Source organism: Galendromus occidentalis, unplaced genomic scaffold (genome assembly GCF_000255335.2).
Source record: "Galendromus occidentalis unplaced genomic scaffold, Mocc_1.1 scf7180000077524, whole genome shotgun sequence".
Taxonomy (NCBI): domain Eukaryota; kingdom Metazoa; phylum Arthropoda; class Arachnida; order Mesostigmata; family Phytoseiidae; genus Galendromus; species Galendromus occidentalis.
The window spans coordinates 2489606-2559451 of record NW_003805512.1 but is presented as its reverse complement, the minus strand read 5'-3'; the positions used below and the strand labels follow the sequence as shown (position 1 = coordinate 2559451).

General features: G+C 52.1%; 5 protein-coding genes across 5 annotated transcripts in view; 4 read left to right on the top strand and 1 right to left on the bottom strand.

Moving 5' to 3' along the window:
- The window catches only part of LOC100898910 (homeotic protein proboscipedia-like), a 26106-nt gene extending 16501 nt beyond the window's left edge, over positions 1–9605 (top strand). The window contains exons 2-3 of the mRNA XM_029112705.1: positions 8080–8646; positions 8797–9605. Coding sequence (XP_028968538.1) covers positions 8103–8646; positions 8797–9605 — 1353 coding nt within the window. The 5' untranslated portion in view covers positions 8080–8102. The remainder of the gene's footprint in view (positions 1–8079; positions 8647–8796) is intronic.
- A 25735-nt stretch (positions 9606–35340) lies between these two features.
- On the top strand, positions 35341–38871 carry LOC100906818 (ubiquitin recognition factor in ER-associated degradation protein 1). Its single transcript, XM_003747601.3, has 10 exons — positions 35341–35482; positions 35577–35691; positions 35794–35861; positions 36020–36148; positions 36242–36402; positions 36486–36594; positions 36724–36911; positions 37044–37132; positions 38010–38066; positions 38543–38871. The coding sequence occupies exons 1-10, from the start codon at positions 35480–35482 to the stop codon at positions 38704–38706; spliced, it is 1083 nt and encodes a 360-aa protein (XP_003747649.2). The 5' UTR covers positions 35341–35479; the 3' UTR covers positions 38707–38871.
- A 7387-nt stretch (positions 38872–46258) lies between these two features.
- LOC100906962 (sulfotransferase family cytosolic 1B member 1) lies at positions 46259–48567 on the top strand. Its single transcript, XM_003747602.2, has 6 exons — positions 46259–46306; positions 47127–47399; positions 47513–47670; positions 47763–47878; positions 48005–48223; positions 48303–48567. The coding sequence occupies exons 2-6, from the start codon at positions 47159–47161 to the stop codon at positions 48502–48504; spliced, it is 936 nt and encodes a 311-aa protein (XP_003747650.1). The 5' UTR covers positions 46259–46306; positions 47127–47158; the 3' UTR covers positions 48505–48567.
- A 2675-nt stretch (positions 48568–51242) lies between these two features.
- LOC100907110 (uncharacterized protein T19C3.4) lies at positions 51243–55028 on the top strand. The gene is made up of 4 exons (XM_003747603.2): positions 51243–51886; positions 52255–52519; positions 52693–52794; positions 54535–55028. The coding sequence occupies exons 1-4, from the start codon at positions 51458–51460 to the stop codon at positions 54705–54707; spliced, it is 969 nt and encodes a 322-aa protein (XP_003747651.1). The 5' UTR covers positions 51243–51457; the 3' UTR covers positions 54708–55028.
- Positions 55029–57518: 2490 nt separating this feature from the next.
- Positions 57519–59926, bottom strand: nito (RNA-binding protein spenito). Its single transcript, XM_003747791.2, has one exon. It carries the CDS (start codon positions 59798–59800, stop codon positions 57938–57940), a length of 1863 nt encoding a protein of 620 aa, XP_003747839.1. The 5' UTR covers positions 59801–59926; the 3' UTR covers positions 57519–57937.
- Positions 59927–69846: the final 9920 nt, after the last annotated feature.

Here is a 69846-nt window from a genome sequence, read left to right as displayed (position 1 = left end):
GATGGGTGAAGTTCGTACCAATTTCTGACAGTCCGTCGATTCCCGAAAACCAGCCTGAGGACTTCGGGAGGGAAGAGATTCTGAAAGCTTTCGATGCTTTTGCTGGGATGCGTCCAATGAATGTCCGGCTGACAACATACCTACCGCCAACTATCACTTACTCACGATCGCAAGGAGGTCGAAGCGAGCAAAAGCCCCACTTCTGCAAACCCATGGGCCGCCAATGAGGATAGCCCATGAGGCTCATTCTTCCAATCGAAGATGCGAATCTTGCGAACTGCCTTGACGACCTTGGCAATCGATGTGTCTCTATCGATTCTGGAGCGACTCCCTGAGAGGAGTCGATGTGTCTCATATTGTCCGAAGATCGCCGCGAGCCGACCGGGAGAACATAGGAGCGACAAGACAAAACGAAACAATGCAACGAGCTGATGAGCTAAGTTGAAGAATCCGTAGTGAGTCTGTTACTTTTTCTGTAGTGGAGAAGATGCAAGAGAAGAGACAAGGAAGAAAGCGGCATCAACTTTCTGCCGAGAGCCATAAAAAGGCAGGCCTCGCTCGCTTTTTGAACGAGTGCTTCAGTCTGTCGGAGGCCAAAAAAGCAAAAACCAAAAAAATACCAAGTCCACAGTGTAAGCAAGCAAGCGAGCTGTTGATTCATTCCTGATGATGCCGCTGCTCCGCAAATGCCGCCGTCGCTGACGTCGCGTAGCCGCGTATTCGGTGAAGCTCCTGTGTAAGAACATTGTTCAATAGGAGTCCAGTCAGGATTACGGGCGGTAATGAGCGGTAAATAAGAATTTAATCGTCCGATGGCTGTGCTTACCTTTCGAGCTTCGCCTAGATGCTCCTGGGCTCTGTCTGAGGCATTATCCGTCGTCGTCGTCCCCACCCGTAAAACACCTATACGGACTCACTCAGAAATAGAACTCTTACCGCGGTCTGCGTTTGTTCTCGACGCGGGGTCGCTGACAAGTCAATCCGAGACCGGACTGAGGCAGCGACCCGGAATCTTGCCCAAGTTGAGGTTTGCTCGCCTTCGCTGGTCGAGGGGCAGTGCTGTTTTCGCTTCTCGCTTTTCTTGACCAAGCGAGGCACCAGGCCCGAGTCTTTCCGTCCGCCCATCCAACTAGGGGTTCGTCCAGCCGAAGGACCCACGGAGCGAGCCGAGGACGAACTTTGCTGCTCGTTGTGTTTCTCTTACTTCCTTCCTTTCTAAATCTTCTCTTTTCACTCATGTCCCGGCTGCCGTGGAAGTCTCGTCTCCTACCGCGGTCGTTTTTTCCTTCGTGTCCCTTATAGAACTCACAGTCTCCGGGTTTGTGTTTCGCTTGAGCTCGACTTCCCTCGTTCCACCTCCCCCGCCCCGTCCCCCCCAAGTTTTCTTTCCCCGTTCACCTCCGAAAATCCTACGAGAGCTAGCTACCACGTCATGGATATGGATCCAGGGAGCGTCGGGCGGGGAGACATGCGAGCGGCATGTGAATAATCGATATGTGATTTCAACGTTATTCCACGCGAAGGGTTCCGTCTTCTCTCGTCATTTTCGTGGCTTCCAACCATCTTGTTCTCCTCCGCGAGTAGCTCGGGAGCCGATGTTCGGTCGCTGAGCCCGGGCAGATAACGCTCGGCGCCGTTTCGAAATTACATTATCGACCGGAGTTTTCTCGAATGCGAGAATGAAATTTCGTCGGGGAAAAACTAATGACGGAATCCGAATGCCTTGCGCGTTGATACAGGCACAGTGCAAATGTTCCCTGAGGGAGCAGAAGGAAGTCGTTCACATGCGCGGGTGTCCGAAAGCGAGGAGCCTCTCTCGATGGTCAACTACAGGTGGTGCTGTTCGCTCCGTATTGCGCGAACATACACTGCCAACCGTGAAACGACCTTCTCCCCTGTATCTCAAGCTCCTGAGAATCTTCGTTATTGACGATGACGGTACTCCTTACAGCCAGCCTCCCCAATAGACAAGGAGAAGCCCAATCTATTAAACCCTTTCTTGAATTCATCCGATGGCTCGATGGTTTGCTCGAGGCGTCTGTCCGTCGCTCGCCCTTCCGCTGCTGCGGCTGCTGACTCGAGGGGTGGATTGGTGGGGGGAGTTGGAGGCTGAGCCCGACCTCGCCCAGCTCGCGAGCTTGCCTGTCTCACTCGTTCCCACTCCCGCTTGCTTGATTTCTTGCTGATGGCTTGTCGGGAATGTGCTTGTCTGCTTGGCTCCTGGCCGGTCGGACGAGCAGGCGGCGAGCGGGCGGGCGGTCGGTCGACCGGCTTTCCTGCCTTCACGATCGAGAGCGAGTGAGTAAGTGAGTGTGGTGGCACCGATAGCCGTTTCCTTCCGGTGAGTTTTCCCGTCTTCCTATGGTTGTCGTCGTCGTCGCTGCTGCCGTAGTCGTCGTTGCAGCGGGCGTCGTCTTCTCATCTTGTCGTTCTTTGACTGGTTCGTGCATGGCGGTTGCTGCTTATGCAAACCTTAGAGTTCTTCCCGTCGACTCTGCTCGTCTTCCCCGCTTGCCAGTCACTCCGCTGGCAGCCCAAGTTGACTGCGGCTCCCTCATGGAGAACGAGAGACCTCAGGGGACGAGCAGACGAAAGTGGGGGAACGAGCGAGCAAATGAAGGAAATCGGGCACGAACGCGTGAAGGGGCGCATCGACCTATGCATTGACATACGCATATGGTGAAGGAACTCGGAAGAGACGCTCTTCCGCCTGGACTCGGAAGCCACGGAGAATGAATCGTACGATACAGATCGCTCGGTCGTCAGGTCGATGGCAGAGAATCTTTCATTGAAACACCTATCTTCGTTCCTCCCCCCAAATCTTCCTTTGGACCCTCGCGATTATCCATGAGCTTATTTACTGGCAGAGTATGGGAAAAGGGTCGCATACCAGGTCGAGATAATCTCGGAGGGATCTACGCCATTCCGATTCGCCATTCCTGGCGATTTCGCGAAGGAATCGAAGCTCGAAGGAGGTATCCTGGAGACTTTTCTGCATTAGCCAAAGCATGCGGGAAACCGTCGGCGAGCGACAACGCGGATGGGATCGGCATACCTGATCTAGAGACGGGAACGACCGAAACCCGATCAAGAGTGGCTGATCGCGCAGAACCCGAAAGAGCGAGAGCGGACAAGCCTCCCTCATCTACGAGTGCTCGGGAAAAAAAGGGGTTGTGAGAAATTCCGGGGGAGAGCGTAGGGACTCAAGGGCCTATGGGAAAAAGCGAGAAACGGCAAGCCGGCTAGCTGGCAGAGAACTGTTCGTCCGTCCGTGGATCCGTCTGTCTCGTCACGGGTCGATCGACGAGTTTTTCTCTTCAGCGGCAGCGAGCACGGGTTTTGTTTCGACAGCCGGAGGGGCGGTGCTGCTGGCGGAGCTGAGGGACTTCCACACTTTTGTGTTCGTCGTTCGGATGACTCGGGGTTTCTTTCCGGGGAGCAGTCCGCTAGCCAGCCAGCCATCGGTCGGCTGGGGGAAAAACGAAGACGAAGAAAAAGACTGCAAAGAAAACGAGAGAGGAGGGAGGGGGGAAGGCAGAAGAGGAGGAGGAGGAGGGGCTTCCCAGGCAGGAATAGGGCAAGCACGGATGACACGGAGGGGGCGGCGAGCTGAAGAATCCGACAGCTCCGTCCTTTTGAGAGGAGAGCCGACAGCTCGCGCGAGCCCCAGCCCCACTGGCTCTCCTTCTTGCACTATCCCGCATTGGCCTCTCTCGATGGAACGGACGCACGGTCCCACTGGCTCGGTGTGCGGCGTGCGAGTATGTCTGCCTGGCCGGCTGCGTTGTGTGCTTCCGTCCGTCCTTCCTCTATCACTCTCCTCTCCCTTGCGTCCTTTAGGAGGAAAAGGACGAAAAGGAAAACGTCGACAACAACGAAGAGCCGAGAGAATAAAGGCGGATTCAACGAACGAGAGGGAGACAATTCGGGCGGAGAGTGAGCATGCTTGCTACTCGGTCGCCGCTCATTCAGTAATTCTCTTCCAAGCAACACAAAGCTCGAACTGACAGAGGAACGGAGCGCCCGAGACACTGCTGCTCAACACACCACGCACTCGCAGCAGCGAGCTAGCGGGAAGGAGAGACTTGGGGAGAATGAAGGTCTCCACTCAGTGAAAGAAGAGTAGAAGACGAAACTTTTAAAAAAGAGCCGAAGAGTGACTCAGGAAGGAAAACCGGGTGAACGGGCGGCGGACGAACGAACGCAAAAAAAAACGACACAGAGAGATAGAGAGGATCGCGGAAAAAGTGAACCACCACCGGCGCAAACCACCCTGCTTTAGAAAAAGAACGACAGACCGACGACACCCGGAGACTGACGAACGGTCGAACGCTGGTGCATCGCCGACAACGCTGCGTCTGACCCTCGTCGTCTGCCCGACAGTGTTGTGCGTAACTTCGTGGAGTGACGAGCCGCCGAGCTGAGCACCTCAGGTGAATCGGTCGGCTGGTCGGACCGAGTACACGAACTACTCAAAGGGTTTCCTCACCACATATCCATGACCAACGTCACGACGTCTTTACCAAGATGTCGAAAAATCCTTCTACTAGTCCCCTGGATTCCCAGGATGGGAGCTATACTTTCTCCTCCCTCCCCCTTCGCATTCGCTATGCAGGGAGTCCTACCGCTGAAGCACTCGGGCCGCCTAATTCTTTCAGTCTTGGTCTTTTCCTTGTCCGCCTGAGTTGCTTAATCGAAAAACAAATTAAAATTCGCTCGAGTGGCGTCGGTTTCGTTCGTTCGTTCATTCGCTCGCTCGCTCGTCGTTTGCTTCTTCCCTTGAAACTCCTCCACTGGTTCTCTCTGCCCGACGATGGCTTCGATCCGCTTTCTCTGTCGTTCTCCGTCGTTTTCTCTCTGTAATTTCCTCTCCTCCATTTTCTTCCGCCGACGGCAGCCCCCTCTCCCCTGGCAGCTCGCTCACTCTTGTTCTTTCTTCTCTATTTGTTCGGCAATCTCTTCGGAGGAGTTCTTTTTCCCAGATCCGTAGTTTTCCTCCGTCGTCGTCCGAGCGCTTTCGTCATTTCTTGCATGCCTCCATTCATTGACGATCAATGCGACAGTGGCTATGTCTCTCTCTCTCTCTGCAAAGATCTCTGTTCGAGCTCCTGATGGACGAATCCACTGCTCCAGATTCCGGTAGCGACCGAGCAGTTTCCCTCATCGAGAAGCTTAATTGGCGCTCTTCCATCCATTCTCAATTTTGGCTCCTGACGGGCTCGCGCTGTGTTTCTCCTCGAGTTCAATAAGCAATTCGCCGGAGAGATTGACAAACAGCCGCCAAACGTCGATTCGAAAAGCCCTGCCCTCAGAACTTACGCTCGGATTCTCCGGTTGAGCTTCTGTTCAGAGTCAGCTTTTTGAGGGTCTCCTTTTTTTCGTTCCTCTCTTGATTCGACAGCGTCGTCGGAGTCTGCTTGTATCTCATTTGAGAACGACCGCCTTTTCGTGATCCGATCCGTTCTTTGATTCCCCGGGCTAATCTGACTCCTGTCTGATTGCGACGGTCTCTGGCTTCCCGGCGCTTCTTGTCGTCGTTATTCTCTTGTGCTTGCATTCTTCTTTTTTCTACTCGTGTCTTCCCCCACCCCCTGATCTTGCTTCCTATCGCGGCTCGTTCCCTCCCCGCCGCTCTCGTCCTCCTCGCATTTTAACTCGAACTCGTAATCAGGTGGAAGTAACGGCCAATTACCCTGACTCCTCGATGCTCGAGAGTCGTGTGAAGACTTCTTCTCTCCACGATTATCTTAGAAGCTTCTCCCCCCGCTCATTGCCAGTAAAAGGAGAATGGTTTACTGTCCCATAGCTCGACCGACTGAGTTGATTATGCGATCGAATCACTGAGTCTATTTGTCGTCACCAGGAGCGTAGATATATCCTCTCCCTCTGGAAAGCGTTTCGTGACTGAGTGCGGACACTGCTAGAATCCCTGTCGGGCGATTTTCACAAAGCGGCATTCAAACTAAGAGATCATAGATGGAGTGATATATTGGTGGGGACGAGAGTGAATTATCGGAAGAGAAACAGAGTGTTCGGCAATCTCTATAAATGGTCCGCTCTCTCAGCCGGCGGCATGGTGGGCTTGTCGGTCAGCTAGACGCTCGACCGTCATTAGAGTACAACGGACAAACTTCTTCCGAAGCGACTCGGACCTTCCTCCGATGCTCGCTAGCCGGCCGACCAACCGACCATCCGACTGCTCGGCAAGCGGGCGAGGAAGCAATACTCACTTCCTTGTCGTTCTCTCCGGGTCTCTGGCTGGAGTTTGTGCCAGCGGACCGACTCGTTGGTTCGCTCTGCAAATCTATATTTAAATACTCTGCCCAGCTCAGATAGTCGGCGAGAGTTAAGAGAGAGGACTAACATAAGGGTACTGTGGGGAATATCCACATCGTACGGACGAACAGACGGACCGAGGGAGAGTCAAGCGATGGGACAGGCCGAATGAAGCCTTGACGTAAATTATGCCTGGATGTCACGTCCAATTTCGAGTGGATGCGTGCTCTCGCGCAACGCGTAAGTGGGTGACTGAGTGAGTGGGTTGAGTAGGGGGCAACTCCTCCTTGTTGTCTGTCTAAACACAAGAAGTTGAGCGAGACGCAGCGGCCAAGCCAAACCGAGCTCGAGCCGACGGAGAACGCCTGAAAACGATTCGGCCCAGTCCATTCGGTTTTCGAAGTAGAAACCACCCCAGACACGCATTCACCGAGCTGGCTGACCCGGCAGACCGTTTTGTCCCATGCTCTCGCACTCGGCTAATTGTCTTATGCGATCTGAAAACAAATCACAGATCATCAGAAGGGGAAGCAATGGACGTGACGGTAAACGTTTGGAGATCTCCGAAAGACGGGGCGAGCTTATCCGATTATTGCCGGTTCTGTTCCTTAATCGGCGGTGAATTATTATCATTATCGGCTCGCTCGTAAGGTTTGCATTGTCTGACTCCGATCCGCTCCCGTCGCAGATCTCCTCCGGGGAGGATTGAGGAGCGACCGACAGATCGAGAGAGACAGAGAGATCAAATGAAACATGTTACCCTAAAAAAGCTTCTGCCGCTTGGTCTGTGCGCGTGTGTCCGCGCGTTTCATCTGTTGAACGCCAAAGTATGCAAATGCCAAGACCTGCAGCGAACGGAATTCTTGACTTCTTTTTGTCTAATTGAATAATATTTACATCTCATTTTCGCTGGCAGCAGCTCCCGTGCCGGCGAGGTTTTCCGTGTGGCGGCCAGCCATCGACTGAAACCCCTTTAGCCATTTGTCTCAAATTGGCCCTTTCTGTTTTTGAAGTGTGTGTCTGGGGCTTTTTCTTCCTCTCGCTCGTCCGACCGCCTCCTGCCGGCCTGCCAGCTCGCCCGAACGCCCTCCCGCCCGTTCGAGGGAAGAAGGGGAAGCTTCTCCTCGCGGGAGGCGAATCATGAGCAACCGGGAGAGCTGAGAAGCGCAAAACCAAGGAGCAAAAATCGCTCGTTAAAAAATCAAAATTTGAATTTTTGAATCTCTGCACGTTTGCCACGGCCGGCCAAGTCAGCGGCATGTGCCCCGATTCTACTGCGATAGAGAGATCGGCGAGAGTAGCGAGAAAGAAGTCTACGAGTCGCCAAGGAGATCATAGGACAAAACACGGCATCGAGGAGACCATGGTCGTTCTCTTCGTTTGCGGCTGCAGCTTCTGCATTTCAAATTCGAATTCAAGCAAGAAACGAGGGAAGCGGGATAGGGGACGCGAAATCTCTGTTTCTGATGACAGTACTCGGCTGCTATGATGAGCGCTCCGACGAAACTTCGATTATTCCGTCTCGGTGCGGGAGTGTGCTCTGAAGTTTCACAGCATCGCGTAAGGAGGGCGCCGCTGTTTCCCCTATAGAAACAGTTATGAGTCGCAAATCCCTGGTTCCATGGTTCCCGGGAAGCGCTTTCCTTCCGATTCGCTCCCAACATGAGCACTCGGCTTCTGAGCGAAATGGATGGGACGTGATCATTAATTCGATGCTGTATAGGGCTACACCTAGGTATATTTATGCGTTCGGAGCGCGAACTCTTAGGCTCTGAACTGAATATTCTCTTTTTGTTTTTGCAGAACCATTGACGGGAGAGAACGGGATGCCGCGACGTCTCCGCACCGCCTACACCAACACGCAACTACTTGAGCTAGAGAAAGAATTTCACTTTAACAAGTATCTGTGCCGGCCTCGGCGGATTGAGATCGCCGCTGCTCTCGACCTAACCGAGCGACAAGTAAAAGTCTGGTTCCAAAATCGTCGGATGCGCCATAAACGGCAGACGATGGTTTCTAAAAGTGAAGGCAACACCGACAAGGAGTCAAACACATCCGAAAACGATGACGACAACAGCGCGGGAGGGGTGTTGAAATCAAAAAGTGGTCTATGTTCCATGGGCGGGGACTGCAGTCCGCAGCAGAAAGACTGCTGTACGCCATCGATTCAAGTGATGCAGGTTCAGCAGCAGCAACAACAGCAGCAGCAAGTGATTCCACAGCCGAACTCTGTTCCGCCTCAACTTTCGAGGAACACGTGCTCTCCGAGTGGTAGTGAGCACGGTTCGATGTCGTCCGATGATCCCAAAGCCCATCTTCACTCAGCGTTGACAGCAACTTCCGCAACTCCTTCGCCCGGTTCCGCTCGAGGTGAGCACGAGTTCGATTCTGCTAATTCCGTATGCGAAGCGGAATCTCCCCGTTTCGGTCCTCAACAGACTTCCGGTTAATGAGGTATCTTTTCGTTTTCATCCTCGTCTCTCGACAATCCACAGCTAATATACCTAATCTGTTTCACAGGCGACAAAACACCCACACCGACCGGTTCTCTGGAGAGATCCATCAAACCTGATCCTGCTTTGAATTACTCCGCGGGTCCCCAAACGCCCTCAGTGGCAGGAGGTCAACGATCAACGTATCCCGCGATGGGATCGCCGATGCAGGCGTCCTCACCATTGTACCAAAAACAGGCACATTACTATCGGCCGTCAGGAGGGGCGGCGTGTTATCCTAGTGTAACCTACAAATCGAACCACATGTACTACCATCACGCCGCACCTCAGTCGAACTCTCCGAACTGTGGTTCCCAATATCCCGGAGCAGGTGGCCAGGCGAGTCCGAACATGACCGGTGCGAGGATGCCCCAGTATTTCGATGCGTACGGGGAACAGCGCTTCGACTACGGCACCGCTTATCACAACCAAGCGGGTCAGGGATATCCGCAGGGCTACACCGGATACCCCCAGGACGACATGCCGGCCACCGATCAGTACTACGACCGAGTCCAACAGCAACAACAACAGCATCAGCAGGAGTACACATCCGCGAAACAACAGCAATATCAGTGCTTCGAGGCACAATACGCAGCTGGGGATAACGCCTCGTTCAACGGTTTCACCGAAAGCCAGCAAACAGCGGTCAGCCAGCATCAGAACGGCGACATGAATTTCAATCTGTATTACAACAACGGTAGCTTAGGCTCGATGAGCACGTGCAGTACTCCAGGGACCCCGCAAAGTCAATGCTTTTCCGCTCAAGAGGGCGTTGCCGAGTGGAGTGCACTTTCTCAGAACCATTTTCCAAACACGGAGTACTACCAGCTCGGTTGAAGTAGGTAATGAACAGGCCGCAAGCTAACTGGTCGTTCTGAAACGAAATGCTCGGAAATCGATGCCGGTCGACTTTCAACTTCGGGAGACCAGGAGCGACGGAGGTCGTGAATAATATAATTAGATGCCAAGATATTTTATTTGTGGAAATTAAGCAAGAGGAGAAAGATCCCCGCGGAAAGCCTCATCCAGATCTTCCGCATAGCTGCCGCGACCAAACCGGGATCGATGCTGACGATAAGATTCGGGCTTCTGCGATTTTGATCCCAGGAGAAATTCGCACTTCTACAAACGCCATGGACCGAGTCGATTTTCTTAACCTCATCAACTGCTTCTCATCAATCAGCAAGAGCGCTCAGAGCTTGATAACGGAGCCACATCGTCGATTGATTATATCGACAGGAGGATATAGTCTATCCACCAAGCACACTGAAACAAATTCTACCGAACTCCATCGACGTCCGCAGGGGCTGCATTCCCAGATGAAAGCTCCTCAGCCGCGTAGCTCGCCGCTGCGAATAAGGTGGATCAAACGCGGATTACGAGACAGACTCTTAAAACTGATGACGGAGCGGAAGCTTACGTGATACAGCGTCCCGCTCGTGTTGATGCTGGGACGAATCAACAGTTGTTAAAACTTTTGTGAATATTCCTCCGTATCGTGTCAGATAGGATGGAGCAATTAAGTGTATAAGGTTGCTTTCTCGAGGCTACCCCGAGAAATCCCCAAAGCCTGTGTTCGACGGCTCTCGCTGTACAAAGACCCCACACTCTACATATTATCCCGACATTCTAGATGATGATTCTCATTATCATAATTATTATTCTTCACAAAGGAGTTACCGTCATTGACAGCGTCACGCTTAAGAATAACAATTCAAAAAATCAGGGGTCATCGGGAAGTTGTATTCTTCCGAACGAGACCCTAACTTCCCGTATGCGTCTACTTCAGTGCCCCATGTAGATTGAATCGTTTCCTCCCCTGCAATTTTCTTACGGGGGAACCGAATCGCGCGGCCGCGGGTTACGGTTCCACAGCCATCGTCATTCGCATTCGGATAATCTGACGGAGCAGGTAGACGGCTGACTGAAAAATGGTGCAATGTATCCAAGTCGTGACTGAATCAAACTATCCGGAGGATCAACTGACCATGGACTTGAAATCAGAGTTGATCATCGATGGAAAATCTTTGATAGTAATTGGCGAACGAAGTGGGCGGTTGATCTCTCTCGAACCTTTCGTCGGATGTGGGCAAACATTCCGTACACTGCTGTAATTTAACATGATCGACGATTCATTACAAACTGAGAATCATAGCTCTTCGAACCTTGATAGCGAAAAGGATTTTGTGCTTCGAATGCCGCACTCTATATCCGGAACGGAAAAAAATCGCGACCAATGTACTGGGTCGCTATCGTTGAAAATCGATGCGAAAGAATGGCCGAAACCTTTAGAAATATACTATCGTGTACCACCACTGTATATACGTATCTTCTAGAGAAATAAGACTCCGAGACGAGAGCGGCAGAAACAACAAGATGACGATGATAAGAAAAAAGAAACTGAGTCCGTCACTATCAGCTGGAGAAACGACAAACTCAAAAATGTATTGTCTCGCTCCCTGTAAGACGATCATCAAGAGAACTTCCGAGGAAATTTCTACCGCTTCCTCAGGCGGAGCTACGGAGTAAAAAATAGTCTGAGTTCCAACCAGACACCGAGCATGACTTGAAAAGTCTCGACTAAGGGACGAGACGATTCGGAGAAATAAAACGCCAAGTGATATTAAGAACCGAGGGTCTTTTCCCTTTCCTCAGCTATCACGGATTTTTCCGACGATCATCCGTTCTTCGATGACACGGTATCATCCCCAAAAATCAGCGAAGAGAATCTCAGTCCGGGAGGATCTCTGATTTCGGCGACCGCAAGCATTTCGCTCGAGACCCGGGACCCCACGCCACGGATGCCTGTAGTCCGCAAGCATTGTTCTGAAAGGACATCTAGATGAAAATCCCTGACAAGGTTTCCCGCAAATCCGAGCTGCGGGTCAATGAAATCATGGATCTCGATACTAGCTCGGGAAGTCAGCGAGTTTCTGGCGGAAGAAGTGCGTGAGTTCGTATTTCCACGCGCATGAGGCCTGTTCGCTGGACTGCCGTGCGGCCATTCGTCCAAGTTTCGCGCCGTGTGTCCATCAAGCGAGGGGGGGGGCGAAGAGAAATGGGGCTCGGCGCGACGAGGGCTCGCAGGCTGCTGGTCTGACCGAGCAGCGACGGCCTGCGCTACGGGAGGGACAAGGCAAATGGGCGACTGAGGAGTCCGGCCGGGCACACAGGCGGGCGGACAGGGCACGAAAGCAGTCTATGCAAGCGGCGCAAGACATGAGGTCAGCAAAAGGTTTTTGGACTTTGGCACTTTCGACTCCCGCTGCTGCTGCCGCCGTCGCAGGCTCTCTCCTAGTCGTCGCACCATTGCCCAGATGGAGTGTCTGAGCTGCTGCTGCCGCTGCTGTCGTCGTCGAAGAAATAAGAGCAGCCCTGGGTGAGACAATTCAACGGACGAACAAACGACAGTGAAGTCTCGGAGCAAAGAGCTTGCAATCGGCCGTCCGTGCGTCTGTCCGTTGGAGCGACCGATCGGCCGCTTGCTTGTCAGCAGCTGCAGCAGTTAACAAGACAACGACGCACTTCTTCTTAAGGTGTGGGACCCTCTCAGATGGACGCTCGGACGTACGGACCGGAAGGGCGAAGTGAACGGGCGAACAGACAAACAGGGAGGGAGACGAGCAGACAAACGAACATCTCGTCGACGATTTTTACAGATGGTCGCGAATTTAAGAAGCAAAGCTGTTCTTCTGGCCGTTCTTTTTGAAATGTTCTCCGCTTCCATCTCGTTCATTGTCCCCGTATCTACTTTGGCTCTCCGTTTCCTCCGCTCCATATCCAGTCAGTCACCGACTTTTTGAGGATTGTTCTTCTTCACGGCCAGTATAAAAAGTGTCATCTACTGCAAATGTGGGGCTGTTGCGGAGCGAAATACCTTGTCGCCAGGTCCTCAAGAGAGCCCTATGAGAGCATAATTTAGGCCGAGACGAAGTTGAAGCGAAACGCTCAAAACAAAATCGGACCCCCGGTTCATCGTTCCGGGCTGCGTCTCCTCCGACTATCTTTCTCAGTTTTGCCGCATTCTAGCCGCGACACTTTCTCGAACATTTCTCCCGGGAGCGAGACACGCTCCCGACTCAATTTATGATCGGCAGAGCAAATTTGCGGATACGTGCGTCCTCCATGATAGACCGATGTGATACAGACCAGCTCAATGGACACTGCGAATCCCGCCGCTCATTGCATCAGAACGTCAGATATTCTCCGCCGCCGTGCTTTCACTTAAGTCAGCTAATTCGTGCCCTCAAACGGGGGTCCCGAGACCAGATGGTGGTTTCCACGAGGCCTCGCTCGCTAAGTCGTCCGTTCGCGTTCCCGCTCCATCGGTGATGGCACGACAACGCGAAGAAAAGCAACGGAAGCCCGACGGCATCCTCATTCCGAATCACGGTTTAGGCGCAACATCCTTCATTTGCCTCCTTCGAGTCGGCTCCCCTCAACAGAGGTCGCTGCATCGGCCTTCGTCTCGGAGCACCATCGCTCAAGAACCGCATTCACTCCGCGCACCGTAGACCTAGCATTCCTTGGGATTAATCAATCTTATTCCTTCCCGCTCCGCTATGTCGTCCTCCATAGACTCACTTCGGGGTGTTGTGTCTCCGTCCTTGGCCTTCGGACAATAAGATCGGAGCTGAGTTCTCAGGACCGAGCACGGTCGATCGAATCTGAAGACAATACTCCTGGAATTCGCCGGAAAACCGTGCCAAGGAGCTGAAGAATGTTCCGTGAGTCGAGAACGATGTCGGGAGACAAGGCGGTTGGTGCACACAATTCGCGAATGAGTGAGAGACAACCCTTGTTCAGCTCCGTGTGACGATGTAACTTCGGTGAATGGCTCATGGAATCGGAGCTGCGGGAGGAACTGGGTGATTGTCGATGAAAAATCGCGAGCACCGTACATCCGGATTTTTTGATCTGCACACACGCGACGGGAAAGGAACCGCAAATCGAGAAAGACGATAGTTGGAACTTGCAGAACGAACACCAGAAACAAAGGCCGCCCCTCCTTCCTGTCGGTCGGTCGGTCGCTCTGTACGTCCGGCCAGGATCTCGTTCGTCTGTGCCGAGAGACTCGCTCTGGGGCTCTGCCGATGCTGCTTGCGCCGCGCGCCGCCCATGTTTGAATCTGGCTGCTCGCTCTCTCACTCGCATGCGCGTGCGAGGCTCTGCATGCGTGTGGATGTGAGGAAAGGATTTTGTCGACGAGCGGTTCTACATCCCCGCTTCGGAAGCGGATGTGCTCCCTTGCTTTTTTCGCTTATCGGGAGCTTTTCGGCCCTCAGAGCCGTGCTCACAACCGACTGGCTGGCTGGCCTCTCTTCCTTCGCGCCGTTCCTAGTCGTGGTGTCTGTCCCCCATCGCCGTCGTGCTCGTCGTCGTCCTCCTACTACTACTACTCCTTCTCTTCTTCCTCCTCCTGCTCCTGGTTCCTAACCGTTCCCCGAGGCGACACAGCGGCAGCCCTCGACCACCACATCAGTGGCTCATCTCATCCGTGCCACCTCCCGAATAATGTATTCAGTCCTGGCTGTCGCCTAGCCTTCCCAGCTGCTTGGTCCACCAACTGACGGATCGGCTGACCGAGCAACTGACTGACTGACCGACCGACCGCGCAGCTGCCCCTCCGCTTGTCTTTTTGTCGTAGGTGGCGGAAGCATCGGCGATGTCCTAATCGAATCGACGCAATATTGCAAACGCACAGACGACACTCGAGGCGACTCGCGGTTTTCGGCCACCGCTGTCACGGTGCGGATAACCTTCGAGGGTCAGGATCCAGGGTCGCCACAACCGCAGGCGAATCGATCGATGAAAACGAAACTCGCATCTCTCGTTGCGAGTCCGAATAATTGAGCGGAGGGTTCGCACCTCGATTCACGACGCCACGCAACACAATGTCCGCCGACGACGAGTTAGCGAGCTTCCAAGTTTCACCCCCACATCGAAGCGGAACCATTCCGATGGAAACAAGCAACCGACGGAAACGTTGCGGATTTCCGCTGTTTGCATTGTGTTCCCTAGCTGTGAGGGTGTTGTCGGTGTGATGGCGGGAGTTGAGCTGCCGCTGAGGGTTTTGATGCCGGGGTTCGATACCGGGGGTTTTGTTGCTGCTGCCGCCGCCGCCGTCGTCGTCGGCGCCTGGGTCGGTATGCCGGGGCCTGAGCGGCGTTCGGCGCTCGTTCGTCGTCGCTGTTCCTGCTGAAGAGTACCGTCGACAACAACGAGGCGCTCAGGGTCATAACCACGCTCGGGAAAGTCGAGTGAGGGGGCGGGAATTAACTGGCAAAGAGCAAAGAGCGCGGGAAGCGTCTAAAACCAACAAAAACTCGGACGCTCAGAGACAGCTGTGGAGGAAGGAAGCGAGCGAGCGAGCGAGGAAAAGGACCAGTTTCTTCCGTGATGGAAAAGGGGCTAGCCGTTGGGTCGGTCGGTCGGTCGAACGACCGGCATGCAGACAGCCGGCTCCAGGGCAGACCACGAGGAAGGATGGGACGGGGGCGGGCGGCGAGAAGTCAAACAAGGAGAAGAGGACGGGGGAGATGGGGGTCGCTGCCGTCGTTCTGAAACAATGCGCGTTTCCTGTCGACGTTGCGGCGGCGCGGCTCGCTTGCTCGCTGACGCGCGCTTCGGAAGGAAGAGAAGGAACGCAGAGCACTTCCGCTGGTGGTTCCGGAGAACCTTTCTCTCGGTTCGCTCGATCTCCACAGCCCCTGTATCCTTATGCGTGCACCATCACCAAATACATATACGCACTCTCGCGTTGGTGGCCATCGTTGTTGCTGTTGCCGCCGTTGTCGACGGAGTCGTTGTTGTTGATGCAGCGTTCTTGTCGTTGTCGACGCCGCCGCCACTCTGACCGCGTCGTATCCTACTACTGGATGACATTGTGGTTTTTGCTCGGCTGCCTGGCCGATATCGTCGCTTGACGGTCGTTATTCCTGTTCGTTCCTGCGTTGGTCCGTCATCGCCGTTCCGTTGTTGCTGAACGAGCGACAGTGTTATCCCGAAGGCCGTGTTGTACTCGCTCGCTTTAGTTTGCCGCGGCTGCCAATCCGCGGATGTATATACAGCGGGGCGAGTGCTCCTCAGAACGAGGAGACAGGACGAGCATGCAAACGACTTTGCCTGGTCGCGTCTCCTTCTCGTTTTTTCCCTCCGTGCCCTGACGTCCTGCCTGCCAGCCTGCGGCTCGCCCAGCTCGGACGTTCGGCCGGTCGCTGCTCTTCCCCGTGATTTCTCCCCCCTCCGCCAGCTCCTTCCCAACGACGACCCGTCAACAAGGTTCCACGCCTCTTGTGGCGCACGATAAGTATACTGCTTTTCAGTCGTTCTCGTCCATCTCCTGTTGGATGCTGGCCTGCTTGTTCGTCGCCATGTAGGCCTCTGGATGTCGAAGCTGCAGCCTCGCTGCCACCGCTCGTACTTGAGCCGGGGAACGTCGTTTGAAGCGGTACGGCTCGAAGCTGTCTTCCTTGGGGCGGGCGACGGCGGCGGACAGGCAAGTAGACCGAAAAAGGACAACACACGCACGGCGCGGCTTCCGATTCTCGTCAGGGCTGCTGGGTCTTCTCACACTTTATCTTTCTCAGTCTAGGCCCGAGTCTGCGTCGTCCCGTGTCGGGCCGAGCCTGATCTCCGTTTTTTCCCACTTTCCGAACACGAGGCTGGAGATTGGTGTTCGGGTAGAGCCTCATCGGATCCCGTAGCTTTCGCTCGAGAGAAGCCTCAAGAATTTTATGAGCCCATCAGCGTGTTTTTTTGAGACAAGAGCCCTGAGAATGCGTCACGGAAAAAAATCAATCGTCGTCATTTTTGGGGGCTCGAAGAGCAAGAGCGGAAAAATTGAGATTCCGTGAATGCGTGCGCGCGATGCCCCCAATGCGGAAAGGAATCCGTACGGCAGTCATCTGACCGTCGCATTAATAGTCTCGTCCTGACGTCGAGATGACGATGGATTTCCCGGGGATTGTTTCGCTTTCCGTTCGCCGTGGACGACAGAACATGCGCATAATAAGTCCCTCTCGGTGTTTTGCAGAAGGCGGTCGGTAGCACTTTCTCCCCGCCTTCTACGGTTGTAAAACTGTCGTCATAAAATTCCTTATGTCGCTCTTCTTCCGACCGTCAACATCGTACCTACCTACTCGGAGCGACAATCCACCCTCGTATACAGCCTACGAGTGATGCCGAGGATCTCGACTCCGGCCAATCTTGACAGAACGCACGTTGTCCCGTCAACCGTCAGAAAGGAACCTAGGAAATTGACGCCTTGCAGACCGAAATTATATCCACGTTATCATTTTGAGCGAGCTGGACCACGAACCATAGATTTTCATTAGGTACACGAAAAAATCCGTACCTCGTCCTGCGCGGTGGACGAAGTGGCAAGAAGCCTGAAGCCCCCCACCCCCCTGGAAGGAACGGATATCGCTTGACTCTCAGATACCACAGGATTAATGCGCGGAATCCTGTATGAGTCTGCTGACCAGACCCATGATCGCGCGAGTGAGTCCGATTTGTTGCTCGCTAGAGGAGAGAGGACGTCGCGGCACGGACGGTATAAAGAACCCTACCGCTGAAGATGCCGCCAGGAAACGAATCCTGAGACTGGCGGGAGCGAGCGCCTTCAAGGGGCGGTGAGCTACAATGACTCTGGCGGAGGCGAATCGCGAAGGTTGCGGAAAAAAACTTCTAATACGCAAGCTCGCCAAGGATGCAAATCGACAGCAGCTATTTTCTGGCGCCGTTCATAGCTGTTACCTCCATTCGGGCGCTGAGAAGGCTGGGTAAGGTTAGGTTACCGCCCCTCTTGTGTTAACAGCGTTCTCAGCGGCAGCTGCCTAACCAGCAACAAGACCCCGGCTGTGGTTACCCACTGATATGTTAGGAACACATCCTGACTGAGCTCCTCAGATGTGTCCTCTCAACCTCCGTTGCTCCCTTCACTCAGTCAGCTGCGGATCTCACCCAACCGGGGCTGACCACCGCAACCACCACGACCGCCACCTTCACCGAGCTGTTAATCAAGACGCGCCGCTCGTTCCTAAACGGCTTTATCAGCGTTGCTCGCTCGCCAAACCCACTGCCAGCGAGCCAGCCACTTCGCTAGCCTCCCCCGCTCTGCCAGGACGTACATAAAGACTGCTCGGCCATGAATTAAGGAGTGCAGTTGGGCGCAAGCCACAATCGAGCGAAAAATATTCTAGAAGTTAGCAACGGAATTCAGTTTGACTGACCGCCTCGCTGCGTCCGGATATCCGCGATTCCGGCCACATAATCGAATTCTTCTGCGTGGTGGAATCGATATTGAAAGAACATATATCGTTCGCATCCATTCTCGAAATCAAGCCGGCGGCCGGACTGAGGAGAACGGTTGTTCAATGCAGGAACAAATGTCATAGATTCGAAAGCGATTTGAATCGGATCGCTCGGTTGACTCCACCGCTTGCACTCGGAGTATATATTTTGTTCGTCGAACAAACTTGGAAAAAATTGAGTTTCGTTCGTCCTGTCGTCAGACGAGAGAAAAAAACACCCACTGCGATCACAACCACCGAGACTACAACGTTACCACCCTCCCCGTCTTCTCACTCGAGGCTTACGAGAACAACACAGCCCACTAAACGACAGGAGGTTATTATACCAAGTGTTTGTTTGTTTGTTCGCCTGCTCCTTAGGCTGGCTCTTCTTCGGGCAGACTGCGTTGCTCGACATAGGGAGGAGGTCGATGAATCGAATTTCCTGCGAGACGCTGCAAGATTTTCGACAGAGTTCCTCGATCATGTACCTCATCTTGTGGCAAAATGCAATGAACATCTGACACCCGAACGGGGCATTGATCCTCTCCTCCGAGAGATTCCCTCCCCCATGGATGCTTCGCCTTGGCGATTGCCGGAATCTCGGTGGGAAGCTATCGGGGCTCATTTCGTGATGGGCTTGAAAGCGGTCTAAGGCGATTCGAACCCGAGAGAATTGGGGCAATTCCATCATGCTGGAATGATTGCGACCACTTCTATGATGAAGTTTTCAGACCATCCAAAATAATGAAGTATGCGGTAATCGTCCCGGTACTCAAGCTGAATGCATCTCTCCGATTGCAGTCATCATTGCAGTCCGATCATCAACTCAAACAGTCACTCATCAAAAAGATCATCCGTTGAAACATGCGGGCACTCTTTGAATAATGAGATCCTCTTAGATTGACGCGCCCGACTGGGAGCGCCTAGGTTGGAATCCGATTCCGCTCAGAGCGGCTCGGCAGTTCACTCGAAGCGACCAGAACTTGGGCTATTCAAGAGAGTTGACTCTCATATTTAGTTCCGTCGCGTCAAGCTCCGTGTCGAATGATTTACGGGAGAGCTCCTCGCTCGAGCCCCTATACGGAACCCGATATCGGATTCGATTCACCTCACAGAAGAGGCTATCGGATTACTCGACGAATTTTTACCCTCATCTTTTCTAATGGGTCTACGGATAAATGATCTCTCCAGGACTCCATTTGAGATCCGTCCGCTCTTTCAGAGATTGCAGAGCGCGTGAGAATTCTGTACGTCGAGAAGCTCTTCCTCAGCGCCGCGCTCCGTTGCGCGACGCGATTCCGGAAAGCGTAATCCGAAATACATATCATTATCGACGGTTTGGTGCGAAAGCCGGTTCTCGGGGCGAATCTGTGAAAATCTCGCTACTTCTGGAGATACGTCCGAAACGACATGTTCTGCTTTGCTTTTATTCGAAACAAATCTGTGATAGAGATGAATGAGAAGATTCGAAAAGGTGAGGCTGGTCGTATGGGTGCACGGAGAGCAGTGATGGGTCGAAAGAATACGAGAGCGAAGAAATACGAACAAACGAATAGATGGAATTTTAAGCCGAAAATGGTGCAAGCTCGACACTGTCATCAGCACCCTGGAAGGTAGTACGGACGCGATGATTCCGCTCTGATGATCATTCATCAAACATTCTCAGCCGCTTCAACGATGCAAGACATACCTTGTGGCTCGATTCTACACAGAGAGCTCAGCGGCGCCGCACAAGCCTCGGAGCGTTCGGTCGAAACCTCCATGTACTATCCTCCTGATGCTGTCCGCCGGCTCCAGGACATCCTGGGAGAGGAGCGGCACAGGAGGCGATGTTCACTCGAGACAGACCCGAGAAGAAATTTGTCGCGACTACACCTTCAAGACGCTCGTAGTCAAGAATGTAAATTACGAGGAAGTTGAAAAATATACAAAAAGCTATATGAGGTAAATATTTCATGTCTTCGAAGGCTTGGCTCTGGCACCGCGAGAAAACATTAGGCCGCCGTATGGCTACATGACCGACCAGATATGAGATGGCCTCTTGAGTACCGTAGCAAGCAAGCAAGCGAGCGAGCGACAACCAACAGCGAGTCCGACGCACCAAACGAGTATGAGCGCCTCCAGTGTCGAAATTCCATTCTATGCGTGAGAGATCGTCTTCTAGGAATTCGAGATGGGTAGCGGAACGTCTGGCGTTTCCTGGCTGCGCACTGGGAAATGTACGGCGAGGGAGTATTCTTTTCCATATCGAGTGCAGTTGGATGAGCGTTGCCGCATTCCGCAGTGCTCCGATTGGATATCGAAATCATTATGCGAGCTCGTTATGTGAAGAAGTCGTCTGAAGTTGAAGTGAGTGACACGACCGAGATCCTCGTCTCCTCTGACATCTGTCAATCAAAGCAAGCGCTCGGGCCTCCCTCTTCGGAGCGCTTTCGAAAGCGAAGAGGGAGAAGGAACCGCCCGGTAGGATATCCCGGTGCAGAGTCCTACTCGTAAATCGTTTTCCGTATCCGACCCGTTCGAGAGACGGAGAAATGACGAGCAAGTCGGGAGGTTTCGAGATCGGGGACTGGTTTTGCGCATCTGACCACGGGGACATCGAGGTAATTATGCTCATGATTATGTGGGACCGATTGGAGTTGGGAGGCAGACGCGCTTAGGAGCTCCCGAATCGACCGATTTGCCAGCCTCGAATCTTCAGTAGTCATCTAGTGTTCGGATACGCCCCGCCTTGCGTTACGAATTTTCCTCGTACAAGACCTATGCTTCCGAGAGGGCCTTTGTCGTCTCCCGGAAGCCGCAATCATTTGAAAGATTCCTTTGTTCGCGCGAAACTTTAGCCCACGAATTAAGGAATTTCTTTCGTGCCGCGTCCGTGAGCGTCCGTGTTCCGCTCCGTCATCTACTATTCTGTTGGCCAGCTTTCTGCTCCTTTGACGCGAGAAAGGCGACCCGTAGACCTCCGTCGTCATCATCGTCACTATCAACATTGAGAGAACACAGAGCTTTCATTGTTACAGTAAGTGTTTGCAAAAGGGAAAGTTTTCCTTGCTCCTCGACTGCGGTCGTCCGAAATTCTCTCGTAGGTTTTGTTCACCGTTGTGCGGGATTTTCCTTGCGAAAGGGACCATTCTCTCATCTTGACTATTCTCTCCCCTGTGATTCGCGCTCTCTAACCGGCCATCCGTGAACAAACTCGTCGTTAAGCGAGCCCGATAAGATCACCTTCATTTAATCTTAGCTACGCGTCTAGTGCTCGCGGAAATCCCACGAAAGTCGCTGCGCGGGGAAGGTTCCCGATGGGCGGGGCCGGAAATCCCGCTTCGAGTGAGCTCTATCCTGTCGATGGCCGAGGAATCGAAGGCCATCGACACGTCCTGATTGATCAATTGACTGAGTGAATGGATGCGGGAGGTCCAGCCGCAAACCTTCCATCCATCTCGAACGGTACACTCAAGCTTCTTAGCATGCCTGGGAGACGATTGGAAGAGTCTGGGTGAACCTCATCGGATGGAGCACGGGAGATCATTTCTTCCCAACCGTGGCTGGGGGGGACGAGACTCACAGGCGGAGCGAAATCTCGCTCCGAAGACGTTTTTGCGGGATTTCATGCGCGCAGCGCGATGTTCTAACAAACAGGCACTCGGTCGAGCGAACGAGCCGGGCGGACAAGCGGCCGCAGTATGCTGCACGGAGAATGATAAGGCTCTCTCTAGATGAAAAATGGATTCCATACCAGCAGCTACCAAAGACGTGTACAACGGAACCGGAAGCAGAAACTGTTTAAAAGTAGTGCGCGCCAAAGTGACGACGACAGTGAGAGCGGATCCATTTAGCTATCCGATAGAGGTTTCGCTTCAGCTCTCATCAGTACAAACCGGACGACGATGCCGACGAGCTGCGGTTGGGACTGGCAGTCTTTCCGACTGTTTTTCTTCCTCTTCCAGGGTCCTGCTTATCTTGCCCATCGGTTTAGCTCGCCGTGTGTCCCGCTGTGCTTCTACGCGAGCCATAGGCTCGCGCTCCGGGCCGCTACCCTCGACTGTGACACTGGCGCCCGAAGACCAGGAGGGATATCGTCATCACATACCGGCTCGTCTCGATGTTTCAATGAACACACTGCCAAAAACCTCGACGGATCTCAGCGGAGTTCTCGCGGGCGAATCCACGGCCGGGGGACTCGTCATCCTGAACCGTCATTCCGCCGATACCATCCCAAACAAACACGACCTATTTCGAGGTGAATTATGCATTCAGCGATAAGCCGTTCGCAGGAGGAAACAGTGAAAGGAGAGTGTGCGAAAAAGAAGAATCTGACCCGATGTTCCATTGAGAAGAGCGATGCCAATTTGGGACACTTTATGGATTTAGCCCCGGGACTCGAGGCTTCTTTCGGCTTTCTTCCTCGAACATCTCTGCTCGTCCCCGTCCGCACGCAGTATATCACATTTCATGGCGACACTACCAGAGTTGCCCGCAAAAGCGAATGAACGGAGTTACAAATACTCGCTTGGATTTTATTTTCTCGGAAGTTCTTTGTTCGAGGTATCAGAGCAACGTTTAATAACCGAATTAAATAAAGGCTTCGAAGAGCAGGATTTATAATCGCAGGACCGCATGCACGGCTCTCAGAATGTCTGCGGCGAGCAAACGGACTTTTCTCCTACCAGTTCGGGTTCTCGTCCAGCTATGGAATCCATCTAACGAAAATTCGGCTACTCGTCCCATCTCGATGGGAAAGCAGATCAATCCGGGCCATCCTTCCGTCTGGAGCGGATCACTGGGATGAGGATTTGAGTCGAACGGACTGGAGGAGGATCGAGCTTAGATAAGCACTAGGGAAAAAGAGAAGATAAAGTGTCGTATCGATCTTGTCGTCATCAGTCAGTCAGTCGGTCGGTCGGTCGCTGCTGCTGCTCACAGAGTCCATTCGAATCCCAGCGGTCCCTTGCTTTCCTCCGCTGCATTCTCCCTCTTCTTCCATTTGAACTCCATGCATCACCTTGAGACTCCGATGCGGCGACGATAACTCACTCAGTCAGTCTACTGCTACTAATACTACATTAATTAACTTTTTCACCTCAACGGCTCGGGGCCCGAGGGTCGCTCCTTGTCGTACTTCCCTAGCCCTTCGTATCCATTGTTCCTTTTATCCATCAGCTCATTCATCAACGCGATCATTCTCGGACTAATTGAGCCTATGGATATCACCGGGACGGAACGCTTGAGAATCTCTCAACGACGCTCGTCCCAACAGGTCGCAGAGACTGGCGGCGGGATAGCCCCGTCTCTTTGCGGGGAGTGGAGATGGCAATTCCTGACTCTGTCCTCCGTCTGCGCGCACTGTCTGTTCTTTCCATGGAATTCCACGCAGTCGTCCTAATCGGAGCCGCGTTCGCGCGGCTCTTCCGACCGCGATGATCCGCCTATTTGGCAGTCAGGAGGCGGCGCGCGTACGGTAAACGTTCGGAGTTGAATCATCTTTTGTCCTGACATTGCTTCTGCCGGCCGGCACCGTTCTGCCTGATGCTCCGATCCAGGCAAGTAAGCAACCATCTGCTATACCGTCTCCCCTTCTCGAAGCCCCTTCAAACAGATTTTGGGGAGGAAGCGGGGTTTTTTTTGCACTGGGCGTGTTTAGGGGCATGAACGGAGACGAGCCAGCTGACGCTTCTTTTCTTGCTTGCTGGCTGTCCCGCTCGCTCGCCCACCCGTCTCCTCGCTCCCTCGCTCGCTCGCCTGCCTGTGCTCCCTGCCGCTCCTCTCCCGGCCTGCTTGTCTTACCCACCTCTTTTGTCTCCGGCGTCATCATATCCGCTGTTTTATCCTTCCATATGTCTTTTTATATATTTTTATCATATGTGTATTTTTCTGAGTGCTTGCCGACTTTGGGCCCTATTCATTATTTCCGAACAACGAGCAAATTGCTCCTGCTGTTGCTTCGAGCCCCACCGGCTGAATAGGCTTCTGTCCGACGCTTACCGATTCGCGAGAGATCGATGACGGACCACTCGCAGCTGTCTTCGCAGTGTCACTACGTTTCCGGCGTGTAGGTCGCGGATGCCGCTCCTGTACAGATGATCGCGGTGAGGTCGCAGCTGAGAGCGGAAAAGCGGGGTGGCGCGGGTGGTTCTACCCGGCGGCGGGAGCGACGGCGGAAAAGAAAGAGAATCGTGCTGTAGCATATCAGAGCTTGTTGTCAATAAGTAAGATATATCTCCCTGGCAGATGTGGCCCTTCTGTGGTTTAGACAATAGCGAATGCAGCGACGGTAACGGCGATTCGATTACAATGTATGTGGCTGGCGTGTGGTTATGTCGAGGTGATAGGCTCGAGCTGACTGTGACGACAAAGACGACCGACCGAGACATCCAACGTCGACACCGACATAAGTATACCGAGAGCGGCCGGATATGTCACCATTCGTTCTCCGCGGTGAGCGAAGCTCGTGGGCTTCCTCGGTGGGTTAATATTGATTGGATGCAAACATTTCTGGGGATATATACGACGGACCGACCGATGTCTTCTTCCGAGATCGTCTGACCGGATAAGTGAGACCGAACGGAAGAATAGTGGGGAGCGATCGAGCCGACGAAGGCTCGTCGCCCGATCTATGAACGCGGAAGGCTCGCGGAGGAGGTGATGCCCCGACGACGGTTACCTCTGCCCGGGGTCGACTGGAATCGGTTCCGTAGAGCAGTGGTTCTCAAATTTTTTTTTCCGCGGAACCCCAAAAAAACGCAAAAATCCGTGGAACCCCTGGTGGAACCCCGACTCAAGATTCGAATGGGCCATGGAACCCTGCGCGGAACCCCGGAGAAAAATATTTTCCCTCGGTGATTATTCAAGACTGCCGGGGAGAAAGAAAATTCCTAACTTCATTACTCGTCAACGTCTGGAGCTGATTTATGTTATGCAGTGTATGAATATCCTGTCGGATAATTTTGTCCCGGCAACGGAACACATCAATGCGACGGTTGACCCTGTATCTCGATGCAATCTCGGCGGCTCAGTCGGCGCTCGTTCTTCTCCGAGAGGCTGGATTCGTGCGTCGACAGCTCGATTGTGTTTTGAGCCGATCCGAGACCTGGCAATCTCAAGCACGATCCTGTCGCGAGCCATCGAATCATTTTTCCAAGATCCACAGGAAGCGAAGTTCGTTTGGAACGGATGAAAACATTTAGCGAATGGATCACAGTCGAGCAGCTGATTCGGACGGGTCGTCGAAGCCGTGAGCCCAAGAACCCAACGCAGCACGTCATTTGTGAAAGAACGCGAGACACGCTGGGAGATGCTCTCGCATGACGATCTGCATCGAGCTGCCGACTTGATTCGGGCCACGACCGGTAAACTGAGTTCTGGAAAGGAGTCTCGAGCCCGGTGTGGATCCGATAACGGAGATGATCTCCTGAAGGCTTCGAACTCGAAGGATCAGATGCTTTATGGCGACTTCTCTGAATGCTACCGAAGCTGCCAAAAGTGCTCGCGGAACCCTGGGGTTCCACGAGACAGATGCCTGTGGAACCCCGGAATCGGTCCTTGGAACCCAAGGGTTCCGTGGAACCCAGTTTGAGAACCACTGCCGTAGAGGGCGCAAATGCGAGTTGGACCTGCCAGTCGAGGTGCAAAAATGAGTTCAATTCGAATGAGGTTGCGGATGATGTTGAAGAGCGTTAATGATCGACTGCCGTGCTATATCCCGTTAGACGTTCGGAGCGGCGACCAAAGGCTAAGAAGAGTTCAGCCGGCTAACACAAAAAAACATTCGATGGGGATGTTGGCTCGTGCCACCGCCGAGCACTACCTCCGACGGCAGAGTTTGTGGTCGTTGCTAGGTGGTGAGCTCGTTCCCGCTGGTCCGTGTGAGTAAAAATTTCAATAAGTCCGACTTCGAACATGATTAATGATTGTATTTGGTGTTGTCGGCGGCGCACAAATTTGAATTTTAGAAATGCTGAAATCAGCAAGGGCGGAAGAACAGGAGGATATATGGAGTAGCTGAAGCGGTACGGGAAGGCCATAGACTGGAGTGCAGTCACTCGCACGAGGAGGATAAGCAATGGATAAGCGGGGGAAAATCCGAGGAGAGCGGGCGGGAGGGGAGCCGCACGCTACAATTTTTAAGCATGTATGGGTGCGCTGCCACTGAAGCTGACGTAAAGAACGGAGATCTATAAAAGCATAAAAACTGCCTTATTGAACATAGCCCCTCACCCCCTAACCTCCGGGCCAGCGCTCTTCTCCGCCGTCCCTTGCCTCCGCCACTTCGACTCGCTGCTCGATGTCGTGTCGTAGCTTCTTCCCTCCAGAGCGTTCCCTATCACATGACACCCCTCTTCCCGATCCGGGACGGAACTCTCGGATACGGTATCGCTACGCCGCGCCGGTCGGCAGCTGTATCGAAGGAAATTTCATCCAACACAAAAGTTCTGCCCGACTCCATCGAATCTATTGTCGTGTTGACTCTTGCTACACGAACATCTGCATTACGACATGCGCTCGGAATCCCCTTAGCGCGGCTCGACTCGGAAGCCACTGGAAACTTGCTACAGACATCATGCGACTGGCATCCAGGACGACTTCTCGATCTCCTGCAAGTTCTTCGGGTGCTGGGCGATTGACATGATAGGCACATACATAGAATTCCATTGGGGTTTTGTTTGACTGAACTATGGTGAAAGGATTCTCGTTCGGATCAGGCTGTCCGACCAATCGGAAGGATAAATCCGTCGAGACGAGATGTTATCGTTCAACACCAGAAACGACCGAACAGAATCCGCTCGGGGGTTTTATGTGCGTGTTAAACTCTTTCAACTCCGCGATCAAACAGGCAGATGAAAATTCAAGAGGATCATTGAGGGGATTAAAAAATGTACCGACTCGCTGCTCCCGCCCCGAGCTCGCGAACTCCGTTCCCGTACTCCCTTGTGGAGTACCTTGTCCCCGCGTTGGAAACTCAAGGGAATGGTGAAACTGAAACAAAAAACTCTCGCCGCATGACTTTTTCATAATTTGCTCCCCCAATCATTGACTGTACCGGGTCCATGCGAATGGACGCCGTCTGCGTATTCCCGCGCATTCCGAGAACGAAAAATTCGAAGTGTTGTTGTCGAGATGGATCGATGGGAAATGTTGGATCGTGGAGCAGGATAAGATCGCACGCCCAAGTTCTTAGTATACATGGTCTCCTTGATGAAAAATTGAAGAGGCAACTCCGGCTCCTTCCGTCGGATCTCCCTAGGTCGGAATCCGCTTCAGCTCGACGGCGGCAGGCGATCACGAATGCGCGAACACCGTCTCCCGTCGTCTCGCATCTCGAGAAATTCTCCAAGACTGACAATTGACTGGATCGATTTTTTGTAGGAAGTCCTCAGCCGGGCTGTCGGGGCACCCTGAAGTCTGAATCGTTTTCCGAAATTGTTCAAGTGAAACACCTACCTCGAGCGAAGACATTCACGTATCGAGGCGAAGTGAGAACTTCTGTGCAAAGGAAGAAAGAAGAGAACTTCTCACCCCGACTAGGCCGATCGGTTTCCCTTCCGTTGACGGTGTCAGAGTTTCTGAAAGTTGGTCCCTCGTTGTTCGGCCTGACAAGAGTCGGACTGACTGTCGGATCACATCGAGGTGGCAGTAGCAGCAGCTTCTTTTATCATTCATATCTACTTCCCTTCCACGAAACTGGCAGTTCTCGGCTGCGCAGCTCAAAGGCCATTTCCTCGCGGCAATTAAAGACTGACTTCACCCTCGGAGCTCCGAGGCGAGGGTGCGAGCTAGCTGGCGGGCGATCGCGCGTTGTCGCTGTCATAGAGCTCTCTTTGATGATAGCGGTGCTATCGACGCGACGCCTTCCGGTTTCGAAATGGTGATCACATCGGCTGCGAGCGCCGCTCTGGATCAGATTTTACGGAATCCTCTCCGAGCAAGGCATTGTCGTGCCTTCATCGTTGCGAGCACGGGCCCGCCATCGAGGCTAACCCGAACCGGTCGAGCCACCGACCAGAGCCTGAGGTCTTGACGGACGTCTCCGCGAAGAAGCGAGTTGGCGTATAGGATCATTGCTACGGATACGCAGCGGTCGCTTGGTCCGCCGCGGGCTTCTTCTCCATCTTGCTTTTGCTCCTCATACTTAGCGTAGCCTAGGAGTGCATTTGCCCTCCTCGTATTCGGTAAAGGAGATTAGTGCAAACCCCACGGGTGCCTTTCTACCATTGAAATTAAATACACCGGCGGCGGTGGGATCACTCCTCAGCGGTGCGGAATACGTTTGACGCTCCACCCTGGAGGATGGAAGGAGCAGGAGTTAGTCGGCGAAAAATACAAAAAGTTGCCGCGACCTCTCTGGGGGACTCATCAGCGCTGCTCCGACTTTCAACGCCGCCGCCGCCGACTGAGCCGAGGCATTCCCTCAGCAGACTTCTTTTTCCCTTCTCTCATTCTACCTCTGAAACCAGTTAGCGCGACCCAAATGAACTCACGGCCGAAGAGCGAAAGCCAAACTTACTTCTTGAAACTGCTGAATTCCAAACCCTCCACTGTCTGTTCGGCTGCAGCCAGTCAGTCCGAGGTGAGCCCCGCTGCGGAAATCAATCCTCGTCCATGGCTCCTCGGAGCAGCTGATGACATTTCCTCCCCAAGTCGAGCCGGTTATGAAGCGAAGCTCATGAGATGCAGCGAAGCATCCGTGTTGCGAATTCCAATCGGTGATCGCTGCCAGCGACTCCGATATCGCAATAATGACGACCAATTAAGGAATGCTATCCCCACGGAGCGGTAGAGGTCACGAGAGTTGAGAGGAAGAATATTCAATCGACACTCTGCGTTCGGGGGTCTTCTGCCATTCTCATCTCGCGCTCTGATGTCGGGGCCGGCTTGCGAGTGGTGTTTGAGATGCGTCCAGCAGGTAACTGTGCCGAACAAGAGTTGGTATACCGCTTATGGAACCCTCTACGTTGATGATGATGCAAGGCTACAGTGGCAGTCATTAGCAGGAAATGATCGCTCAGCATCTCCAGGGCTTTTCTGGCCGATGTTCGACTTCGTCGCTTGTTGAGTTGGCATCTCAAAATGGATTATGCCTACCACCGCCGCGCCGCCACTACCGACACGATACACAACTCTGATTCGCTTATCCTCCCGCACATAAGCTGTCCCTATCATTCGCTCCCCTCGTTGGCGCCCCCTCCTCCGACTGTGTGTCTTGGGAGCAATAGCAGGAGCAGCCTCTCTACCTACTACACAAACAGTCAACTGGCAGTATGCGGTTCGAGGTTTTTTGGTCGCAAAGGGTTGGGCAATCGCTCCTCCGATGCTGGGGATGACATCGCAGCTGGCTCAATATGGATCGGTATAACACAATGTAGCCTGCTTGCTTGCGAAGCAGGCAGGCAGTCAGTCAGTCAGCTACTAAGTAGTGCCGCTACATCTGCAGAATCCCGAGGAGATCCACGCCACTTTGTCGTATACTTCCCGAATGGAGTGTTCTAGTGAGTCACGTGCAGGTAAGCATTAGTTCCTTGTGGTTTGAACCACGAATCGTAAGTTTAGACCTCGGAGACGAACGGGGTCGGCGGACGGACCAAATAAACTGGAGCTTCCGAATTTTCGAAATCACATCGCAAATCGTAGCATCACCTACAGACCGATGGCTCTCGTTGATGGGCCGATTCGAGTATCGAGTAATGAATGGAACGATCCCGCGGGTGTATTCCGGCTAGAAGCAAGTTTCGTAGCCTTTGCTCGTGACGGATGGGCTCCCGGTCACATTCCATGTACCGACAACTTCATGAGCTCTCTGCAAGCTGCGCTGCTGCTGTCACGGGTTCCGATGCCGCCTCAGAGCCGCTTACCCCGTGGCCGGCCCCGTGGAGCGCAATGAACACCGACTTTCTTCCGAGAAGTCGTCTCCGGAGTTCGCTTGTCGGATTTCTACAGACACAATGATGAGGCTCATTCTGCGACGGAAGCGCCGGACTCAACGCCATGTCTGTGCCGATTCAGTTTCTGAAAACTCCCGTATCGATTCTAGACGTATAGCGTCTCCAGCGAGCCGCTCCGAGCGGAACGAACTCCTCTCTGTCGCGCGAGGATGTCCGACTCGAGAAGTTCTATGTGCGTTTCGAAATTTTGAGAGACGAAGCGTTCCAACACAAATTAGCTCTGAAAAAGATAACGACTCCGTCTGGTTATGCCGGTCGTGCACGACGGCCTCACACAATGCATGTATCTACCCAGCCGCAGTCGGGTGGGTCGGTTTCACCTGATTGTTCACAGAGAGAAAGAGCGAGGAACTCGAGTCGGAACTCGCTCGGAAAATATGAAAATTCGCTGGGAGACAAAGCACCTCTTCCTGGCTCTGCTCAGGAGCCCGCGGACGGGCGCGATAAGTTTCTCAAAATAGACCAGCCACCCAAAACGACAACGACTGCCGCGACTGAAAGAAAAGTTTCGACCTTATCTACGGAACTCTCGTTTGTTTCTTTCATGCTTCATCCTCCGAAGCCGAATCTTTTATCTCTCCGTCAATAATTGGTCCCTGTTCTTCGTGAATCAATTGATGAGAACGCACTGCAAATAATGTCGACCGGTCTCGAACACGAAGAAGCATCCCGTACGGATGAAGAGCCCGAGCAGTTGTTGCACCGGCGAGATACAGACACCGAAAGCATTGGGTTGGATGTCGCGGGTGGGCTCTGCCGCCGAGGAGAGGGGGGCATATAAACCAGCCATCGATTCCAGTCAGGAAGCGGACGAACGGTCGAGCGCGCGACTGAACAGCCCTCACGGATACAGAGGCGAGCACGGTCTCAACAAGGGGAAATATGTCCCGCAGTTAAGACCACGCTCGCTTCGATGGCCGTTTTAAACTGCGCCGCGCTGAATGCTTAAATAATGCAACGGCCGCTCCGGAGAGCAGCGGAGCCAGCTGCAGAGCAAGTTCTCGACGCGCAGTTCGAGGACGAAGACGACGGCTAAGGTGAGGGGAATCGTCGTCGTCGTCAACAGTGTTCCCTGCGTGTCGGAGAGACTGCCTTCCTACCGGTTAGCTCGAAAGCCCATGTTTGCCGCTTGAAGAAGAGCACGCATAAGAGCGACTGACTGGCTGACTAGCTAAGAGCAAATGCGTGTCTCACACCTGAGACCGAGAAGTGCGGAGCATACATACATACGCGTGCTTTAACATACTCACTCTCCGCTCGTTTTCGCGTTGACACCCACCCTTGCCGAGTGCACTCTTTTTATTTTAATTTGAATGAGGAGTAGTCTCGATCCTTCCTCGAAGGGAGCATTTATGCTTACGGTCGCCAGCACCAGGGAATAATTTTTGTCTCATCCGCATCAGGTTTAGCGATCTCGAACACGAGCCTTTCGCATATATCGACTGATGGCTCCTTTCCAGACGAATATTTTCGCACGATGCTTCTAGGCTCCAGCATGAACGTACGATCCTGGTGTGGAGGGCGAGCTCTTGCGGACGTCGGCGTCCCCGGTCTAGAGATTATTTCCCGCGTCAGATAAGGTTCATCAGGATACAGTCCTCATGAAGGTCACGCAATCGGAGGAGACAAGTTTTTTTCCCTCCGGGACAATGTGCGGCTCTTATGCAGCGGGCTCCTACTCCTCGCGGTGCGTCCTGTTCTCGTGAACTTTATTCCTCAATGCCGTCCGCATGATCGTGAGATCCTGCCCTGCTGCTCGATAGGCCATGTAGGTTTGAGCTCGCTCGCTGGCAGTCGACAGGGGTTGGAGGGGAGCAAACGGGAACGGGACCGTTTGTCCATCGGTCCGTCTGTCCGTTCATCCGTCCCACCGAGCGACCGGCCAACCAACCAGCCGAGCAAGCGAGCGAACGAGCGGGTGTATACTTTAAAACGCATTATATTTGTGTTTGCGGGTGAGAACATCCTACCACCGAATACACAAACTCAATCTCCCTCTCGCCCTCTTTCATACAAACACACGGAGTCGGACACTCTTGGACTCAAGGTGCTTTACCACGGAGCCAACCGTGAGCGATATCCCGAAGTGTTCCCTGCAGAAAACCGCAAGTGGGTAGGACAATTCGGGGCTGCAGTCGGTGTAATGACGACCTACCACCGCAGAAGCTAGGAGAATCGTGACGACGAGCTCTTTCCGCAGCAGATAGACGGAAAGCCTCGGTGTCTCGATTCGTGTTTTCTGATCCGTTAGAAAATTTACAATCCATGCGGTGGATAGCGCTGAAGGCTAAGGTCGGTGTTGCTTTGCATCACTCGCCGCGATGAAAAATTTGCCTGTGCGCGCTCTATTGCCTGAGTCGAGGGCAATAGCTCCAGGCTCGCTTACTTCATGAATGAAAAGAGTTACGGTCAACGATGCATGGCCTCATCATCAACTGGGAGCAGCGGACTGCGGTGGCCGCCCACGAGCGCGGCCGTCGGCTTTCACCTAGGAGATTGAAGAGCGCGGCGGTGAAGGGCAAGGGTGGACATTTCTGCCCCAACCCATGTGGCTCGCTGACCGTACGAAAACTTCACCAGTCGGTTGGTCCTTAACCAGGCAGCGGCGTTTCGCTTCGGGAAGTCCATATATCTCGTGGAGAGTCCGTGTTTGTCGTCTACACTCGAGGACCACATCGCTGAAGCGCCCTAAATTATAGGTGGCGATGGTGTGCCTCGCTCGCGTCTTGCAAAAAAGTCCCAAAATGCTAGTTTGATTCAACTGCGGAGTCGCCGCCCAAACTGCCCCGCAACTCAATTTGTACCTATGGGTGTCCGTTCAGTCCCATTCCTCTGAGTATAGCTGTAAATATTGTAATAATGGCTGTATCTCGTTCGTTGGCGATCCCGCCAGCCCGAGAGTGAGCGAGCACCGAAAGCTAGGCGGTGGACGGCGGTGCGACAACAAAGTGCCAAAAGAGAAGAAACCCGCCGCGATGAAGTCAACGATTGTTATCCTTCTCTGGAGGTGATTCTTCGGGGGCTCCGGGGTTTTTGGGGCCTTTTGGAGGGATTGAAAGAGCACGAAAGAGAGTCGGTGGGGAACGATCCCTGAAGCAGGGGGGAGAAGAGCGAAGAAAGTCTACTCGCTTTCTTTGGTTCATTCGGTTCGTTCTCTGTTGTTCGTCGTTGACAAAGACGAGGAAGTCACTGCAACGACATACGAGTTCAGCTTTTTGGATCGTCTCATGGACTTCTCCCTGATCTTTCCAGCTTCATATGTAATCTTTCCAGAATGGCGCTGAGCGGTGGGATTCCACGGATTTTCGGAGCTGAGTCTTCATCCTTCCATTCTTCATGGATCGGTGGCTGTCTGCCACTCGCCAACTTCATCTGCCGATTGAGCGTATATTCGGCATTGAGCCGACTCCATGACGAGGATGAAATCGGGGGCCATTCAAGAGAGCCGATGCCCCATTCGGAATCCGATCGACAGCAAGGATAAGTAATGGCGCGGGCTCGGAGTCAGCTTGATTTCAGCCGCGTATCGACGTTCCTCCCCACAAGAGCGAGGACCTTGATTCGAGCCGAAGCTCTCACACACACGCTCACTTTTCGTTGTTTTTTTCTTACTCCTGAATATGCAAAGCAGGTACAAGCGCCTGCGTCATGAAGAAGCAGGAGACTACGATGCGGAAGGATGGGGACGAACTGCGTGCAAAACTTTTGAGCAGCAGGCAGCTCGAGCCGCACTTTGCAAAGCAACACTCCTCCATTTTTCCGCGAATCCACAATTTGTGTTATTTTCTTACTGGTTGCCGGAGATGATCGTGGTCCGACATGGGAGTCACTTCCTCCCTAAACGATCACTGGACCGTCGGGTGGCTTCTCGATATCGCTTCCGAATAGACTCTCCCGGTTTCGCTCGTCGCATTACCTCGTGAATTCCGCAGAGTTTCCAGAGATTGAAGGTAAGATAGATCGATTTTCCGCTGCCGTGTTCCCTGCTGTGCTCATGACTCATGATGCCCTGTTTGTATGTTATGAGACTTATGAGTATTGATTCGTCACCATGCATTGATTTATTTTTGTGGGAATCAGCAATATAAATGAATATATATGAATAATAGACACTATCACTCGCAATGAGTGAGGACTTGAGGACGGGAGTCATGGCGTTCTTTGGTTCCGTGGGAGACATGACACGTCTTCTCCTTTTAGAATCAGAACTCACCTGGGAGCTAATTTCAATATACTCAAGCAGAGTTATTGTCGATCGACGTCCGGGAAACATCTGATAGTGGACGAAACCTATGGCCCGACTGCTAGTGTGAGGAAGTGCGGTCCCCGAGAAGCCCTCGTGTCGGTTCCGACCAGGTATCTCCGAGGCAGGGAATGCAGAATCTGAGTTCCGAACTACTGTACCATGGAACATATTCTAAAGCTCTGTCTCGGTCGGGTTGCTTAGAGGCAAGGGTTTCCCGACCTCTCTCGCTCTGCGGAACCCTTGTTCAAGCTTCTTGCTGCATATCCTCATATCTGTGCCTCCAATACCGCGAAAGCGTGGACAGCCATCGCATCAAGTATAGTGTGTGCCCTCGGACACAAAGATTCGATCTGATTAGGTGGAAAATGGAGAGTCAGGATGGCTCAAGGAGAAGCTCGTGTAGGCCTAGGTTTCTGTGGAGCCTCGGTCGGGAACTACATATTAGCTTAGTTAGAGTCTGAGAGTCATCGACCCGACAGAGCTAACTGAGCTTCTTATCATGGAGTCTCGGAGATCACAATCATGGATTGAGCAATCGAGGCCATCGGCAGACGGGACCCTTGTTCTTAATCGTCGTCATCTGTCTGCGGAGCGAGTCGGTTATAGGGGCTAGAGAGAAGAAGTCTTAGGCATGTCCGGGAGGTCCAATGTCGTCTCAACTTTCCCAGATTCTGCCTTCCGTCGTGATTCGTGATCCTTGGATTCTGTCTCCGGAATCCCAATCATTTGGACAGTCAGTTGTGGTTCGCCCAAAAATCGGAGAATCGGCGACCGTAGAGTCGGACGAAGTCCTCCATAGTCCTGTGATATCCTCAGTCGAGACGTGAAAATCCTCAAGATGTCCTAGAGCTTCGCCGATCAAGGCACCGTCGATGATGCTGGGAGCGCTCTCTGGACCAACCTCTGTATTTTTTTTCGTGGCGCCTCATCGGCTCCTTAGAAAATCTATGGCAGCATCCCTAGGATGCATACATGGGAGGAGTTTCATACGTCTCGCCGAAGTGACTCGAGTCTTCGACAGCCGGTTTGAATCGCCCGCCAAAAAAACAGAGATCGTATTTACCGCCGTTGGAATCTACCACGGGAGGCTTTTCATCCTGCTGTTGTTGGTATGAGTGAGCGGAATTCCAGATGAACAAATGAGAACTCTGTTACTACAGTCCGTGTCTGAGTAGATCAGGTATCCCGCGGAACGGACTTTCTTCTCCTCCAGGAGCAGGAAAAACTTCAAAAATGGTGAGAGCCGGAGGCGGCAAGAAAAGGCTGTCTGACTTCGTGGTAGATCGAACACAGTCGAAATGAGACGAACTCAAACTTTTACCCCTTACAGTTCAATCTAGATCATTTCCAAGACATCCATCGGAAGTTCACTGCAGAATACAGAGCTTTCTCTGTGTCGATGCTGTGTGGGAATGAGCGGCAAAATCTCGAGCAAGGAAATAAAGGTTTGCGATATACCCCTCTTCCTAAGCAGCTGTACATTCCGAAATGAATCACTTTCCGGATCCCGTGGGCTCTCGCGTAACCGACGTATACTCGATTCACAGTGATACTGCCGCCCTCCACCTTGGACATGCTGTCGCGGTTGAATATCACGTACCCTATACTTTTCAAGGTAAGCTCTGATGCCTTCATCTGATTTCAGAGGGAATGTCCATTCTAAGATCGGAACCCTGTGCCGTAACCATGGATGATCGCCGCCCCGCAAACTCAAGGATTTGATCCAGTAGGGGGTATATTGCGAAATCACTTTATCTCGCGGTCATTTTGCAGGTTGAGAATCGGCGGTTGAAGCGAGACACGCACTGTGGTGTTCTCGAGTTCTCTGCAGACGAGGGGAAATGCTACCTGCCTTACTGGATGATGAAATACCTTTGTCTCGACGAGGGAGATCATCTCTACGTTAGTATCCTCATCCCCACATCTTCACTCAGAGAAAGTTGTGTCTTTACCGAGCGCGACGTTTGATGACGTTGGTTGCATCATCTCTTCTAGGTGGAGAACACCCAGCTCCCGGTGGGGAACTTCGCCAAGTTCCAAGCTCAATCAGTAGACTTTCTCGATATAACCAATCCGAAAGCCGTCCTCGAGAACTCGTTGCGGCATTTCGCATGCCTAACCGCCAACGACACCATAGTGATTAAATACAACGACAAGTAAGCGCTCTCACACTACATCTGAAAGTCCTATCCACCAAGGAATTTTGATCAATCCATTCACTCTTTCGGATCCCCTCTAGGCAGTACGAGTTGTGTGTACTCGAGACTCGGCCCGGGCCAGCCATCGATATCCACGAATGTGATCTCAATGTCGAATTCGCGGCTCCTGTAGGATATCAGGAACCTGAGGTATATATTCCAAGATTTATATCATACTACGCGATGTGGCGTCCGATGAAATCAAGCATCGAATAGAACCCCGCGAGATTCCGTTCCGTCAACATCGCGGGCTCTGTATCAACTCGATCTTTCTTCCAGACCAAGAAGGTTTCGCAAGAAGAAATCGATTTCAAGAAGCCAGAGGTGATAGTGGACACCAAGAAAGCTTTCCAGGCGTTCGCCGGATCTGGGAATCGGATCGATGGTAAGGCGAAGAACTTGGACGCGAGCGTCGCACAAGGCAATCTTCAAGCCGCTGAGATCGAAAGGGGCGTTCCGGACGACCGGTGAGCACAGTGAAGCTCGGCAGTATTTCCTATGACATTAGTAGCGATACATTATCATAATTATTCATAAATCATAACTGATGAGGCTCATATAGGAGAACATCGAATGAAACAGCTCAAATCCTTTTCCAGATGGAAACTCGGACAAATAAATTTTATTCGAGTGCAGTTTACGAAGAAGGGTGAGAATATGGAAGTAGAAGATACCTTCTCGGCATTCGGTGGTGAGGGCAATCAACTGAAGCCGCGGAAGCCATCTTGAGATACGTCTCTTGTGTAAATAAAAAGCATTGTTTCTTGAATGGGTTGTCCCCATCGGATGATATGAGTCCCCAGAAAATACGGTATCAAAGAAGTTTTAGAGGAGCCCTGGATCAATTCCCGGCTATATGCATTCTTGGCAAGGCACGGTGTAGACTGTTCCGGGGAGTGGGTTCAATGACGATCTCCAAGATACGCCGTCGGTGGCCGATACCAGCATGTTCGGCGTCGCTGCCATAACCGTACGTGGAACCCACCGGCAATTAGTCGGAAACATGACCATCAGTCCATGGAAGCCCATAATCGATAATACTCCGGAACTCATACCGAGATCGGAGGGGTGTATCGTGAGATCGTGAGCCGAATAATTCCTACATCGCTATCCAGAAATTGAGAAAGCTAATCAGTGGAAATTACTGATGACTGGATATGCGCAGAACCGGAAACCTCTTCAAGGGGTTGGAATGACCGGCATATGTTTCCATGCTCAAATATATGTTCCGCATGGAACACCCACCGCCTTTGTGACTCGTCAATCAATGATCAGTGAGATCCGCTATTCTGGAATCGCGGATTCGAATTTGCCGCGCTTGGTATCCCTATGGTTCACATGCTGGCGGCCCATAGTGAGGGCGCTGGCTTCGCGGTCGTGTTGTCAGTTCGCGGCGTGACGTGGCTGGGATCGACCGGCAACAATCAGCCGCGTAAGACGTGAAGACAAGTCGTCGCTGTTCTATTCAGCCAGATTCACGCGAAGCCTCGACGGAGATCACGGAACAGAAATGCCAGCACCAGCCTCATCAACGAATGTAGGAGCCGGCGGCTCGAGTCCCCGAGCCGGTCCGTCGTCGACACTCCGGCAGAGAAAAACTACGAGCACCAGTTCTGCTGCGGGTGAGTACAGATCGCAGTCATGAGAATCGTTCCTCGACGAGACGATATCTCCACGGCTCCACGATGACTTTGGATCGAAGCGCTCGTCTTTCACCGAGCGAACATAACAAATAAATAGCAAAAATAAGGCGATGAACTGAACTTACGTCAAGTTTCCATCGGAGTCCGGAGCCCCATCACCCAGATGATTCGATTTCCCGACTTCACTGGGATGAGAATGATCCGATCGATTTCTCCCGGCTACCCTGGACACGTCTCACGTCTGATGATACCTCGCGTGATCTAGATCCCGCGACTTTTGCGGTATAGCGACCGGACCCGTTTCGAGGTCCCAAATGAAGATGCATTTCCAGGATAGGTTTTCTACGTCGGGAGTCCTCGTTACACCCGGACCATGATCTTGGAATTATACTCCCTCTCTAATAATTATTTCACTACGCGTCAAGATGTTAAATCATTGCTTTTTCTGCTTCCAGCTCGTCCGTCTCGGCCTCCGGCGAACTCGGGAGGCATGTGGAAGTTTTACACCGATGATTCTCCGGGATTCAAAGTCGGACCGGTACCCGTTCTAGTGATGAGCGTTCTATTCATCTTCTCTGTATTCGTGCTCCACATGTATGGCAAGCTGACTCGGGGATAAATTCGAGATATTTAATTTTATAATATTTGTTGTGTACTTATTAGGATTATTACATGAATCTTGAATAAGTACCTATGTCTGAATGAGAACTCCTGGAGAGCTAAAAGTCATGTGCGATTTGTCTTTATGTAAAACTATGAGAATGAAGAATAAGAGGGACTCCTTGCATTCCGGTGTCATTCATTCCATCTACATCGTGGGAAGATCTCTGAAAAAATCGCGCTCGTCCTTCCTGACGGAACAGTGATCCGACAGAGACGATTGGATACGGAAAAATATACGAAACGCAAACACATATACCGTGATCACGATTCCAGATTTCATCGCTTCTCCCACGGAGGTGGGAACGTCGAGTAGCAACTGTTTGAGCAGTGCTCTCGTTCTCGCATTCCTCTATAGGCACGCGGAATGCTCGCCTCTAATAAGCCATGATGTCTGGCCGGTCGCCTTGTGTCACTCCAGTGCTCAGTATACTGTTTCTCCCCTTGATCAATATCGAAAGCCAGGGCCCACAAAACCGCCTTGGTCCTGATGGAGCGTCCCCGTTCGGGAACTCATGGGGAGCCTCTTTTGCATGTATCAGATTCTCATACTTTCTGCGCTTATGATCACTCCGATCGGCTAGTGAAGCTGGATGTCGATCACGGGAAGGCAAGATCACTCCTGTGCCCGCTACATCGGCGAATCCGGATTTCTTTCCGTCGCGAGAGCCCGTCCTGGACTGTGCTCGGGATCTCTTGCAATATGATTCCGAAAGTGATAGTCGATGGCTTCGCTGGACATGAAATATTATTACTCATCAACTTCTTCGGGAGGGCTTATTCACTTCTTTGATCAATAAGCCCCTCGGTATAAAGAGGAATTCTGACGCGGTACGGCTGGGCGATCTTCTCGCACCTTAAATCAAATACATTTTCCATTGGTTCAGCGCATAGCTTATTCCCACCCTCCTCAAGGGAGCCTCGAGACCGGGACCTGGGACCCCCAACGGGTCCCAAGACCCTCCCCCGATGAACCTTGCTTCCTATTTTGCATCATGAAATCGCCAGGCTCTACTCTCCAACAGTAGACGAGGCCTCTCTCCGATGGATTGATTCAGATGTACCAATCGCCAGTAGGAAGATCTCATCTCTCTTCTAGCCTGATGATTGCGTTGGGAAAGCCACCAGAATCAGATCGGTCTTGGACTCAAGATCTCTGGTCCAAGACTTCCATCACCATTCAGAGATGGAATTATGGGATTTTAAACACGAGATTATTTGCGGACCTTTCGGAATCCTCGTTAACTTCTTCCTCCTCCTTGCCTCGTTCTCGAAGAGATGGAATTAGCACGGGATATCCAGCACCGGTGCATCGCAAGCTGATCTCCAGGATCACTCCTGGTAATCAGGGGAGTCAAAAACGTGTCGAACGTCCATAGGTCGAGGCAGAAGTCAGTCCTCGCTCGGATGGAACTCATTCTCAGAGCCGGATAAGGTAGTCGAAGATACTCTCGCCAACATCACAGGTGTGAATGAACTCCGAAAGCACCAGCGAGCGGGAAATCCGAGTAGGCAGCTAAAATTGTTTTTTAGGAGTCTCTGAGCGGTGTGTGAGATAATGTGGAGAGAAAACGAGGTGGAACGAATGCGCCGATGAAGGCTTCACGGAAGCCGAAATGTCTCAACCAGCTCGAGCCAAGGGTCCGTGATTGCGAACCCGTCCATGAACGGCACAACGAACCGAGAGTCGTCACCAAGATCACGACGAGCAGGACCTTCGAGACACTAGAATCCATCTCCAGAATCGCTTCCGCTGCACGATCGGGAGGGAGCTCAGCACGACGGGTATGCGGAAAAACTCCAGAGGGGAACAGGATTCTGGAAAGCTCAGAAAGTTTACCCAAGTTCGACGATTTGGAGAGCATTGCCGCATATCTGAAGAATAGTGCACGCCTCCACGGATGTGCTGGAGTTCCGAGTCAGAGTGGAACCCCGGGAACTCCATGTGGAACTCCCATCTTTGAAACAGGTGAATTTTCACGGAGGCTCTGAGTTCTCCCGCCGTGGATGTGAATCAGGAGTATTTTCTGCGGCCGGAGCTTGCTGCGTGGTCTGCGACTCGGGGTTTTTCACCAGTCCAACGATGATTTCAGTCAAACACCAGAGGCATGCGCTGACAAAGAAAGCCCCGGAGATTCTTGGTGACGCTCCGATGAAGAATCTGAGGGAAGCCGCCCCGATCGAGGATGAGAGGGAAGCCGCTACGACGTTCAATGGGACTCGGAAGAGCCCCAGAGCACCTGTTGTTCTTGCGCGCGGGGTTCTTCGGAGCCCCGATGCTGCTGTATCAGAGAGAGCTCGGAGCGCCAATCCTACAGGTTACAGCGCGAAGACTGTAAAGAAGATCCTCCATTCGAAGAAAACATCGGCTGCTCTTTCGTCAATGAAGAAAAGCTTCGATGGACTTCCTTTCTCAGCAAAGAAGGCTGCGTCGCAAAGGATTCCTGCGATCGCAAAGTTCGCTCGGCCCGATTCCTCAGGGAAAAAGTCAATGGGTGAGGTTTGACCGGAATTCGAGTCAGTAGAGATAGACCCAGTCTTCCTCTCAAATAACGAATGACCAGAGAGAGCAACAATATTCTTTTGCCGATCCGAGAAGCGAGCTTCATATGATGTTCCGGAGCTTCGGCTCCTATCATGGCGATTCACCCCAATCCGTCTTGCCTTGCGATCGAAATCTATTCCCTTCGCAGACCTCGATGGAAGGGCGTCAGCGTCAGCTTCGCCATCGTCTCCGGAGTCTCGGGAACAACAACTCCGGGAACCTCCTGAATACAGTAGGATTCAGAATGAGAGTTCGTCATGGAGTTCGACGAGTTTTTTTTACAGCAGGAGAGAAATTGTGCTTTGTTTTTCCAGGAGTGTGTACCTGCAATCTCCTCGGTGATCGCGGTTCCAAGGATTATCCAATAACTGAAAGAGCGGATGGAATGAAGATGCTATCAATTGGATCCCGGAACCCGCGACGAGGGAACACGGGGAAGGCGACGCTCAAGGGGAAGCTGCCGACCGTAAGAACAAGACGAGACGTGGGCAACGATCTTCCGCAGAGCCAGTGAAGGTGGACAAGCTGTGCGATCTTCTGAGCGTCGTGACTTGTCGCGAAAAGTCTGTCTGCTGGATCAGAAGAGGAAAGCCGAGATGTCGGGTGATGTTTAATGAAGCTTGGGAGTGTCAACCGTGGAAGCTTCTCCCAGGTTGAAGCCGGGTACGAATTCCGCACAATCACTGTTATCTGCTTTGCTATCTGCTTCTAAAAGACTTTTCATTGATTTCTGAAGCCTCTGTCAATTTCGCAACCGCCAAGTTCGGGGGAGTGGGTGGGATCGCCGTGCCAAGCTCCATTGGTCAGATGAAACTCCCGCGACTGTCAAGCTGTAGGTTTAAGTTGACGTCGAAGCCAAATCCGCCTCATGTAGAGTCTGGCGGAACTGATGATTGTCACCGACTCTGAGTTGAGTTATCCGATGACGCCTTGAGGGCTCGACGGGACCCAAGATGGAGAAGAGGAATCTATTCTCAATCATTACGGTGATTTCCCTGAGTGAAGTTACCTGTTCACCTGGAGCTTGAACTCTCGAATGATCCACTCATGGATGTCCTCACTGTTCGACAGCCCGTGCCCAGACGTCATTCGCCGCGCTGTCGGTCGGTGTCGGTGATCAGGGTGTCCGCAATAGAGAGAGAGAATATCGGTCCATCGTCTTCTTGCGGAGATCATCGTTTCGCATGTTCAGGCTGGTGTCTTCCTCCATCATGACCCCGACAGCTTCGGAGGCATTATATGTCTACAAGACTATTGAATCGACGTTGATCGACGATGATATTTGTCAACATCGAGAAGCGAATGCCGAGCGTCTTGAAACATGATCTAGAGCTTGGAAGTTCAGGCAAGATGCCTATAATGCCTGAAATGCATGAAACGCCTGAAATGCCTCTTTTCTGCCTAAAATGCCTGTTTCCTGTCTAAAACGCCCCAATCTCGGCCTGAGAAGCCTACTTTACGTCTTGGATGCTCAGAAGCCCTCTTATCCTGCCTGGAGATCGCCGGGGAGCCCACGTTTGTTAGAATTTCTTTCAGCGTGAGGAAGCCACTGCTTTCTCGTATCGGACTCTCCGTCAGAATTTTTCCGAAATTCTCTTCCCATCTATTCGAGAATGATTCCAACTCACGATCGAGATTCAAATTCAGATTAGGAACATCAAAGACGACCAGAACATGAGGAGCTCAAGTAGAATCGAAAATATGAAGTGATCGCGATTGCACATCGACATCCTCTGATAGTTCCGAGCCTTCGGAATTCATCGTCATTCGGCTCCCACTCTCCACTGCACGAGCTTTTCGCGATTCGGGGGCATAAGAACTCCAAGGTACTCCGAGGTGAATCACTGTGGCAGGTTAGAGGCTAGAGATGCCAAGTCAAGCTGCTGACCCGGCCGAGGAGGTCCAGCGATACGCGAGCGAGTTGGGTTCGGGATTTCTTACTGCCGACGGAGACGTTCTGTTTTGTGAACTGTGCAAAACGACTGTGAATGCAGACAGGCGATATTACGTGGTACAGCATGTCCAAAACGTGGGACACGTGAGACGATATCAGCTTGCGGAAAATTCACTCGAGGAAGAAGGTCCCGCGTCGGACTTATCGCCGAGAGAAAATTCGTTCAGCATGGATCTGTGCAGAATTATGGTGGAATCGAATATCCCTCTGTACAAAGTTCAGCAGCAGTCATTTCGGACCTTCATGCAGAAGCCAAGCCGATATCCCGAACTTCACGACTCTTCGAAAGACCTATCTCAAGAAACTCTACGAGGAAACCATTCACAGGATCAGATGTTCCATCGGAGGCGATCGAATCTGGATATCTATCGATGAGACAACTTAAGGGACAATTGGTTGTCAATACAATCATCAGTGTTCTCAATCCCGATACGCCATCCGTCCAGTTCCTACTCAACTCCGATATTGTCGAAAAAACATGTAACATGACACAGCTCCGAACCGAGTAGAGTTTCCATGTTCGGACGAAGATTCAAGCTTCGCGAAGGACCGAGGGCTCGTTCTCTCGAGCTCTAATGAGCTCTCTCGTTCGCATTACCATATTCCCGCCCCCCGCCAACTTCCCGAAATCGTGGATCCCTTAGTATGGAGAAAGGACCCCCGACATTCCACGACGCAGCCGTCTCCCGTCGGCCGATGACCATGTTTTCCACTTGTCAAGGAAGGAAAAGCCCAGTCCTGAAGATTTCATTGCATTGAGCTCGGCGAGCTCTCGGTGCGTATGTTTCCCCCGCGACGTTCGAGAGGAAGGGAATCGTAGAACACTCCGACGAAGCTCCTGCTAGACCTGGCGGGCTTAATCCCGGTCTCCTGGGATTCGGTTAGACGGGATCCCACCTCGATAATGTTAAGGCTGGCGAGCATCGAAGTCAGGAGGAGCTAACCTCCCTTTAAAGATATTCCAAGGGGGAAGTGCTTCTGCGTAGTATCCGCGATATACTATGTATATTGAATTCGAGCTCGAGACTACGAAGAAGCACAGCTCTTTGGATAGCTGGTAAAAATAATTCCCTACCGCCCGGATTACAGCTTTCGCTTGGTATACGGTCCATCGGGAGGCTTCAACGGAGTCTTGGGAGTCATCTTGATGCTTACCGTATTTATTCTAATAGAATGGCATGCTCCAATTACCGGCATGCTCCAATAGTACGGCATGCTCTGATGGAACGGCAGGGGAAAATAACTTGAGGGAAGGTGGTATAAATTGTTAGATTCCGTGAAGATATCAAAGGTATACAACACGATTCATCGTAAGTGAAGGCAGAGATCGTTTGAATACTCATTTTTGGAAAAAACACGGGTAGGCTCCATCAGCTCTTATAGGGACCGCCCATCCGATGGGGGATCGAAAAATAGAGCGGCATGCTCGAATAGAACGGCATGCTCCAATAGGAGGGCATGCTCCAATAGACCGATGGCTGATGAGGGGATCGAAAAATAGAACGGCATGCCACTCTATTAGAATAAATACGGTATGCTCGATGCCCTTCCCAGAAAGTAACATGCCGAAGCAAAGGCGCGACCAGCGCGTGAGAGTCTCGGACCTGTTGCACGCGTCCCGCCGATTCTTACAATCTGCAATTGTTCAAATCTTGAAGAGTACATCGGAACTCTGAGGTTTGCTTCGACTTCGAAGGGACAGGACTTTCTCTTATCTGGAAGCTGTCTCGCGACTCTACTTGCGTAGAAATGGACGTCCACCCCTCGATGCCTCAGATGCGCGATTTGCTCAGACGTTTGATGTCAAGGCGTTCGTACAATGAAGGGCGCATTGTTCGGAGCGCAACAGAGCTCTGGTGTATGTTTTCGGGTGGACGGGTTGCAAGAGCAGTGTATCGGCCACGGGGTCGGCTGCGCGTCAGCCTTGCCTTCGCCTCAGAATTTTGCTCGCACCGCCGAGGTACAACCAAGGATCCGACTCTGACACCTTGAGGAAAAGGTCCGATGGATGAAGAGTAGTCAACGAGAAGGGCTGCTGAGGCGCCGTATTTTCGAGAGACTGGGGAAGAGAGTCGCAACGAATTTGATTATGATTCCCGTGGGGTCCTCATGCGACCACCTGAGAGCCTAGAGACGAGGGCTCCGGGGAGCCACGAGATCTTTCTTATGGGACCGTTCGCAGTTGAAGACTTTAACTTGTTCTCGCGACCACGAAATCGCTTTATCATGGACCGAGGCTTTCCTCATGATTACCGGCGACATTCGCTACGGTGAGGAATTTCGTGCGCCGAGAAGCTTCCGTTTGTGGACAGAATATCCGATCAACGATATTGCGTGACTCGCGGAGCGTCAATACTCTACTTATTAGAGTTGTTTCGTTGAGATTCGACTGATTACAGCATGGACTAGATAACGAGCTCAAAGGTGGGAACGAAGAAGATGTGGCAGTGACCCACTTTGATAGGGAATCTCTTCCATGTTCTGCCTGAGCCCGTCATTCCCAAGTCGTAAACCTGTAAGAACGCTCGGCATAAGAACAGAGAGACTCTCCTGTCTTGGAGCTTGCATTGATCGCCGAGCATCCTCCATTCCCTGGAGCATTTTGCTCCCTCCCCTCTGCAGAATATGATATGGATTCGAAGTTAAACTTGTCACAAAACTTCTCATCTTGCCCAGGGATCCCGTGGTCTGAGTTCGGAATCTCGGGCCGTTGCCCGTGTTCGCTCATCAATTGAGTCAAGTGAATCGCATGTGAGAACATTCCTTGACACAATGCCCTCATCCGAGGGACACGATCTGCAATGAAATCTGTTGTAAAGCTCATAGGTCCGTCTGAGGAAGTGATCACTCGAAGGCCTCGAAGCGGAAGGATTCGTTGGCGCGATTACAAGATTCCTGCCGAGCCAGGATTGACCGTCAAATTGCTTCCTAAAAAGAAGTCGCCTCTTCTCTCTTAGCGCGCCTCTCTCTCTTCAAGACAACCCTTCTCGAAACTCCCGCTCACACAGTGACTAGTCTGTGCTATCGTTGACATCGGAACTCCGCGCGCCCGCAGAATCGGTGAGAATTCCATCCCAGACATGTTCCCAATCAAATCATCGGCGGCTTTCTCTGGAGGCGTGAAACTTAGAAAAGAGTTGGAGACTCCATGCTTCACACACCCATGCAGCGACAGTTTCCCCCTGTCAGTCACAAACAGCTGATCGTGTCTCGTTCTTTGGGAAGCTGCGGATGGGGGTCATCTCGAGGAAAATAGAGAGGATCAGCTGATCTCTCGATTCCGCGAGTCTGGTGAGAGTGGAGTGCTCCGAAACCAGAGGAGTTCCAGAACTTCCAGAGCTTCTGCGGATTCCGCGTGTATACAATAGCGCTCCCGATCACGAAAAACACCTGTAACAACGACTAGCGCGGGCAGTGCTTCCTAGCATGGATCGAAGGCTGCTTTCTTGGCTCGGAAAGTCGTATCATTTGGCTCATGAACAGAAAATTCTGGCTTAGTCTGGGCTGACGGTCATTCCTTCCGGTGGTCGGATCGCTTACTCTCTTCGCTTAATATTGCCGTATGGATTCGTTCGACAGAATTCTTCGAGCTCTTTTCCGAGTCAAATAGTAAAACGATGAGGCATCCACTCTCCCTTGATTCAGCCTGGGCTCGTCGCCAACAGCTTTCCTTTCGTTGGCTGTAATCTCGGAAGTGACTGAGAGATCGCATGATTCAGCAAACGGATCGGGGAGCCAAATGTGTCATCGGAGACGCAAGGCGATCGATTCGCACCATCCAATTAATGACTCTCCGATCATAGGTGTCCAGCGTATCTCCATCGTTTGTTTTGAGGAAAAGCTGTGGTGAAGGATAAAGGCGATCATCTTGATTTCACAGCAGACTCGCAACCTCCCGCTAAGAACACGACGATGGATGATCAGAAATTCTATGTCGAAGTCGATGGAACGAAGATTCCCGCCGGATTCAGCCCACAAAACTTCAAGTCCGGAGTTCAATACAAACCCCTGGATAGCGATATTTTTATTTGCACTTTCCCGAAATGCGGCACGAATTGGGCCAAGCGCATCGTGCAGTTGCTGATCGATCGCGAAAGTCGAACTGGAGAGGTTGCTGACTACGGTCTCAGTAAATGTTTCCTCGAGATGGCCGGTGAGTGACGCCTGACCAATCCTAAGCACTTGAAGCCGAGATTCAACCTCGAAGACTTGGTCATCCGCCGATGGAATCGCTGCGTCAAAAATCTAATCGTTAGTCTCATCCAGGGGCTGAGGTGATCTCTTCGCAACCGGAGCCGCGCATCGTAACATCGCATATGTACTACGACATCATTCCTAAGAATACGAAAGCGAAGTATATATACATTCTGAGGAATCCAAAAGACTGTTGTGTCTCGTACTTCCATCATACGCAACGCACCAAGGTTCGGAAAGTCCAAGATTCGCTCAACCTCTCATAAATCTAGACATGCTATAATCACTATGAAGCTCTCAAATGCCCATATAAATGTTCCAGGTGTACAATTTCGCGGATGGCTCATTCAGTGACTATTTGAAGAGTTTTTTGAATGGAGAAACGAGCTTCGGCTGCTACTTCGAGCATTTTCGACAGTGGTACTCCCAGAGAGACAAGTAATGAGCTCTATGTGAATTCGCATGGGAATCCGAAGGCATTCATCGGGAGTCTTCATCGGAGAGACACTAATGCAATACTATTGCATCTGCCGTCTGAATAATTCGGATTCCATAACCCGACAGGTCGAACGTGCTCTTCTTGACCTACGAGGACATGAAGAGAGATCCAATTAAATCAATCCAGAAGATCATTTCTTTCCTGGAGCTCTCGTGTTCCCAATTGAGTGATCCGAACTCGGCGAAATTCCAGCGAGTCTTAGTGGAGAGTGGAATCGATGCCATGAAGGATTATATCCAAGAAAACTACAAAACAGCACTCGGTGGAAATGCAGAAGCCGAATGGTTAGTCGAAGATCCTCACAATCATCCGGATACGAGGTCACGGTTTTGGTTTCGAATAACGTATTTTTCTCTATTGAAGGAAGCCCCGATCTGACTATCCATGTGACCGAGCTCCACCGCCACCCGATTGCTTCGTCAGGAAGGGCATTGTCGGAGATTGGAAGAATCAGTTCAGTGCGGATGATTCCAAGGCAATTGAGGAGAAGATGTTGGAAGCCTGCAAAGACATCGGTGCCGATATCCAGGACATCTGGAGGGATGAAGATTGGAGGGAAAATTGACAGAATCGATCAAGGACGGCAGATTTCACTCCCCGAAGAATACATAATATTCTATATTCCGCAGAAGGAAACTCGAGCCGCATTCACTCTGAGAGAGAAGAGAAGTCGGATTCGAGCGTTGTATTTGTCCGATGCGAATTAGTGGCGGACTTCAGAATCCGTTTCCTCGCTTCCCCCGAGCCGTTTGGAGGAATGATGATCATCAACTTCTCTGAAGCTGCAGGAGATCGATTATTTGGCTTAGATTCCACAGGAAAAGCTGAGCGACTGATGAGCTTGCGATAATCCGTTGCAAGAAAGCCATCGACCGAACCGGATCTCAGTAGAGGGAGATCTTGAGAATCGTCTGGGCACAAAAAGAGTCCCAATCGTAGGCGTTAAGCTAGAGTCTCCAATCCCTCCCCGGTTTTGAGCGCTCCATCGGAGATTTGCACAAATGTGAACACATCATTTTCTCTCCATCGTTCAGGAGTCAATAGGCTAAACGTTTTTCGCGGCTCAAGGCAATATGACGCGGCCTGACAGGGCGATCCATCGGCAACCGTCTAACGCTGAATGAGACTGATGTGCCCTCTCGAATGAACCCTTTCGCTTAGAGCACAACAGTCAAAGAGAGCAGCCCCTTTGCGTGACCCGAATTCTTCGAGAGGAAGGAAGCATTCGAGAGGAAAGCGGGCCGCTTTTCCTGTTTCTCCGAATGGAAGTCGCCTTTCTGGAAAGTGGACAGATCGCAAAGCTCACCGTACGTTTCGAAGCTTCCCCCTATAGGGTTGCGGTAGCTCGATTCGCGAAAAGAAAGGAAATTCGCGGAAGTTTTCGAAACCCTCTGTTGAGTCATGTCTCGATCAGCATCTGACGCAAACCTTCTCTGATGCGAGCAAATTGGCGGATCCTCTGAGATCGGGGCAGTTTTTCTCGTGAGGAATGATACCCAGTGATCAACGGGAAGAATGTGAATCGAAAAGGCTACCGGTTGGAGCCAGGTCCGAGATTCCTCACAGTCTCTGCGGGGGCTGCAGTTGGGCAGAAGATCGTCTGCAATCTTTTCGTTGAGCTCATCGATACTTCCCTCGGATTTCAATCGCTTGTGAATGGCCAGGGAACTGCAGCTTCCTCTCTTCCGTTTGAGGCTTTTCGTTCCCCGCCTCTGTCAGTCCACCAGTTACGACAAACTCTCACTCATGGAAACTACAGTGCCCGACGAAGAATGGCTTCGGGACGAATCTCAGAAAAACCGATCTCGGTCTTCCGACTTCTCCCCTTCCCCGAGGTCCTGGAGTCGATTAGAGCGACACCTCGGCCTCACGATGTACCTGGGATAGAGCAAATGCTCTTAAAGGAGGTTTTTCGCTCACATCCATCTTGGATTGAATCATTGAGCCGTGGATCAATGAGGACGATCGGCAAATATTAAGCTCTGGCTCCTCGTCGAACAGGTCTTAGGCGCAAATTTATTCACTCAGGATTAGGATCCTATGGATTCCTGTGATCGCCTCGAGAATGGACGACGATCTGAGAGCGTCCGGTAGTATGATTGGATCAGGGAATCAAGAAACACCATTATGACTTGTCTATATCTCTATAGACTTTCGACTCGTCTTCGAGCGAATACTTGCCCTAAGCAGCCGTTATATGGGAGAGCCGCTGGTGATTTCGGCAACGGAATTCGAGATCGTAAGCCCGCTGCTGATGAATTAAATTTCTCAGACAGATCGTGTTATAGCAGTGGCTCTGAGGGCGTCTCATTCGGTTTGTGTGAACAAGCCGGGAGAGGGTCCGACGACGGCTCTCTTCTACACAGGCTTCGCAAGCGAGGGTTCGTCGCCGGAGTTAAACCCGAAACTCTTTGTCAGTGCTCGGAAATCTACCACAAGGTGTCTGTTCCATCCTATACTTTAATCCAGCAGCGATGCATTGCGCGCGAGTTCGCTATGTGGCTCAAACATCTGGTGAGTTCTTGGCGTGGAAGGAGCTCATGAAGCAGTCTCTGACTCTGATCTTCGACCGGGAGAGTCTCCGTTCGTTTCGCATGCCTTCAAGAGATTCTACGCGCCGATCCTCCGGAAGTACGCGGTCAGGCAGCCGGATAGGCGTAGACCGGATCCTGATCGTCGTGCCTGAATCAATTGAAGCGACAAGGACAGCGAAAAGATGGCTCATCAGAGTTTTGTTCAAGCTTTCTTGAAGAGAAAAACGAAATTCGCTTCGTTTTGCAGCTGGCCGGACTTGAGCATTTTCCGCATTCACGATTGAGCGCAGCTCTCCTAATCAGGTAAGCTGTGAGTCGGATCTCAACCAGAAGAAAATAATTTGAATGTCGTGACTCAGCGCGTACCCCGCCCGCTATCCACCCGCAATTCAATCGTCGGATCGGAGCAACAAACTCGACGGAATTTCACTGGCGAAGCCAGAGGGCTTGTTCGAGAGCATTCATTCTATTCCAATTCGAGCGCGATGTCTGTAGTCCAGGGAATCTTCCGGCTCGGCGCCACATTTTTCGAAACGAGACCCTCTCCACCACACACACATGGAGCTCTCCAAATTGGTTCCTCGAACGTCTGTTGGATGGCAGCAGAGAGAAACTTCGGCGGAGCGGCGGCCGGTTTGTTTCGTTTTGTTGTGTTGTTGTTGCCTTGGCGGGCGGGCAGACAGGCCGGCAGAAGACGAGCAGCTGGAAGTCGCAACGAGCGATACTTTCGGTAGCGACAGCTCCGAATTGCACAGGAAGCGCTCCGGCTGCTTCTTTCCGAGAAGCAGGCATCTGGGAGCGCGACAGCGACTGCACGGCTAGGAAAGTTTTCAACGAGTGCATCTGCAGACGAGCTTCATCGCCGACACATCTGAAGCTGAAATCGGTGCATGTGTCCCGATGGGGGCCGGCTTGCCTCGTCAGTGAGAATTCCCCAGAGAATATTTCAGTTCTGAAACAGTGAATCCATGTTCTAGTGACACCATGGTCTCCGCCCTGATCTCTCGATTGGTGGTATTGTTTCTTGGGACGCTCTACCCGGCTTACGGTTCGTACAAAGCCATACGAAGTAAAAATGCTCGCGAATACGTGCACTGGATCATGTACTGGATCTGCTTCGCCTTCTTCACATTCTTCGAGACGTTCTCGGACATCTTTTTGGCGTTCTGGATCCCATTCTATTACGAAATGAAGATTCTATTCCTGGCGTGGCTTCTCTGCCCGGCAACCAGAGGTTCGGCGATTCTCTACAAAAACTTCGTGCACCCACGACTGGTGAAGCACGAACAAGAAATTGACGAAATGATAGAAACCGCACGTCAGAATGGGGTCAGTGCCATGTACCAACTGGGTACACGAGGTGCCCAGTATGCGTCCCAGCTCCTGGCGACCACTGCTCTCAAGGGACAACAGGTCAGTCACTGAGATATATGCATTTGAAGATTCCGTCGTGATCAGTTGGAACACATGCCGAATCACCCACACGCATCAAGACAGCAATTCCTTGTTGCCATTCTGGCTGCTCCTCTCTGGTCTGATTCTCTAGATTTTCCGCGATATTGTGCCAGAGTACGGTTTTCGAAGCCGCTGAACACTAGCACTATATAGGTCGTCCATAGACCATCCCACATATCGATCCGCCCTCCGTTCCATGAGGGGACAGTTTCCGAATCATCGCGACAGTATTGCTATCCGAAATCTTTCCATAAAATGCCGAGCGCATTTCTCTCATAGGCACTCCGATATCCTTTATTCATTCGGACCTTTCTCCTCGCCGCCAGGTATTACTGAAGCAAATTCAGCGATCCTACAGCCAGGCCGATGTTACCGACGGCGGGGAAATTCTCAGTCCTGATGAGATGACTATCATGTACAGAAGAGCAGGATCTCGGAACCTCGATGCCAGGAAAATGATCCGCAGCGAACCTGCATTCTCGGATGAAGAAGAGGAAGACTTCCAGATAGTTGAGGAGGACGACGCCGCCGCCGCGGGAGCTGCGATGGAGATCGAAGGAGAACCGCCGAGACTCCCTGGCAAGAAGAAAGGTGACTTCTTTTGCGTTTATCAGCTCCGGAAATTCCCCATCCATGACTTGAATCGAGAATAGATCAGAAGATCATGATAATGAGACCTAGTCTGGCATTCTCCCGCTCAGTATCCCCTCGACGGGACGCCCAGCAGCTTCCGTACTCTAACCTGGGTGAAAATCTCTACCTAGGTACGTGTTCTCCCGAGGAAAGGAGACGCCGACTCTATCGTGAACAAGAGAGTGAATGGAGTGATTCGAGTGAGAGTGACGTAGCAATTGCTCGATCGCATGGTGAGAAAAACTTAGATTCCATTATCATTATTCATCTATATCTCCTCAACATCCTGTTGTCTATCATAGTATACACCTGGAATCATCCGAGTGATGTGCCTGACCTAAAGTATTCAACCACAATTCCATGAGTCTGCGTGGCGCCCTTTCTAAGAAAGCGAACAGCGAGGAAAACGCTGAAATCGCCCTTCTGTGATTCAATGCTACATATTACTGAGAACGACGGTAGTTCGAGCCAGACCGGCTGAATCCGCGTACAGTGCGACATTGAGCCGTTAAGCACTACTTCGAACGAGCGGTAGCTTCCGGACGCTTCATTTCGGATTCTGTGGGACAATGCCGCGCCTACGCGACACGGTGACCCTGATTTCTGGCAGGAGCCGGGTGTTTCGCGAACATGGCCACGTCTGCACTCAGTCGGACGAATCCACTTCGTCCGATTCGTCATCGGCTGGGTGTTTGTTATCTTCGCCCAGGCTGCCCGACAAGTTCCCTTAGATATACCCTTGCCACAAACAGCTTAGTTTGGGTCGCAGTCAAGAAGACGAACTCACCTGATCGAGCGCGACGACGGACACCTACGTGGTCGATTCCTTCTCCTACCGTGGCATGATTGGAAGGATTCGCATGCGTAATCGAAGCCGAATGCTTGGAAACCGACGAGAAGAATATTGCGTTCGGACAGAAGTCGAAACCTCCTTTCCTTCGCGAATTCGCCCAGAGACGACATCTGCACGTGGGTTTTGTCGTCCGGAGACCTTGGCGGAGAGACGCCTCCACTTGAAGACTTCGGAGTAGTGCATCGTCTCTTGCTAGTTCTGTCGGTAATAATCACCGGAAATAACAATCAGCGAGTACTGTGTGTGGAAATCGGGTTGGAGGTTGCGTGACGCTACGAAAGTCACCCGTATCCGTCTCCCATTCTAATGAGAACCTTCCGCAGACCTCGTTGCCTCCTTCTAGTGGGTCTCCCATGGTGTCTCGGCGAACATCGGGATGACCCCATCCGATGCTGTAATGCTTTCCGCGGAGCCCTTTTCTCGGGATTGCAGCGCTTTCGTCGTAACAACAAATCGTTGAGTTGACGTGGCTACTTTGTGAGATGCTGACTTCCGGCTGCGGACTGCTAATTGGATAACCGAGAAATGGCTTCGAAACCGCTTGTGTGAACCGAGAGTCATTTTGAGAACGATGAACGACGAAAGTATCACTACTCCTGGCAGCACCCCCGCCTCCTCCAGCGGCTTCCTCCTATTCGTTCGCTCGATCTAATCTGCTGAATCGGTCCTATTCGACTGGATCAACGTCTACACCACCGGCGCCGTCGGCTACGGTCAGACGGCTCTCGAACTATGAGCCAATGAGTAGCGGCAGGTTCACTCCTCCTCCTTTGAGGACAACAACGACCACCACCACGAGATTCCGACTCAGCCGCTACGATACGAGATGACAAGTTAAGCTCGATGATGGAGTGAAAAGTTGACCTGTAATGGATGCGGTTTCCCCCCTGAATTACTCGATGCTCCAGTTGATTTTCGGATTCTGCATGATTCCCAATTGTACACTGTGACGCCCACGCTCTGTACCATTTTTTCGGAACCAGAAGCCTCGACGTGTTCCTCAGAGCCGCCGACCTTGAACAACGACGTCATGATTGGGCCGAGAGCTTCTCACATTCCCCGAGATAACTCGATTGCATCAGTCTGGGCTCGGCGTCTAACAAGTATTTTCTCGATTCAGGCACCCGGAGCCGGAAACAGGATGACAGTGACTCGGACTATAAGCCCGTGACGAGATCCAAAGTTCAGAGGAAGGCAGCTGTTAGAAAATCCCCCAAACTAACCTCTAGTTCCAACGTCAACAACAACAGCAACAACAACAACAATAACTACTCGGGTCGCAGAGCTCGTTGATGAAACATGATCTGCCAAGATCTACCTCCTTATTGTGGTACCGATTATCCGAGAGCGGGATGACGCACGGGGCCTGGCGCCTGTTAGCCACCCTCCTGATCTGTCAACTGCGAGACTCTCTCCCGGAGCCTTATAGCCTCTACATGACTTTTGCCTTTTCTTTGTGGAACACTCTGCTGGAAACTTCTGAGACGTTGCTCTCTGGGCGCCATTGTTCCTCACTCATGACTTTTCTCCCCTTGTGACTGATCGTGAATGAGACTTCGAGGTACGAGAGGAATGAGTAACTTGTATATATTTTATAGAGGATATATACCTGGCAGGGGGGATCTTTGTCCGAAACGATGTAAACATGTGGAATGATTGATACCCAGTTTTAGTCAATAAAAGAAAATCATCCCAGAGTAACCCAGCGCAATACGAACGGCGGAGAAGCACCGAGAATCGGAAGCTCCCGAGTGTATCGCTGAATCGTAAGAAAACTCGAGAGCATGTCGGACTCGAAAGATTTTGAAGAATGTAAATTCAACACTCTCTCTGTGTTGGGCTCCCCCGGAAGTATTCCGCATGATAGCCCGCTCACCCTGGAATCATTCCGCCGGATACCTCGGACATTGGCTGAATCGGCGGACACGAAGAACGAAATCTCTCCCGAAGACCTCTTTTAATACTATCCCGCACGATCGAGTGCTGCCCATGTCATCAGAAAATCGCAGGTTCTAGTTCAATTTTTTTTATTTCAAGTTTCTCTCTCAAATCCGTTCTTTTCGCTCCGAACGAAGTTCCGATATTTTTTCGTCCGCATAGGGGGTTTGTCCAGTCCTTCACGGCCTCAGGAATAATAATCACTGACACTCAGCTCATCGGCTCCAACACGCACACTCACACACTTGACACTTTCCTCGTGCTCGATCCACTGCACTTGCCCCGATTGCATTTCTGGAGTCGAACTTCACTAGAAGTAACCGAAAAGATGGTGGTAGCGGAAGTGGTGCGGCTAAAAAACACAAACTGGATGCACTGAAAACACTCACTGTCTCACGGAACACAGCGCACTGCTCAGATTCAACTACACTTGCTCGAAATTTTTCGGTCAGATAAGAGACTTGAAGATCGGAGCGAGCTCGCTCATCTCACTCCCGATCGCAGCCCCCGTATACTACAACGATAAACCACTCGGACGACTGCGCGCACCGACGCACTGAAGTGAGCACCACAAGTTGAAACCATGACGGAAGCACCACGAGTTGAAACCACGATGGATGCACAACAGCATGGGTTATCAATGGAAGTGGATTGAGCCCACTATTTATACACAAGCACGCACAGAAGCTGCAATTGCGACCCCTCCGATCCCTGTATCTCGATCCCCAAGGGGGAACGTTTTGCGCAGGTCTAGCGCGAGGGTCGATGTAAACTAGAATCACGTCGTCATCGTCATGAACGACAGGCTGCGCTTCCTCCTGTGAAACCACCGGGCGGATTCCTCCCCCGCCGCAACCGAGACCACTCCGAGTGACACTCGGGAACTCACTTTCCCCACTGATCGAATCACTCATTTCCGCGCCGCGTCCAGCTCCCAATTCGTTCACAAGCTGGCCGCTATGCTCACTCGGAGAACGCACATTGAAGCACTACAGAAACTTTGGGATCGTGCCTATCGTATCGACGTCGACTGAGTCTGGAAAGTCGATATCGGAGTTGCTCCTCCAGCACTTCACGTCGCCCAGCCCTACGTCAGCTGCTCCGAATAGCCCTGCAAGTCTGCCAGCATAGTATCGAGCAATACACATCCATTCAATTTTGGTCTACTCTCGATTACGGCTGTGCACATTTTTCCGTAAATTTCCTTTGTCTATTCTCGCTCGCTTCGAGCCTCTTCTCCCCACTGATCACTTTTACGATCCACCAAAGACTCCAACGGGAGCTCACAAAACACGCACAGAACGTAATGGTCGCCCTTCGGAAGGCCGCACTGTCGTCGCTGATTAATTTCTGCCGTTCTCGCTGAGCACACACTTCTCTACGCGAATCGGATGACCGAAACAGACACTCCTCCTCCCCTGTCTTGCGTGAGCACCACACGAGCACATCACTAGTCGCGAAGCAGCGAATAATTTCAAGAGGAATCAAAGGCTCTCTTCCACCATTATTCATAGCTGCTTGTTTTGCACTTAATCAGATGTCACGAACACGAAATCACCAAAGAGCTCCTTCGCTAAACCGGCGGTAGTACGCTCGGGCTGACTTGGGTTTTGCGGTCACGGAAGAGCCGAATCGAAACTCGGAAACAGCTATCGATGGCGCACTCGAGCGAAATTCGTCGACGGAGATGTTGCTGCTCGATACTGGTCGTCCGTCAACCGGTCTCACCGTCATCGCTCAGATGAGAGAATCAAGAGGTTCGACTGATTGTCTACTCGTTCGCTGGTTCGAGGACTCAGCCCGGGATGGATGTGTTCATTTCGACGGCTGACTTGCGGGCAAGCTGGCTGGATGGGTGGACTACAGATGGATAGACTGGTGAAGAGATGCACAATCACTACAACACAAGACGCACTTTTGTTCACAATTCCTCCTTTTATGTAGCGTATATCTTTTTCTGTCTGCATGAAGAGCTGTTTGATTACAAAAGAAAAACATTTGCAAATCGATAAATATTCTTCATAAATATGCTGCAGAGGGTATTCACCTGGATATAATGGATGTTGATCGCTTGGTTTAAGCCAATATAAAGTGAATCCATCTATCTAACTGTATGAAGAACGAAACTGGTTGCTGGGAGAAAAAACCCTCGCTCATCGAGTGAGATAAAACTGTTTGGACACGATGCGAGCAGGACTGCAAACGATCTATAGATCGATAGAGAGAATCATTTAATGGACGAGATGGGAAGAGAGCGAGAAGAACAAAATCTTGGAACTGAATGAGGGTACATTACTGTAAAATAATCGAAACTTCACCAGTGGAGTTCTTCATCCAGAGAACATGGGGCTTATCTGGAGGTTGTTGTCATCGTTGACGATGATGATGATGATGATGATGATGAGGGTGTCGTTCGTCGAGCTGACGTCGTCGTCGAATTTGATTACGGGATTCATAGGTTGATTGTTTACTTTTTTTTCTTTAACGTGTGACACTGTAGCGAAACTTCTCGCGTGTTTTCCGTTCGAGCTTATTATGCCGATGCCGATCGAGCCGTAGACGGATGGCTGCGGAACGAGACGGACTCACTGTCCGTTGACGACAACAACGACGAGGTAGTCGTCCTTGCCCTGGTTGGTTGCATCCGTTAGATTTGGTGCAATTTTCTTGAGGAGATCGAACGCGAAGTCACATGGCGGGAACGCGTACAGGACCGCCGACGTAGCGAGCTCTTTGACTTTCTTCACTGCCAAAGTCACAACACCGGCCGCCTCTTTCTGCTTAAGGTAACCGACAAGATTCTTGAGAGGTCTTGCCTGAGCGTCTCCCGCGTCCGCTGGTGTTGATCCGTTACCGGCCATTGTCAGAAGTATACAGCTGCCATCGGCACCCGCGTTTGTTACGCGCTTCTGAACGTCCTCGAGCTTCGATTGATCGAGTCGGAGACGCTGAGTGATCCGGAGGCATTGAGTTTTGATGAGTTGGTCGACGAGCGCCGAATCTCCCGAGCACAAATGCATTTTAGTGCTGAAGGACGAACTTTTCAGGATGAGGGAGCCGTTCCATGCGACCGGACAACACTTGGCCAGGTCGAGGATCGACGACACCGAGTCGGCGATCGAAATGCGTTCTTTGTCGATATTCAAATCCTTAGGTGAGAATGAAGGGTGACGCCTGCCGTCGGAGGGGGACGTGGATCCTCGACGGTATTTGCTGTACTTGGCATCGCCGTTGTCTGGCGTATGCGGTCGTTTGCGACCATTCGAGTACTCACCCTCTTCTCGGCTATAGAACGACGAATCTTCAGGAGGTGCTCGTCTGGATGCGCGATAACTACCGCCGCCACCGCCATCTTCACCGGGGCTGGCTCCGTTCGGGTAGCCACCTCCCCCGCTGCCGCTTCCGAAGGCGTAAGTGTCGGGATCGGCGAAGTCCAGCCTGAGTCTTTTGTCAGGACCGCCCAGTGCGAAACCTCGCATTTCCTGACACGCCGCCTGTGCCGCGTCGATACTGTCGTACTGTATGTACGCATGCGATTCACCTTTGACGAAGTCGACTTTCCTGATGGCGCCAAAGCGATCGAACTCTCGCTCGAGATGCCCGAGGGAAGTCCAGTTACCGAGACCACCGACCCAGATCCGGGTCGTAGGCGTCGCTTTGCCGTAGCCGATTTTGCATTGAAACTTACCGATATACTGTCCGGACAGCTCAACTTTAGCACGATGGGCCATGTCCAGGTTGAGGAATTTGATGAACGCATACGCGTTGCCCTGACCGGGAGGCGGACGCTTGACGTCGATGTCTTCGACGACGCCGTACCGCTCGAACAATCTACGTAGTTCTGCCTCACTGATAGTCACTTCGAGGTTGCCCACAAACAGAGTCCGAGTAGCCTTGTCGTCTTCCTCGGGTGGAATATGGTGCAAATAATTCGGGAACTTCTCTTTCTTCTCGTTTCGGCGGAAAGGCGGCGGACCGTGGTGATCGGAAGTACTCCGATGGTAAACATGCATCCGGTCGACACTCGGAGCACGGCGACGACTCACCGGAGACATGCCTCGATAGTCCATCGGAGGACTGGGAGTGCGTTTCCGTCTCGGAGGAGGTTCTTCGACGATCGGTTCGATGTGAATCGGCTTATCGAATAGAATCATTCGTGACTTAGCGTGGCGAGCTTCTTTGGCTTCTTCATAGCTTCGGAAGTAGAGGTAAGCTACACGTTCGCCGCTGTCATGGTTGAGTTTCACGGTGAGGTCGCCGAAACGGCCGAATTCGTCTTCGAGTGCCTGGCGCAAGAGGTTATCGTTCACTTTGTAGTTGAGATTGCTCACCAGCAAAATTCTGTAACTGCCGTAGCCGTGTTTGCTCCTTGCTTGATGGCCGAAGTCCTGGTACGGATCGCCGCGGTGACGAGATCGGTGGTGGTCTGAGGGTGGAGACCGCGGCATATTTTGTCGCTTTTCACTGCGTACACAGCGGACGCTAAGATTTAGTTACGATTCAGTATCAAACTAGAGCCACTGACACGGCAAACAACACGAATTCTAGTTGTTCTTTCGAAAGAAACATGGCGGCGATCCAGACGAATGCGAGGGAGAGAGAAAGCGACGGGCGGCATCAGAGGCGACAAGAGACCGCGAAAATTCAAAAGTTTCAGTGCGCTTCGATATCGAAATTGGACGACGGAGCTCATCGAATCAAGGAGTATTCTGACTGGCGAACCGAAAGACGCGATCTCCGAATTCCTTTGCGCTTTTCCCGAGTCAGCGAGTCCTCGCTACGATCCGAGGCGACTCGGGTGGCTCCTGAGCGAATGAGATCGGGCGATGTCTTTCGTCCGCGAACCGGAGCATAGAGAATACTAGCGGAGAGGTCGCGGAGTGCATCGTCGTTCGCTCGAAAGCGGTCGCTCGGCGCTCTCCAATACCTTGGAGTTCTTTACGTATCACGGATTCGGGAGTGGGGATAATCGTCGGAGCTAACTCAATCTGCCTTCTGAGTACTCATTTCTGAGCTTCGGGACGAACTTCCGAGGGCGGTGAGGCCGCGAACAGCCCAGGAAGTCTCGAATTCGGTTTGCTCATTCACGCGTCAACCGGGAAAAGCTTCGAATATGCGTCTGCTCCCACCCGGCCTTCGAGTTCAGATCGATGGAATACCGAAGCACCTTGACGGTTTAAAAAGACCGCTTCGCTCTTCTAGTTGACGCCGCCTACCCTTTCCTCCTTGCCCTCGTCTTCTGCGTCGCCATCTTTATATCAGAAAATGACCGAGAAATCGAGGAACCGGCCCGATAACAAGCCGCTGCGTTGCTGTCGCTGCCTTCTATTGTCCCGCATACCAGATTTCGGGGGCAGTCGTTCGCGGACACCGAAGTTTTTCGGCATTGGGATAGGTGACCAGAACTGGGCATCGAAGTGTTCTTTCGGTCATCCTCTGGGGCGTCTCCAGTTTCGAGGATCTACTTGATCCACGCTGGCCGTTTCACTTCGTCGCTTGATAGAGAGCAGCGCTAATCATCAGAGTCCATAGAAAGGCCGGAATCCGGTCCAGCTTGGCTTTCTGATGATCGGAATCGAGTTCATGATTGCCGAAGTAAGGCGAATTGATATGAGAAGGCTGAAGAAAGGAATTCGCGCCGAATGATCGCCGTAGCTCTCACTCAGTCCGCCGCGTACCTGCCCTCTCTCCGGCTTGTTGCTCGCTGGTCCCGAACGCGCCAAATCACCGTCGCGTCGCCCGTTTACCCACCACTGTTGGATGGACATGAGTCGGTCCATACGAATCGCGTCCTCGGCCCTGGAGAATTGAATCCTGCTGACAATCCACCGCGGCACGAGTACAGCTTTTTTTCTCCGGGGGATTTCGCCTGCTCAGAAACGCTCCGGACACCTCCGAGAGGAATGAGTCGATGTTGCACGACGATTCTATCCAAACTAGCGAGAATTTTCCCGAGACAAAATAAGCGACCCCTGCTGGCGCTGATTCTCGCAGCGCCTATTGAAAAAACTCAAGGAGGTCTACGAGGAGACTATTCGTCACTCTGCGCCTCACGGGCGATTCATGGCATCTTTTGGGGGTATCCGGGACATGAAAGCTGAGATCCAACTCAATCGTTTCCTTGTCCCGCCTGCGGGTCTCGAGCTAGATGTCGATTGAGACTGGGAATTTCCGTGCACCCGAAACTATCTAAACGCACAGATAATTTTTCGCGGGTGGTCGCAGAAACGTACACGTATCAAATTGGAAGTGGATCAATGATTCCATCGCCTTGAAAGAATCCACTGAAGTCCCCGCTAATCTCAGCTCATGTACGTGTCACTCAGAAAGTTTCGCGCTCACGCAGTATCCGAGTGATCAAACTCATGGGCAGATCAAGAGCATAATTATGATTCAGTGAGAGTACTCCTACCTCCTGCTCCCACCGCAGCTTGCACCGCTGTGTTTTCAAGGCTTCGTATCATGACACAACGATGACTACGTAACCCGTCTGCTTTCGAGCAGTGCTACCCGGGTAGTCGACCGGAGCGGGGGGAGGACAGCTTTTGAGATCAATCCATTCCAGAACTGTCATTGATTTCCAAATGGCCAAAGAAGCGGACTTCAGAAATTCCTCTCAGGGGTCCGAGCCCGGCTTCTTGAACTTTTCAACCGCCTTGAGGCTCAAGCAGGGTTGCCGTATCATATCCGCCGGATCCTCCCCACGAAATCGGCAGGAGGCTCTTGGTGTCGTATCTCCTACGATCCGAGACCTAGGGGGTCGTGGCATTCGGTCATGGAGGATGCAAATCGGCAAAGACGACGCTGTGGCGCTCGAGACGAAGACAGAGGGAAACTTTGATCAACTAATCGTGGTGATCGGAAGTTTCCCTCATATCGGTCGTTGGTGAGGACCACCGGAATCACGCATTCTACCCGGTTATAGCGATCTCACTGCAAAGGCACCGAAGCTACCCATATCCGTTATTCCCGACGACAGCCTTCACTCGTGTTTCCCTCGATTCCATCACTCAGCATCCTTAGCAATCGTCGCTCCGATTGACAAAGGACTGGATCCTCGCGCTCCGGTCTGGGTGCTTCGAAAAGCCCTTCTCTTCCCGGCCCGGCGTACATCGCGATCGCGGACAGGATCAAGAGAATGTTCTTCGACGGGTGAATATTCTCTGCGGATTTGAAGCCGGATGATCTTACCCGTGAATTTCGTCACGGAACCCGAAAAAACTCGTGAATCTTCTTGGTCCTCGTGATGAGGTACCGGAATCGGCGAAAGACGTCAGGATTAGTACCCCTCACCCTCACAAACCCGATAAAGGTCTTGCCGCTTCCGATGGAGTGCAGTCTCAGAGGAGGAACATGCCTGCGAAGGTTGCGCGGAACCGCACATCCGAGCTCTGTGACCTCGAGCGTGGCCTGGGTATTTTGCGTCACCTACAATGAAGAGACTTTGGTTCCTCGTTCACCCTCGAGACAATCGACTCGAGAATCTCAGGTTTAGATTCTCGACGGTGGCGAGGACCTCGCTCCTTCCGGAAATTCGCGAGAATGACTCGCTGACTATTCCGGTTCCGTAGCAAGTCGCACGCACGTCAAATTGGCGCAGCCGCGATTCTCATCGCGGTCGAGCAGAACACAAAGCAAATACGAGGCATCTGACTCCGGCGGTGGAGACTGGAGACGGAGTTGACGCGAGGAGTAGCCTCGCAACCTTCGCTAACCAATTCAATGAAGCCTGGATAAATCTGGCTCGACTCGATTATATTCTTCGTACGTTCACTTGATTCCTTCCTCAATCCTCCATCGAAAGAGGTTATCTTTCGAGAAAATCACTTTGACGGATCGGGCAACAGCATTCTCTCTAATTCCAAGCGCGTTCCAGATTCCAAATCTGACCCCCCGGGAATCTGTCCTGAGTGAGCAAGCGCGACAATTCGTCAGTCGTTTCCGAAACACCGATGATGGAAGCTCGGGATGCGATCTGAGCGATTGCGCTAGCTCACTGGGGGACTATAGGCCAGGGCATCAGAGCTAGAGTTCGGGGTGCTCCACCATTAGAGACAATTCGGTACTTTGGGGTTCTCGGCTCGCTCCAACATTCAGCGTTCCATCGCCCCTCACTTGGCTTGAATCAACACGTGCTTATAGATGAAGCTCCGATGACGGTCCGTAATTTCATTCGCGACATTCCGAGCTCACTGAGCGGCGAGGACACAGCAACAGAGCAGTTTGGCAGCTAGGCACGAGGATGAATCTCGAGCGGGTTATGAAGGCGGGAAATGGATTCTGGGAGAAGACGAATGTCAAGGCAACGTCTGACTGTCAAATCCTGGAGTCATCTGCGTCTGTCTACAGGACCTGGGCTCGGCAACGCGGCTCTCGAAGCTCGGGCATTGGAAGAGCCATCTTTGTATCAACAATGAAGAGCGGATTCCCATCGCGCCGGGCTTATGGGGGTCTCTTATCGCAACCGGATATAAACGAGGTCCGAGAGACTTCAGTCTCAAGCGGCAAAGTGTCCCCGACTCTGTTGCGTTCTGGGAGTGATACTGACGTTGTGTTCGTTCGATTGATTAAAGCATAGTGCGCAGGGCTGTGGACATGCTCCGCCTCGAGAATAATCATTCCACAGGGAGATAATTCAGCTCGACACAAAATTCAGTCCAGCATAATCATGAAAGGCTTTCCACAAGAATGTCCGAGAGCAAGAGAGTGAATAGAGCGTCTATGGTTCCAGAGAGCCGGTTGAGTACCCTTATTCTATCCTTCTACAGCCTCCCTCCGGGGCTCACTTACGCACCCGCTCAGCAGCTTCCTTTCGCTAAATGGTGGGCACGAGGTTATCCGTTAGGCTACTCTGTGCGGACGACAGCACACGGTGCATGACTTTCAGCTGTGCCTTCTCTTTCGTACGCCGCGCATTGACGCTGCAGAGGGGAAATCGCATGACAGTCGAATATCGAGAGGTCGAGCGACGGGATTTTCGCAGAACGGATCCGACGGAACCGAACTTTGCTTGCACAAATGAGCTTGGATCGCGGGAGCTCGGATGGGCAAGGAAGGCATGACACCCTCATCCGGACCGATAGCGACCACAATAAATAACCCCATTATCACTTCCGGAGAACGATGCCTCGCATGGAACAGCAGGGTGACCGAACACGGATTCAACTGGCAAAGACGCTGGAGCTGCTGCTGCTTTTCGGATGCATCAGCCCATCAGACAGAGTCCCCGAATGATATTAATCGTCACCGAGAGCGAACTCTCACCCAGGTAACGACACGGTGGATTAGATGCGTGGACCTAAGCGGGTATTTTGTGTATTCGAACTCTCAGCACGAAAAATCTCGATGGTGAGTTCTTGCTTCGCGAGCGATTCGCGAGAGAATCGTGGACTGCGGACAGCTCCCGAAACTGGAAATTCTCCGTCGGAGACACCAAGAGTTCCAAGCTCAATATGTTCCATTTTTCGTCGAGTTCCATAGTAGCCAATCGGCTAAGCGAATCTCCAGGACCCGGCATGTATGCAAGGATGCATGCATTGCGCCTCTTCCTGAGTTTTTATCGAGTTCCGCTTGCTGGTGGGTTAAGAGCGCATTATGTGACGGCAACCCTGAAGAAACATGGTAAACTTTTTTAGCAACTTCGACGCCTGAGTCGTTTGTAGCCCCGAGCCTGTGCACGACGACGCTCAGTCAAAGCGTGATAATCTATGGAGGCGTACACTTCACGAGTATGAAAAGCTGACTCCAACGAGGCACACGCGGAAGATGGAGGGTGAGGAGGGAGGCGCCGAGATAAGTATCCTCAATGGCATGGTGAGGACGTACCAGTCAGAGACGCAGCGTAGAGACAGCTGGGCTTGGAAGAAGTCGTTTCCGAATACGGCCAGCATCTGAACCCGCATGATTTGTTCCTCAACTCTCACAACCTCAATGTCATCTTCTAAACAAGTCTCCTCTCTCCCTGAAAAGGAAAATACACGGAGAGAGGGAGTAGATTATGGTCTCGGGGGCAAAGCGCGTGATTCCAAATGTTTTCGTGGCAGGGAACCGTCGGTCTCGTTGCTCCACTCTCGTTCCGAAATGCGTCATGAGACCAACGCGAGTTGGAATTTCCAGAGCCCGCGCTCGATGCAACAGGGCCCTCCGAAGCCCGCTCGGGGAAATCGGTAGCCGCATTCGTTGAGCTTCATAGTCGCCGGAGAAACGCTCCACCCCCACTTGGACAGCGCTTCGGGGAGTCTAAAAAGTGTAAACTGTGTTGTTATCGATATCCGAAGTTGATTCAGGCTTTCACATCGTCAGCGAGGAGAGCTCTCCTATCCTCGTTCATTCTCCACCATCGTTCTTCCTCTTATACTCTTGCAGCCCGCTGACTTGCCAAAAAGTGGCGTGTTGGTGGTAATCACCATTGAGCAGTGGAGCCCGCCTCCCGGAGGGCTTGCCGCTTCCCCCATCTTACTTGGTCGCTTGCCCTAATCGGCAAGAACGGCCCTAATCGACGGAAGTCATGCCCCTCGCCCAACCCCCGGCTTCTCCGATACAGCGCTGAACGAATCGAGTCGAATGGAGTCACAGATGAGGCAATGGAGCTAGATCTGACCTCTCTCCACTCGGTCGCAAGATATTGTTGTGAATATATATACTCGACAACCAGCTCGAGAAGGCGGCAAAACTCGATGAGGTCTGGCTCCGATCCGAGCGATTTCGCCGACGGAGCTTTTTGGTAGCGAAATCCATCACCGGATTGATGGGCAGCGCAGGCTCCGGGATAGGATCACCCGGGCATGTATTCTCACTCACCATGAGCCGAAGCGTCGGGATGCAGGGCACGATGCGGGAGAGCATCCGCCAAAAAGCTCACTCAGTCAGGCACTGCGAAGGTATGCAGAGATGGAGACATCGACCCCTGTCAGTTGCTTGAGCTGGAAACTCATCGGATGGGATGGGGGACGCTGAATGAAGTGGGTGGCCATGGTCATGGATCGAAAGGGGTTCGAGCTGGAGAGGCTCGTCATCAGGCATAAGCAGCAAGCTGCCGTGACGCTACTCCGAGAATACTCTCATTTCTTATTTCCCACTGTCCCGCCTTACACTTGCGGCAGCTCCATCGGCACGATCCTCGTCTGTTCGTAAAGCTCGATATAAGGAGTCGTTCTGCGGGTATACGCGCTGGGAATCCTCCTCTATTGACTTTAATAGAATACAGGATTGTCAAGCAGTCAATGACGATTTCTGGTGCACCGATATGTCGATCCGTAGTTGTGAGACTTCGCGAGGGAGGCCGGTTGGAGAGTGGTTAGTTTCTTTGCCCAGAAAGGAATTTGAAATTGAGCCGCATTGCACTGAATGCCGCTTATTTGCATAACAACGAACATTGGAGTGTGGTCAGAATCAGGTGGCAATAACGACGCAACCGTTTCCACATCGGGCTCTCCGTGAGGACCGCGGGACGAGCGAATGTGAAATGGACGCTGTTCGCAAAAGATAGCACCGGACGCATGAAGCCACAAATCCTCGGGAGAATCCGCATCCCGCGGGAAAAATTCAATCAGACTTCAAAGCCGGTCCACAAGTGCCTCGCAGGACTCAGAGAAGAGCTAGATCATTCCAAATAAATATACGAGGCCTAGGAAGCGGCCTCAATCGCTCTCAAAGCATATATGGATGTTACAACAGCTGAAACCCTCCCAGGCCTGTTCAATGCGAGTCGCTGAAAATTCTGGCGTCTTACTGAGCATCGATGAACTTTGCTCCTCTTTTCCGACCTGGATCTCACAATGGCGGGACCCCTGCCGCAAACTCTCACGAGACGATAGGCGAAAATGGGGCTTCTTGTTCATCATCTATTCGTCTTGAGCGGACCCCGAATGCGATGGCCTGTTCAATAAGATATGAACCTCTTCGACCGTGTTTTTCGTGTCCGATTTTCAACATTTTGCAGAAATTATTTTGCGGATGCCCCCGAGCTCCGCAGATCCGGCTCTGGCCGTCTCCGGTGAGCTCATTCCGTCGCAAATGTCGACCCCGTTGGAACGAGATTCTGGGGACTATCAAGCCATTCCGATCGTTGAGTCTTTCTCGTCTGACGAGAAAAGCATTCTTGACCCCCCTGATCACCATTTCTGCCGCGAGATTATGCTGAGATTCCGCGAGCCTTCGGCGGATTTCGGAATCAGAAATGGAAACTCAATATCGGCTCAATTCTGGATCCTCGCATTCTGCCTCACGATTCTTCTCACTGAAAAGAGTCGGGCGGCTCTGGATATCGAAATGCGCTGTCGCAGGTAGACCCGTGTCGGAGGAGGGGAGTTTTCCGAGTTCCGATCTTGACTGTCGAGCGGCCGGTCGGGGTTATGGTGGTGGAGACGATGTAAGGGGAGGCGCCATTAGTCCCTCCCTCTGTCGACCCTCTCAGAGAAGCAACAAAAAACAGTCGGATAAATAAAGCGAATAGTGAACAAGGGAGTGAGCCATCAACCGAAACGACAAATGCAGCAGAAGAAGACGAAAATTATTATCACCATGATTGTAATTAGCTCCCCTCTCTATTGAAAGTCCGCGTTCGCCCCGCACTCGTAGGCACACAAGCGAGCGACTAGTGGGCTGTTTGCCGGCCGGACCTGACATCAGAGTTAACGACAGAGCTGCCGGTTGCGTCGAGCTTTGATGGCTCGCGCGTTTTGCACCCCCTTGGAACAGGAAGCGTTTTTATGCTCCAGAGAACATGCACACACAGAGAGGCGAAGATATCATGGCGCTCTTAGCCGCCCGCCACCAGAACACAACCATGCAGCTGTAGAGCGAGTCTCTCGCATTCATTCGCTCTAGTCGCACTGGGTGTCGAGAACAGTGAGCTTGTCGTTGCTTTGACGAACACTTGCTACGTTGCTCACGCGCATCCTGACAAATACGCTATTCTCCGCGGAACCCGTTTTAATTCAACGTTTTGCTGAACTGCTCCCCTCTGCCGCGCATACTCGAGATCTTCAGGACCGTATCTGGACGAGGCTTCGAGCAGAGCCTGATCTTCTTGCCCAACCATCAGGCACTCAATTCCAATACGATTGACTTACGAGAGAATATCTCTTCCTGGGAGCGAGCTGCTCATCCGGAAGTCCAGACGAAGCTTCAGTCGACGTCAAGGGATGGCGGGGCGACGGCGTCGTCGCCGGACTTGGCTTTGAAGTCTGGCTGGGAATTTGTCGTGGAACAGAAGCACGGCTCGATTCGGGTATCGTGTGGTCCAGCGCGCTTATGTGACTGTCTACGAAATGGTTGAATGTTTGACGACGACACCGCGCGCGGCTCATGGCACACAAGCGGATTCGTCCCCAGCTGATGGAGTATTGTTTGATTGTTATTTTTTTGAGCCTGCGAAGACAGCGGTAGTGGTGGCAGCTTCTCCATCGTTTGCCCGAAGTCACTTCATTGAGCGCCAGATGGTCTACAGCTTCAGACTACGGCATCGGTGACAACTCGTCTTGGCGTCGCGACGCCTCTCTCTGTCTGTCCGGCTGCTTCCTTGCGAATTAGGTAACTACCGATGAAATATTTTATTCGTGGCCACCGTCTCTGGGGACCATGCGCTTCAGGAAGGTCCCCGAATCCGTAATCACAGGGACCGCATAATGAAAAGCAGTCATCATAGAAGCGGTGGACTAGTCGGGCTGGCTGGAGCCCTATAAGTTCGACAGATCCCGTTCCGATCACACCGATACAATTTTATTTCGGAGAACGTCGACGGACGTGCATGGATGCCTGACTGGATTATGATCGGTGATCGTCATTCCCACACAACTCTCATGAGTCGTATCGACGGATGGAAAGAAAGCTCCCGTCGGTTTTTTCGATCCCAGTGACCGATTGAATGACTCACATGCATTTCAGACTTACAGACGACCTCCGTCGATCTCCGGACGAGCCTCGATTGAGAACGAGACTCACTCCTCTATCGCATGCCGACTGATCAGTAGCTTCCAGCACCAAGTCGAAAGTTGGGAGGGAGTCGTGCACGAGCACGAAATCGAGCTTTCGGATCTTTTTGCGGATGACAAGCTCCGCACCTATCGTCGAAACGATTCCGCTGTCTGTACCGACGAGAGGAGAGTGTACATAGAACAAGCGGCACGAGAGCAGATGATTCCGTTGTTAGCGCAATTTGAAGCGTTGCGCTGCACCCGGGCGTGCGCTTCCCCCTCTGACTCACTCATTTTCTCCTTTTGTCTATGCCTGTCAAACAACAGACGGGAGAAAAGACGCTACCGGGAGTGTCTCCTGTTTCTTTTGTTCGGCGATGAATGAAGTGGCTAAGCGTAACAACAGGCTTTTGTCGTCATCGCCAAGCACGCCAAATTGTTCTTTCCAGTAGAACGTGGATCGTTTCACGTGTTTCGTTGGTTTTCCGGTGAGGAATGCGCACGCGTGTTTTCTGGTGAGCTGACCTCAGGCTCCCGTCCTGGATCCAGCGACGCGATCCACCGATGGATCGTGGATG

What these genes read in the sequence shown, in the direction of transcription:
- LOC100906818 (XM_003747601.3), top strand. An exon ending in ACGAGGGAGATCATCTCTAC is followed by an intron (nt 36,149 to 36,241) that starts GTTAGTATCCTC and finishes CATCTCTTCTAG; the next exon opens with GTGGAGAACACCCAGCTCCC. An exon ending in TAGGATATCAGGAACCTGAG is followed by an intron (nt 36,595 to 36,723) that starts GTATATATTCCA and finishes TCTTTCTTCCAG; the next exon opens with ACCAAGAAGGTTTCGCAAGA.
- LOC100906962 (XM_003747602.2), top strand. Translation starts at nt 47,159, where the DNA reads ATGGATGATCAGAAATTCTATGTCGAAGTCGATGGAACGAAGATTCCC. An exon ending in ATCATACGCAACGCACCAAG is followed by an intron (nt 47,671 to 47,762) that starts GTTCGGAAAGTC and finishes TAAATGTTCCAG; the next exon opens with GTGTACAATTTCGCGGATGG. An exon ending in GGAAATGCAGAAGCCGAATG is followed by an intron (nt 48,224 to 48,302) that starts GTTAGTCGAAGA and finishes TCTCTATTGAAG; the next exon opens with GAAGCCCCGATCTGACTATC.
- LOC100907110 (XM_003747603.2), top strand. Translation starts at nt 51,458, where the DNA reads ATGGTCTCCGCCCTGATCTCTCGATTGGTGGTATTGTTTCTTGGGACG. An exon ending in ACTCCCTGGCAAGAAGAAAG is followed by an intron (nt 52,520 to 52,692) that starts GTGACTTCTTTT and finishes ATCTCTACCTAG; the next exon opens with GTACGTGTTCTCCCGAGGAA. An exon ending in AGCAATTGCTCGATCGCATG is followed by an intron (nt 52,795 to 54,534) that starts GTGAGAAAAACT and finishes TTCTCGATTCAG; the next exon opens with GCACCCGGAGCCGGAAACAG.
- nito (XM_003747791.2), bottom strand. Translation starts at nt 59,800, where the DNA reads ATGCCGCGGTCTCCACCCTCAGACCACCACCGATCTCGTCACCGCGGC.